The sequence below is a fragment of the Melanotaenia boesemani genome, chromosome 3 (genome assembly GCF_017639745.1).
Source record: "Melanotaenia boesemani isolate fMelBoe1 chromosome 3, fMelBoe1.pri, whole genome shotgun sequence".
Taxonomy (NCBI): Eukaryota; Metazoa; Chordata; class Actinopteri; order Atheriniformes; family Melanotaeniidae; genus Melanotaenia; species Melanotaenia boesemani.
In genome coordinates, this window is record NC_055684.1 from 8,543,760 (window position 1) to 8,604,707 (window position 60,948).

The 60,948-nt window shown below is 38.8% G+C and overlaps 3 protein-coding genes and 3 long non-coding RNA genes across 6 annotated transcripts; 2 read left to right on the forward strand and 4 right to left on the reverse strand.

Annotated features, from left to right (window-relative positions):
- Positions 1–1,723: 1,723 nt before the first annotated feature.
- LOC121636474 (nuclear factor 7, brain-like) lies at positions 1,724–3,683 on the reverse strand. Its single transcript, XM_041980003.1, has 2 exons — positions 3,500–3,683; positions 1,724–3,397 (listed from the first exon to the last, which is right to left on the reverse strand). The coding sequence occupies exon 2, from the start codon at positions 3,378–3,380 to the stop codon at positions 2,001–2,003; it is 1,380 nt and encodes a 459-aa protein (XP_041835937.1). The 5' UTR covers positions 3,381–3,397; positions 3,500–3,683; the 3' UTR covers positions 1,724–2,000.
- Positions 3,684–24,876: 21,193 nt separating this feature from the next.
- On the forward strand, positions 24,877–27,506 carry LOC121636501. Its single transcript, XR_006009728.1, has 6 exons — positions 24,877–25,052; positions 25,159–25,202; positions 25,708–25,796; positions 26,100–26,214; positions 26,650–26,730; positions 27,478–27,506. It is a non-coding gene; the product is annotated as an uncharacterized LOC121636501 (long non-coding RNA).
- Positions 27,507–27,687: 181 nt separating this feature from the next.
- On the forward strand, positions 27,688–29,536 carry LOC121636410. Its single transcript, XM_041979907.1, has 7 exons — positions 27,688–27,860; positions 28,345–28,446; positions 28,536–28,768; positions 28,868–29,046; positions 29,164–29,257; positions 29,376–29,465; positions 29,522–29,536. Exons 1-7 carry the CDS (start codon positions 27,701–27,703, stop codon positions 29,534–29,536), a joined length of 873 nt encoding a protein of 290 aa, XP_041835841.1. The 5' UTR covers positions 27,688–27,700.
- A 6,901-nt stretch (positions 29,537–36,437) lies between these two features.
- On the reverse strand, positions 36,438–37,078 carry LOC121636511. The gene is made up of 3 exons (XR_006009739.1): positions 36,968–37,078; positions 36,672–36,707; positions 36,438–36,488 (listed from the first exon to the last, which is right to left on the reverse strand). It is a non-coding gene; the product is annotated as an uncharacterized LOC121636511 (long non-coding RNA).
- A 114-nt stretch (positions 37,079–37,192) lies between these two features.
- On the reverse strand, positions 37,193–39,146 carry LOC121636510. Its single transcript, XR_006009738.1, has 3 exons — positions 39,075–39,146; positions 38,853–38,978; positions 37,193–37,229 (listed from the first exon to the last, which is right to left on the reverse strand). It is a non-coding gene; the product is annotated as an uncharacterized LOC121636510 (long non-coding RNA).
- A 13,087-nt stretch (positions 39,147–52,233) lies between these two features.
- On the reverse strand, positions 52,234–54,088 carry LOC121636470 (nuclear factor 7, brain-like). The gene is made up of 2 exons (XM_041980000.1): positions 53,949–54,088; positions 52,234–53,846 (listed from the first exon to the last, which is right to left on the reverse strand). The coding sequence occupies exon 2, from the start codon at positions 53,827–53,829 to the stop codon at positions 52,450–52,452; it is 1,380 nt and encodes a 459-aa protein (XP_041835934.1). The 5' UTR covers positions 53,830–53,846; positions 53,949–54,088; the 3' UTR covers positions 52,234–52,449.
- Between the last annotated feature and the right edge of the window lie 6,860 nt (positions 54,089–60,948).

The window sequence follows — 60,948 nt, forward strand, 5'->3', positions numbered from 1 at the left end:
AAAGTCACAAAATGTGTGACAGGGTGGTAAGCTGAATTAAGGGAAACACTCAAATTGTAATATTTCTTTTTTTTTTGGCTGTTTTTTTAACTAAAAATAATATTTATTTATTTTACTTTCACTAAATATAGTTCAGTATCAAGGATATCTATTTGATCCTGAGAACAATAAAAGTTTTATAAGAAAAAAAAAAAAAATACTATTTTAAATGCAAATTCCATGTTAGTCATTGTGGACATGGTAAAAATGGTCATGTGCTAATTAGAAATAATGAAAAATGATAGATTTTCTTTTAAAATAGGATTGTCTTATGTGAGTAAAAATAAATATATTAACAGCTTGAAAATTTGGAAAAACAATTGGACACATTTTTATTTATTTTTAATCTCATCAAACAGAATAAAAATGGCGCCGTTTTTAATAGAATGATCCATATAATTTATTAATATTATTTTGGAGGGGGCCAGAGCGTTCGAAATTTCTATTTCTTTGCATCTATTTTCTTAGGTCCCTACTTTGTTTTTTTTGCTGTAGTAGAATTTAACAATTAGTAGTTTTAGTGTTAATAAGCCTGACTTGAGATTTTAAACGTGTTCTTGTAGCAAACCGATTTTATTCCATGAATTATTTTCCTGTTGGTCATCTCGTATGTGCAGGTTCACTTACACAAGATAAATAAATGTCTTTGTGGTGATGTCATATTATGATGACACAGTTTTAGCTGTGAAGTGGATTTGGTTTTGATTATTGGTTAAAACAAACTAAACCAAGAATGAGATGAATTAAACCAGTACAGTGTTAATATGTGAATGAACCCTGGACCACTTTGTACTGGAAACGTTTGGCCCCAAGGTAAGAAAATGAATTCATCAATGTTAATAAACACCAACTGTCCCTTCTGTCCATCTAAAAAAATAAAATCAGAAAACTTTGAACCACATAAAAATGTAAAATAGAATAAATACATTTTTAGCCTGAAGCCTTTTTTAGAGGCCTGATCTAAAAAAATCTACAATAAGCTGAGTTTTAAACCACACCTCCATCCATCCATCCATCCATCCATCCATTCCTCCATCCATCCATCCCTCCATCCATCCATCCATCCATCCCTCCATCCATCCATCCATCCATCCATCCATCCATCCATCCATCCATCCACCCATCCATCCATCCATCCACCCATGCATCCATCCATCCATCCATCCATCCCTCCATCCATCCATCCATCCACCCATCCATCCATCCATCCACCCATGCATCCATCCATCCATCCATCCATCCATCCATCCATCCATCCATCCATCCATCATCTATACCACTTAAGGGTCGTGGGGAGCTGGAGCCTGACCTTTAGCAGGTGAGAGGCAGGGTAGACCCTGGACAGGTCACCAGTCCATCGCAGGTGAAGCAGCATCTGTCTGATTAAAATGTGGGGCTTGTTAATTCTGCATCATTCTGCTCTCATCACTCCCTGTAGCAGTTCAAGCTGGTCTATAGGGCCACATGTCTAAGGTCCTGCTCTCATATTTATGCAGACGTGAACCCTCAGTGTGACAAATGTGGCAGCGATGAAGCCACACTGCTTCACTCATTCTGGGCCTGCCCCAGTCTTGGAATATTTTAGCAGGAGGTCTCTGTCGGTGGTCTTTGGGGTAACTATCACACCCACTCCTTTACTCCGATTCTTATTTCTCTACAGACAGAATTAACTAAAAATGTCATGTTTTGTTTCATCAGCTTCATTTAGTTTAATATTTTTCCATATTTACATTTCAGGCTGTTCCAGAAAAACATTCAATTCAGATAATTTAGAGTTAAAGTATTTCTTTTAATCAAACAGGTCCGTTCCATATATGCTGATCTTCTTTCAACCTTTGAGATCAGTGATTTCCTCCTGTTCTGATTCCAGCTTCAAACTTCCTGTTTGACCCTGAAATCAGTGAATTTCAAGCAGATCAATAAGGTTTAATGTGAACTCTGTGTTCTTCATACTGAACACATCAGAGCTGCTGTTTCATCACTGAGACCTTCACAGGTAAAATCTTCACTTCATCATAAGTGTTTATGTAAGGAAACATCCTGTCAGTGAAAGTGTGTGTGAAGGTGTGTATGTGTGTGTTAGTATCAAGATCAGAGAAAGACAGTTTTCCTCCGTTCCAGTCCAGAGTCACTCTGATCCTCTGCAGATTCTCCTGATCTTGAAGAAAAACGTTAGAACCTGGAGACCCTGCAAAGTATTTACCTATATAGAATCCTATTCTCCATAATCCAGACCGTATGTCTCCTTTCCTGTTTACAGACTCTGCTAACACACCCAGTACCCAGCTTTTACTGTTTCCAATATCGACATCCCAGCTGTGAGTTCCTGAGTTAAAACCCTCAGAACTCAGAGCAGAATAATAACCAATCCTCTCTGGATTATCAGGAAGCTTCTGTTTCTCTCCTCGTCTCACACTGGTCAGATCTTCAGACAGGAAGAATCCTGGACCAGCAGTGTTTGGGTCCAGAATGAGAGGAGTGTAGCAGACCAGGTCCTTCATGTTGTTCCAGATGTTGAAGGCCAGGTTGCCCAGGTGTTTGGCCTGGTCTATCAGAGCTCCTGAGTGCAGCTGTGGATCATCCAGCAGGGGGCAGCGCTGGACTCTTTCCACTGCAGCCTTGTAGTTGTTCAGGAATGAGACGTCTGCAGCTCTCAGCTCCTCCTCTGTGGTTCTGACTGTGTCTGAAAGAGCTGCTATCTCTCTGCTCAGAGCCTCCAGCTTCTCCTTCATCATCCCACTCTTCTGCTCCTCTTCCTCCCTCAGAGCAGCCAGCCTGGCCTCCTCTTCCTCTGCTAGAAACTGATGAAGCTTCTTAAACTGCTCCTTAATCTGCCTCTCTGTGTGTCGGGCCTGGACCTTAATGTGTTCTGCTGTTTGATCAAACTTCTTCTGAACGTCCTTCTGGAGCTCCAGTTTCTTCTTTAATGGTTCCAGAGTTTCCTGAAGTTCCTTCCTGTGCTGTCGTGCAGCTTCATCGACGGGTCTGATTCTGTGGTTGATGTGTTTTTCTGAATCTCTGCAGATGAGACACACTGGCTGCTGATGGTCCAGACAGAAGAGTTTGAGTTTCTCAGAGTGCAGATGGCAGAGACCTTCTGAAGCTTTCTGATCTCTCTCCTGTAAGAAGGACTCACACAGATTCTTCAACACCAGATTTAAAGGTGGTTCATCTCTTGAAGATCTTCTCTTACAAACGGGACACTGGTGTGTTGGATCCTGTGTCCACCAGCTCTTCAGACAGTCTCTACAGAAGCTGTGGCTACATGACAGAACAACAGGATCTCTGAAGACGTCCTTACAGACCGGACAGCAGAGATCCTCCTCTGATCTGGAAGCCATGTGGTCTGAGAGTGAAGCTGAAAACACAGCAGACAGAAAGTCCAGTCAGTCATGGCTGCCCTCCCTCCTCTGCTAACTCCATCAAACTGACTGTGAGTGGTGTTTTTGGTCAGACTCACCTTCAGTGTGTGGACTGGGAGCAGCTTGAAGTTTCCCACTTTTCTTTCCTGCAGCTGGACTCACTCAGAGGAAGCTGAAGGCGAATCTGATCGTCTGTGTGTCTCTCTGTAGAGACCAAGAATCACCGACTGTTTCCTGCTTCATCTCAGGTGTGTCAGGTGAGGGGTGGAGCTTAAACCTGTTACACCTGTCCTCATACCTGTGACCAAGGTGTGTTTCATTCTTAGGTCAGAGAATGACAGTTTTCTTTGTTCCAGTCCAGATTCACTCTGATCCTCTCCAGCTGGGAGATTAATGTCAGAACCTGGAGACCCTGCTGAGTATTTACCTAAAAAGAAACTCATTCATTTTTACCTGCAGATTTAAATCATTAAGCTGAATGTAGACTAGAGTATTCACACCCCCACACTGTGTTTATTGGTACGTGTCGCTCTGTTCTGGTAAACAGGAACTGAAAAATTCTTCTCTTCTTCCTCCACCTCTTGTCTGCTCTTCAGTTTCCTTCATAGAAGACTCTGGATTCTGATCCCCAAAAGGTTCTTAAAGCCTCCAGCTGATCCAATATTCTGTTTTAGTATTGATATAAATATTTACTATGACAAAGACTCGACCAGGGAGGTAAAACTCTGGTCCTTGAGGACCACCGTCCTGCAGGTTTTAGAATATTTTCCTTCTCCAACACCTAATCTAAATAAAATAGATCCAACAGGTTGTTATGAAGTCTTGCAAATTAAATTAATTTGAATAAGGTGTGTCGAAGCAGGGAAATATCCAAAATCTGCAGGAAAGTGGCCACGAGGACCAGAGTTTGACATTCCAATGCTAGACCATGAAAAAGACAGGACTATAAAAAGACTAAAACCACCACCAACAATACGAGTTCTACATGGAGGAAAACTCCACTTTCATGCACAAGATTTTTCACCTCAAGTTAACGTCCACATCTGTTGCAGATCAAAGAACCTGAATAGTTGTTTATTTTTGATGAAAAACTGTCTCAGTGTGATTATTTCATGAAATAATGTTGGAGTATGTCGTGTCTAAACTCCTCAGCATCCAGAAATAAAATTCATCAGACTGGTTGCCCAACATTTTTAAGCAAAGTCTGTCAAGAAAAAACTTGTCCAAGAGTCTTTCAAGTCAAAAAGTTGCTAGAGATGAATCAAAGTTGAAGCAGCAGAATTTATTTTCCAGTCTGAGTCATATAAATTCAGTCAGGCACAAAAACAGACAGTCCAGCATCCTGTTGTTAAAAACGTACACACACAATAAAAACTCCTCCACTAATGAACTCAGACATAAAACACACGTGAAAACACCACAAACGATGCTTCCTTACTTCCTTCAAAGCTGTAGTTCTCAAACTGTGGCACATGTACCACTGCTGGTACTCCTGCTCCCTCTAGTGTTACGCTGAAGAAATGATATTTTCTTCTGTTTGCAACAGCGTATCTCTGCTAGAAAGATTTCTCTTTACTTGTCATAAAAACGAAAAACAGAAGGATGAATAAAGATTAAATCTGAGACTGGAGCTAATATTTATTGATCCAGGACTGTGTTCAGAGAAGTAGGATCTCTTCAGGATCATTGGTTATAGTTTCTCCACTTTCAATTATTAAGAAACCAGATATTTTTTAAATGAATTAGTTTCTATATATAATGTTCTCACTTATACTGTTCAGGCATGAGAGGACAGAGACATGATGCTTCCTGGAACTGACCTGCATCTGTCTGAAGTCTGATGGAAAAGTGTTGTTATATTCTACTGTGTTTTAATTTTAGTCATTAAGGTGGTTCTTGGAGAGCCTGATATGTTCTGAGATGGTAGATGATGGGAAAAGTTTGAGAACCCCCCTTTAAACCAGGTTAAAGCCCATCCCCTGTTACCAGGACAACAAACAAACATGTTCTCTAATTGGCTGGACTTCAGATTTATTACCTTCAGCCAGTGTCGTGTGTAACGTGTTACTTTTTAACACGTTATACACAACGCTGCCTACAGCGTGGTTTATACTGACTCTGCGTTTCTCTTCTACCTGCTGGGGCATACGTAGAGGGTTCATAAACTTCTTGTTCTGGACTCTGAAAAAGGCCTCAGTGGCTCTTGTGAGAGAAGAAGTCTTCTGACGTCCTCTGCTGGATGCTGGTTGGTATTGCTGAATTAGTGCAGCGTGTCATCAACTCACCTCCATGTAACGTAAAGCTTTACTCCACTATTAACTACAAACTGTAATGAGAACATGAGGTGTAACTGAGTACATAAATATTTATGTATTAAACTATATTTAATATAAATTTTATATTTCCACCCTTTAGAGTTACATCGTACAGTGTTTTAGTTTTTCTCTCTACAGCCTTTGTGTTGTCCAATTATTTCAGAAAATGTCAGAATTTTAATTTTAATTGATATTTCAAAATAATTTTCAGGTGCTTTTGCAAAACAAAAAAAAAACAAATAAACAAACAAACAAACAAACAAACAAACAAAGAAACAAACCTACTAACAACTGGTAACAACATGTACAGAGGCTACAGCTCCTCTGTGCAGACGGTCCAGGCTTGAGTCCCGGCCTGCAGCCCTTTGCTGTGCATCATTCTCCTTCTTCTCTGACCCCCTTTACTGTCAAGCTACCGACATATAAACACTACTAGAGTTTAAACATGCATAATAAAACACTAACAACTACTAGGGCTCAGTACCAGGCAGATTCAGCTTTGTTTGCTGTTCTTTTAGTTGAGGCTGGCCATAGCAATACGATGAAAGAATGAAAAAGTGTGTCTCACTCTCCCAAGCAGACATGCAACATTTGGGATCTTGAAAGCTGCTTGTAAAGCCAAGTTTAGCGAGTGTGCAAAACACCCGACGTACAACAGAGACATTATCTCCACAGCTCGGTATATATTAGTGCTGTTGTCTGTCAGGATGACGGGTCTTTGTTAGTTCCCACTCCTATAAAGCATCAGACAGTATGTCTGCCAGATTTATTGCCATGTGACTAGTTTGAATTTGCCTGGTTTGTTAAACATGAGACAATAGTAGCTGCTCCTCATCTGTATAGTGACAAGTTATTATCAGATATGTATTAGTGGTTCTTGAAAGGTTCTTGAAACATTTTCAAACAATCATATGTGTCCTCAGAGATTGTGTATGAGGCCCAAAAATGAGAAAATTCTGTCTCCTCTTTCACTTGCTCTACTTTTTAACGAATGTGTGCTCAAATGAGTGTGTCTGAGATCTTTCCCTTTGTGACTTCACAAAGGGAAAAACCACTTCCCAGGGTCATGGATACTGTCATTGACCTGTCCCCTTGGCTAGCTGAGCCTGCCCTCTAAAATCAAAGAGTGGGCACCAGCGAAATTCGGATCCTCTCCCAGAGAGGGGCGTGAACAGGCACTACTCATGAACATTTAAAGGTTCAGACACAGAAACAGCCCGTTCTCAGTAGAACTCATTAGAGCCACTTTGTGAATGACTGAAATTAAAGACCAAGGCTGAATTTGGGGTAATACACTTTGAAAACAATGTTGGTGGACCTCTGAAACCCATATGAAATTGTTGAGAAAATGTATAACATGGGACCCTCAAATGTTTGCATGCCAGCAGCACGTAGCGTGGCTCCAGTAAGTTAATATGGCATTTTTATCGATGCTGTGACTGCAGGGGACTCTTGCTGGGGCTCTCCTCTGCCGCCCTCAGGATGGGTATGAGGTGGTCTTCGTGATGGGGTGGTTTGGGTTCGTGCTCCAGGATTGCTGCTGTTGGCCTGGGTCTCTGGGCCGCCCTAGTCTGCCTCTAGCCTCTGTAGAGACATGGTCACATTTGCACGATTACACTCATCACTCCTTATCACTGATCACTCCTCATTCCTCACACTCTGCATGCTGACAGTCACTGTTGTCCAGTGTGTTTATACACTAAGAGCTACTTTTGTTTAGGTTTTTTTTTTTTATTTATTATGTGTGTGTCTTTGGTACTTTGGTTGTTGTTGTGATACATGTTGTTGCTGTCTTGGTTATTTTTTATGAACTCCATATAACTGTCAGCGTAGTTTACCTGTAAAAGCTGTAAGAAATTCTCTGTTGTGTTTCTGTACAGGTGTAGCAGTTGGTTGTCTGGTATTAGGTTGGAATGAAGGTCGTTGCCTCTATCTACTGTATCTTTGTCTCTTCTTCCCTTTTTCTACTTTTCTTTTAACTTGTCTTCATTACTCTCCTTTTTTTATGCCTCCTCCAGTCAGGTCCAGCAAGATTATATAAATTCCACAATACAAAATAAATAAGATAAAACAATTTATCTTCAAAATAAAGAAAAATGTCCTTTTCTTGCAGATGTATGGAATGATCTGTCTTTCTTTGAATAAAATTCTCTACATTGATCCAAAACAATTTAGTAAACATACAATGGTAAAACAGATGCTCAATAGTTTCTTCATCCAAGCTTCAAAAGGTACAAGAGTATTCAATATCAATGTGGAATCTTTTTAAAGTATTTTTTGCTGGATAAATTTTGTGTATAATTTTGTAAGAAACTTCTTTAATTTTATTATTAAGAAAACATTTATCACTCATCAACCACATCTTTTTCCAATCAATATCATTAAAGAGAGCTGACCAAAAGATTTTGGCAGAAGGAACCATTATATTTATAAAAAGGTTTCTAATGTATCTATTACTACATTTGTCCTTGGTAATATCTACATCCCCAAGAAAAATTCTGTAAGCAAGATCTGCCACATGAAGTTCAGCTGTAGATCCTATGAGCAGCTGTAAAACGTTTTTTGGGATGGCAGTAAAAACAACATCATATTCCTTCGGTGTAACTGCTATATTGAATTTAGATATAAATTCTTCATAAAGCAGCAGTTTACCGTCAGTTTTCATAAGCTGTGAGACTAATACAATGCCATTGTTAACCCAGTTTTTGTTATATAAAGATCTATTTTTATTAAGTATGCACCTGTTATTCCAAATGTAATAGTTTGTAGGTGAAAAATGATGTTTGTGCAGTAATCTCCATGCTAGCAGAGCTTGCTTGTGAAAATTCGCTAGTTTCATAGGTAACTTATCAGGATTATAGTCACATTTTAACAAGAAATTGAGTCTTCCAATTGAATCAAAAATTAATTTAGGAAAAGTATTCCACATGCTATCTTCTTCTTGAATCAATTTAGTCAGCCATTTAACTTTAAAAGTATTGTTTAGGGTTTCAAAACTTAAGACTTCCAGACCTCCATTTTGTCTTGTGTTACATAATATCTCTTTTTTTAAATAATGACATTTATTTCTCCAAATGAAGTTGAACAGAATTTTATCCAGTTTTTTATATGTTGTAGTAGGCATTCCCAGAACCAAGGACACATAAACAGCTCGGGATATCCCTTCAGCCTTGGACAGTAAGACTCTGCCATTTAAGGAGAGATCCCTCATTAACCACATATTACATTTTTTTGTTATTTGCTCAACTATAGGATCAAAATTTGAGTTGTTACAGTCTTTTTCATTTTTGTTAATGACAACACCCAAATATGTGAAGCTATTCTTTACAGGAATACCATTTATCTCCAATATATCACATTCTTTTAGTGGCAAAAGCACCGATTTGCACAAGTTCATTTTAAGTCCTGATACTCTAGAAAACATCTCTATACATTGGATCACTTTGGGAACCTCATTTTTATTAGCTAAGAAGATTGTTTTGTGATAGTTTAAATTCTCTGTCTCCTGCCATGATGCCATTAAATGAGCTATTTTTGATGCGTACGGCCAAAATTTCTGCGACAAGAAGAAATAAAAAAGGACTTAAAGGACAACCTTGTCTTATACCTCGGTGGATGTTAAATCTAGGAGTCGTGCCGTGGCTCAGTCCAATAGAGCTATTACAGTTTGTATAAAGTGTATTAACTGCTCTCAAAAACCTGTCTCCAAAACCAAAGCTACGTATAGCTTTGAGCATAAAATGATGACTTACTGTGTCAAATGCTTTGTAAAAATCCACAAATAGGATAAAACTATCATCTAAAATATAATCATTATAGTCAATCATGTCCAAAACCAAACGGATGTTGTTGCATATATTTCTGCCAGGCATGAAACCTGATTGTTCCTCATTAATAATATTGTCTAATCCTAATTTTAGTCTTTTGGTGAAGACCGTGGCAAATAACTTTGCATCGTTATTTAATAAGCTAATTGGTCTCCAATTCTCTATACTTAATTTATCTTTGTTTGGTTTGGGGATCAATTTAATAAGACCTTGGGAAAGGGTGGGAGGTAATTCTCCTTTATCTATGGCTTCTTCAAAAACCTCCACTAGAAACGGAGCTAAATACTTTCCAAATGTCTTATAAAATTCATTAATGAGACCATCAGAACCGGGAGACTTGTTGTCCTTAAGAGAGCCAACACACCTTTGAACCTCTGCTAAACTGATCTTCTGGTCACAAGTTAATTTGAATCCTTCATCAATACCTCTAATGTATTTTTCGGTACTTTTAATAAATGCTTCGATGCCTTTGTCACTTTCAGAATTAGTAGCATATAAGTTTTTATAAAAATCTGTAACATGCTGAGATAGAAGTCTTGGATCTTCACATATTTGGTCATCAATTTTGAGTTTAGAGAGGGAAGATAATTCATAATTCCTTTTTTCCAAATTAAAAAAATATTTGGTACACTTTTCCCCTTGTTCTAACCATTTCCTTCTAGATCTGATAAAAGCTCCTCTGGCTCTTCCTTCATATATTTGGTCTAATTCGAGTTGCAATGTTGCCAGTTCTTCAGATTCCTCTTCAGAAAGATTAACAATTTTAGACAATCCCATTATTTTGGTAATTATTTGGGTTTCCTTTTCTCTTTTATTTTTAGCAATTCTCTTTCCAAAAAATATAGCTAAGTTTCTAACCTCAAATTTCATTAATTCCCAGCATTTTCCATAGTTGTTTATTGTTTTAGCTTGATGCCAATATCTTTCAATAATAACCTGTATTTCTTTCTTAAATTGTTTATTTTGTAACAGTGATTTATTTAACTTCCAATAATCTCTACTGGAGTTATATTTAAATGGAGTCATATTGACCTCGATAAAAACTGCTTTGTGGTCAGTAAAAACAGCAGGCTCTATTAGAACCGATTTCACATTATGCTCAATGTCTGAAGAGATCAGCCAGAAGTTTATCGGCGATTGCTGAGATCTGTCCTTGTTTGACCAGGTATATGAGTTTTGATTTGGGTTTCTTTGTCTCCAGATATCAATTAGGCCATCTACCATTTTTGTCTGATAGATGCTTAATTATATTACCTTTAAATTTCCCTTGTAATATAGCTACCCCTGCCGATCTGTTACTACCAAATGAGAACCAGATATTCTTCCCCCATTGAGTTTTCCAGAATGAAACATCTTCTTTTGTAGCATGAGTCTCCTGTATAAAGTAAAAATCAGCACTTTTGTTTTGACAATACAAAAATAGACACTTCCTCTTCAACACGTTTTTGACACCCCTGGCATTAACAGTAAGAATGGAAATTGACATTGGGAACACAAATAATCAGAAAATATTATCTTAGAGCAACTTAAGCCTCTGTACTCACGTTTCACCTGAAATTGCAGAAAACACTGAACTAGTATGTTGCCATATCAAAATATTGTGTACTATAAATCTGTAAGCTGCAATTGGAACATAAAAGTCCTAGGTATACCAGTACACCATCATTTCACATTATACTTCACCTATCATATTATTTTACTTCTTGACCGTTCACAAAGGCCCTATCTCCCACAAAGAAAGCTTGTCTCCCTTTTTCCTGGCTGCTTCCACCACTGGCCAAAGACGAATTCGAGTGGCACGGTCGGCTGCAGTTAGATCCTCTTTAAATTGGAGACGGTTGTTCTTCAGGTACTTGTTCGCCTTGGACTCTTTCCATAGTATATCTCTTGCCTTTCTGGAAACGAATCTGATGATCACTGGACGTGGGGGTTGATTTTGTCCTCCATCCTTGGGCCTTCCGATTCTGTGAACAACATCCATCGCTGCAACAACTGACTCGACCTCCTCGACTGGAAGCACAGCATGACAGATATCCTTGACTTGAGATCTGATGTTACCATCACCTTTTTCAGGAACACCGTGCAGACGGAGGTTTTGTCTGCGGCTGTAACGATCTGTTTCATTCACCTTCTGCTCCATCTCTCTGACTTTCTCCTGCAGCAATTCGCATGCCTTAGTAAGAGCTACGTTTTGTTTTTTTATGTCAGCTACTTCTTGATGGCAGAAATCCAGAGATTTTTTCAGGGCGTCAATTTGGACGGTATTGTAATGAACGGCTTTATCTGTTTTATCTGCCCTTACTTACTTACTTACTTTATGATACTTCACTTAATAACTACAGAGATGTGAATAAAAAGGCAGCCGCATGGGAACTTGTTGGCACCAGGGTACACTTGTCCGGTAAGTTTCTTATCTTGCGTTTTTGTAAGCTAATTTATATTAGCATTGCAAATTTTGTTTAGTGTATGCATACCTTACCTTACCTTACTCAATATGAACTTTTATGATAAATGTGATAAATATTCAGTAAAATAACATGTATACAAGTATAATGTACAAATGTGTTTATTTAATTAATATTACGTAAAGGGTAAACATAAAATAAACCATGTAAAGGTATTCCATTGTTTAGGTACATTATACAATAATATCTTATGAGACTTATTAAACTTATGTGAACATATAATAAAGACTCTTTGAACTGATAATGTGGCGTCACAATTAAAAGTCCTCAAGATATTTTCCATACCAGAGGAAAAAAAAAAAAAAGTGTCTGCCCATCTGTACTATATGATGTTGCCATGGCACATCACCAGCTGGTGAGTTGAAGTAATCACAGTATTTTTTTCTGATTGAAGCCACCTCTCTGCTTGAGTGGTTTGAACCGGTCTGGGTGATGGGCTCCAAACCAGTGGGTGGTGACTGTGGAATCCCCCTCTCTACTTCTCCATTTTGCTGCATGTAATTCTGAAGGACACATGTTGCCTTCACGACAGAATCGGCTTTTTTTGGGCAGATACTCAGAACACGGCGATACATTCGCCACTGGGTAGAAAGAATGCCAAAAGCATTTTCAACTATTCTCCTGGTGCGAGACAAGCGGTAGTTGTAGCACCTCTCTTTTGTTTGTAGCTGTCTCCCTGGATATGGCCTCATGATGTGTCGTTGGAGGGGAAAAGCTTCATCTGCCACAAGTACATGTGGCATTGGCCCCAGGTCCTCTGCACCTTGTAGTGGGGCGTCTTCAGGTATGCCCAGTGTGCCTGCCCTCAACCGTTTCCCTAAGGGAGACTCTGACAGAATGCCCCCATCACTGTTTCTCCCATATCCTCCCACATCAATGACCCTAAACATGTAGTGAGCATCAACTACAGCTAAAAGGACAATGGAATGGGAGCCTTTGTAGTTAAAATACTTGGAGCCTGAGGACGGAGGAGCTTGCAGCACAACATGTTTCCCATCTAGTGCACCAATGCAGTTTGGGAAATTCCATCTTGTTTTAAAACCCTCTGCAATGGCTTTCCAGTCATCCGTTGTTGGCTCTGGCATGTACTCTGGTTGCAGCACATCTAAAATGGCCTGTGACACTTGTTCCACAATCTTTCCAGTTGTTGAGCTTCCCACACGGTAGTTGAACCCAATAGTGGCAAAGGAATCTCCTGTTGCAAGGAATCTGAAAGAAATGTATAAAAAAATATAAAATTATGGTACAGTGAACAGCAGTAACATAGTAACAAATGTATTGTACTGAGTTTAATCTAAATGTTATTTTTATAATGTTCAGCTATTTTTATACAAGTATGGTATTGACTTATTTAGACTTTGTTTTCACAGGTGAAGAGGTGAAAAAGCGCTGGATAAACCTCAGAGATACTTTCATGAGGACCCCCAAAGCACTCAAAAATAAGAACAGTTGCTCGGCGGCTGGTGATCAGAGGATATGGAAATGCTTCCATGTCATGTCCTTCCTAGAACCTCATATAAAGGAGCGTGATACCAGTGGAAACTTGACTGCAGAAGACCCACAGGAGGAGGAGGAGGTAGCATTGACCCTGGTGCCTGTGACAGAGGATGAAGATGGTGGGGCTGCTGATCTACTGCACACTACAACCAGTGATACCACTAGTGATTCCAGCAGCCTTGACCTGTCAACTCTACGCGTCTACCCGTAGGTTTCTGAAGAGCTGAATTGAAGCTCATTGGACGGTTCCCACCGTCGCCATCTTGGCAGCGTCATGCGTGTCGTCATTCCTGGATAATCCAAAAATGGGCAAAGAGGTGGAGCTGAGAGGGGAACTGTGAAGGTGGGGGTGGATGATTGACAACTATCAAACTCCGAGCTGCCTGTAGCATTATGGATCAACATTAGAACGTTTGAACTTAATTTTTTTCTTTTGTCTTTGTTTATTCATTTATGTTTTTATATTTTGCTCAAAGTAACCCGGAACCGTTACTACACATATATAAACTTTTTGTTATACAGCGCGAGAGATTCAAACTTTGCTGAATAATAGTCATAACTTTTCTGTTGGAAAGAACTCTGGGAACCAGTCTACAGTTCGACTAAATCAGAGACATCAGACGCGTTCTGACCAGCAACACGTGGGTTTTATAAACTCTTAAGAAACGGATACTGTAATTTTCAAAGACATCAGGAATCATCAGTTTCTGCACCAGCGATTACAATCTCTCTACCAGGGGAGATCTGAAGGCCACGAGGTTCGCCTTGGACGCTTAACCAGACCGGTTCTGGATGGGCTGTCCCCTGCTGGACATCCAGACGGACTTCAGGGAAGGATACCACCTTGAAGTCCTGCCGTACTCCGCTAATAGGCCCTGCCCCTGCGCCAAGTAAGACTGAACCGAACCTCCATCTGGGTTTTAGCTGGCGTCTCCCTGAAAAGCTAAATTAAACCCCCTTTTATTCCAAAGTTCCATCCAGTTTAACTTCTTCTGTTTTAGTTGGTCACTTTCAAGTGTCTTAACAAATCCTCTTTTCTCATCCCGTTAGTTCTGACAGAGATTAAATAAATTCTGCTCATTAGTTTAGTTAATTTTCCCGTACTCCAAACCTCATAAAGTTCACAGATATTACCTCTCTTATAATCTTTATTTTGGTTTAATCTCATTATTCTTCTGACTTTATTTTCCATTATTCTGCTTTATTTCTGCTTTCTTTTAAGATTCACCCTCTCGGCATAACCTAAAGGCCGACAGAGTCTCTAAAGCGATACTGATAATTTTATATTTTCTGCTATTTCCTACTGTTTGCTGTTAATTGATTATTGGTGATTAATAAATTAATTGCATTATTATAACTCAGCATTGCTTCTGAGGTTATTGTGGATTGAGTCATGATCCCTTCAGATGTTGAATTTAAAACTTTAGATATGAGGCATAGATTAAATTAAAATCAATATTTTCTTTAATAAAATACCCACTCACGTTTTTCTCTTCTGGGCTGTGAATTAATTAGTCATAAATATACAGAAGAGTGGTGCCCCAATCAAAGCAAATTAAGTTGATAAAGTTTTATAAATTTAATATTAATTCTAACATCAAGATTTTACATTAATATCGAGGTATATCACAACACTTAAACAATGTAAAACAGCTGAAATGTAGTTAGAAGCATCAGGAATCCAAGTACAACACTCAGCACCTATTACCTGACAGGCTCCGCCCAGGTCAGCCAGGAGGAATCCAGAGCCATCCCATCCTCCAGGTACATGACACATAGAGCCTTAAGCTCAGGGGTCAGGGACTCAAAACCAGATGAAACTGATGCAGTTAGATTCTCAAGTTCAATAGCCAACTGATCTATGTGAAAAGCATTACGTCCAGTACCATAAGAGTGATTATACCACCTAGAAACTTAGACCATGGAGCCGACCTCTCCCTCTTATGGAGGCCAGAGTGATGCCTGCAGGAATAGAGCAATAGTTAAATTAGAGGCCACACGTGCATAAGGAATAAGGAAGGCTAAGTAGCAAATACCAAAACAGTTACCTGAAAGGAAGAGATATGTAAGAATGGTGACCACAAACCTACACCACACCTGCAGGACAGCCAGAACCCCGAGAAGGTGTGTGTGAAACAGTATATTCATACCATGAAGACCCAAAGACGTAAAATGCACATCATACAAGCATAGCAGCAGGACTACGAACACATGTTACATGAAAATCTGTTTTCACAATAAAACCAAGATACAGGAAATATTACAGCGTGAGGCAGTCCCAGGATGAAATGTCGGCGCTCCACCCAGAAGGTGGAAACATACTGGAGCCTGTGGAGTGTGAACTGAGTACAGAGCAGTTATTATCGCATCAGAAACAGTCTTGTTGGCGTGAGCAGAGAAGTTGGAAGGAACACGAGTTGGAGTGAATGAAAGATCCAGGAGTGTTGGAAAATGTCTCCTTATAACGCTCAGATCCAGGAAGTGTGTACTGTTGTGAGCGACAACAGTGAACACAGAAAGGACGCTCAGCACAGCATCTGCTGGCCGAGGTTGCAGCAGGGGGGACTCAGGTGTGGCAAATGGGATCAGGAAACAGACATAACAGCTGGAATTTGTGAATTTCAGAGCGGTTTGCTCAGCCAGCTGATACCACACGTGTGTTTTGCTCATCATGATGATCAATCAGGTGACGTTTCACCCGCTCCTGTGGCTGTCAGCCTCCATGTGGACAAGAAAAGAATGAGGCAGATGAGTATCGCTCCACAACATCTGCATTCAAGCTCCCGTAGTCATCTGAAGGCTATGGTTGTTATTAGTCACCACTCAGGGAAAAGGGGACAGGATAACCCACGGTGATTCATCTAAACTCATCTAAACAAGTAGAAGAGTTAAGCTAAGTGTGGAAATGCTCCTTAAACAGCTGAGTCTTTAGCTTGCTCTTAAAAGTGGATAAGGTCTCTGCGAATCGGACAGAGTTCGGTAGATTGTTCCATCACCGGGGAAAAACAGAGGAGAAGAGTCTAGCTACTGATTTGGCACCACGTTGTGGTGGGAGCACTAGCTGTCTTTCGCTGGCAGAGCATAACTGTCAAGAGGGAGTGAAGCTCTGGATTAAGGAGTGGAGGGAGCCGTTTGGGTTATTATTTTCTAAGCTAGAAGCAGAGCTTTAATTTTGATGCACGCTGCAACTGGAAGCCAGTGAAGAGCGATTAGCAGCAGAGTGACATGAGATCTTTTGGGCTGGTTGAAGACCAGACGTGCTGCTGAATTCTGAATCATCTGCAGATGTTTAACTGAGCATGCAGGCAGGCCAGCCAGTAAGGAGTTGCAGTAGTCAGTGCTTGAAATGACCAGAACCTGGACCAAGAGCTGTGCCGTGTCTTGTGTCAGGTAGGGTCTGATCTTCCTGATGTTGTAGAGAGCAAATCGGCAAAATTGAGCAACCGATGCAACATGACCCTTAAAGGTCAGCTGGTTGTCTACCATGACACCAAGATTCCTGGTAGAAGATGTAGGCACAAGTGTGATGTACGCTCATCTGTGGCAGTAAAGAAGGATTGGCTGGACAGACAATAAGCTCGGTTTTGGACAGATTTAGCTGAAGGTGACGATCTTTCATCCATGTGGACATATGCTGATATTCGCATTGAGATGGTTGTGTCATCAGCACTCAGCTAAAGCTAAGTAGCATGGAAAGTTGCTAACCCTAGGCTCAGGAACAGCAAGATTGCCTTCCATCTCTACAGATGACTACCAAGACCTATAGAGGAAGATACCAGTGCTGGAGGTGAAAGTTTGCTATGTTGAAGTCAGTATTGAAGTAAATGGACTGTGTGGAAATGAACAACCTTGCCATTGATTCAAAACAACAGTGATGAGCAAGCAAACATACGGCTAAAAGGAACAGATAACATAAGATTATTACATTGAATCATCGGGTTAAAACCCTCCCTGGAACTGTCTTGGTGCAAAGCCAAAAAGTAAATCATGCCTTCTGGAAAAGGGAGGACAACGTATCACAGGCCGGGCGAAGCGAGCTGAAGTCTGTGATGAGACTGACTGGCCTCCACTCCCTGCAAAATAAAGGACCTCTTCTACCCCTCTACCTGGGAGAAAACAGGGCGGTTTGGGTGCCTTGAAAAGCGCTATATTAATCTAATCCATTATTATGATTATTATTATTATTATTATTATAAAGACCCGAGTAACAGTCTGGACAACTTTGGGCTGACTCAGCATATAACAGATCCCACATATATAAAAAGACACACTCTAGATTTACACTTTACCTGTTTTTAAAAACAGGTTTGAAAAACAGATGTTGCGGTCAGGAAGCGTGAGGTTTACGACCCAAAATGGACGAATCTTGCAGAAAAAGCATGTTACAGGTTTTTTTAGAAATAAATTTTCTATGAAGATTTTTTGTGTCAACCTGAAATCTCTTCTGCTTCTTCACCTTGTTCCTGGTGACGGTTTGTTTTCGTCCCGTCGTATTTCGGCTGACATCATCTCGGGTGAAGAAGGATTGTACGTCAGACTTCAACACAGGAGGAAATCTGTTTGTGGGTTTTCTGTTGGTGGTGCAGAGATGTTCACTCTGTACACCACGACACGTCTTTGAGAATCCGAGAGCATTGTCAGGAAACCTTTGAAGCCTTTGAAGATTTCTTTAAAATCTTCCTCACTGTGACCTTCAGAATCAAAGTTTTTCTTTTTCTTTTCTTGCTTTACTATACTTATTATTTATTTCCTCAACTAGGGCTTCATGGTAGAGGAGTTTTTTCTTATGGCTAAGTTTAGTCTTCCTGTCTTAGTTAACTGATTTACTTTTAAATGAGGACAATCCTTCTTGTTTGAGCGCTTGCATGTTTTCTGGTGTTTGTCAGCATGTTTTCTCTCCTTCTCTAACTCTTATTTAGCTTCTCAACTCCTTTTTGTAGTTTCTCTCTGTTCTTACTAGATATTCGCTTTCCTGCTTCACGTTGCCTAAAATACAGCAGAAATGATTTTATAATTTAGTGGGTCAGTCACCATGTATAACATGTAAAAGAACTGAATATTAATGATAAGCCTGCTTATTCTTTTTCTTCTCTACTTGTGTATTTTCAAAGCTAACTGCAGATTACTCTGACCTTGAAGATCCAGCCTGCTCCACTGGCTGTTGGACATAATCTGGACTCTCAGGAGGGGTGTCAGGAATCTGCATCCTGGCATTCTTCTTTTTTCTCTTTCTGTTCTGCTTCCTCCTCTTTTTACGTAGCTGACGTTTGCCTCGCTCATTTAGATCATTGATCATCTTCTTTTTCCCTAGCTCTACGTCTGGTTTCCATCTCTGACGCTCACTCTCCAAGTATTTTTGCCTCCTCTCAGGATCAGCATCCCGCCGTGCACGACATCGCCGTTGTCTTTCTGCAGCACATAATAGAGCCATGATGGAAATATCTGCAAATATTATGCAATGCAAGTTTCCTTTTTAAGGGGTTAGTGAGTGGAGGACATAATGGTAGAATGAGTAAAAATGAGAGTAAGATATTGAGTGATGGAGTAACAGAAACAAGGTTAACAGAAAATGAAGTAATCATTCTTCATCAACAACACGTTGTCAGGGTAAGGCAGCAGGACACAGGTGGTTTTTGTTCAAAAACCTGGGTCTTTTTATTTACCTCAAAAAATCTAAGTTTTACAAAATCCAAAAAGTTCAGCTAAACAACTGATAAAAGAGGCCAACTAAATATAAATAGACTCAAAATCAGAACGAAGTAGAACTTAAGCAAGCAAACAACTGAATGAACACAAACAAACTGACGTCCTGAACAATCTAACAGGTGAACTTAAATATAAGTTGAGCTAAACCAAGAGAACACAAAAAGGGGGAATACAATGGCTACCCAAAAATTGCACTAACCAAAACCTCAAAATAAATCTCCAAACACCCCTATGACACTGCAGCATGTTGTCAAGTCCAATGGAGCTGGCAGCACAAATATTAATACAAAACAATTTAATCTTATAGTACCTAGATGTGTTTAACATTGTTGTTAGGTATGAAAAATCAAGTAATTTAGTGATGAAGTGAGATGGAATGTGTAGTATTTAGACTCAGGGCTGTAAATAAAATTAAAGTAGATCTACACTTGTGGTGAGGTGTAGATATTACCATGTGTGGCGGGCCATCACACACGTGCCTTTGCCTTTTCATACACAAAACGGATATTTTACCTTGTAATTCAGGCTCCAATTAAACAATTTTCAAACACAAATGTGGAGCAGAACCAGCCCGTCACAATAAAAATTTGACCAGGTGGTAAATTTCAACCTAAAATGGCTGCCAGTTCGCTGCATGGTAAGGTAGCTGACTCAGCATACTTGATTTCAATCTGAAATATCATTTTCTTTCCATTAAGTTTTTTCTTGATATATTTTGCACTACAGTGTGGTTACATTAAGCTTGACGGACCCCATCCAAGCTATAAAAACATCAAATAAACAATGTAAAATAGTGTGGGAACTTGCCTGCTTTTAAACTTGGCTCCTACAGAGACTCAAATGATGTCATTTCCTGTTTGTGATGCCATGTAAAATGAAAGTCTATTTTTATAGACAAAAAAAAAAAAACGTCACAAAATGTGTGACAGGGTGGTAAGCTTTTTTTTTGCTGTTTTTTTTTTAACTAAAAATAATATTTATTTATTTTACTTTCACTAAATATAGTTCAGTATCAAGGATATCCATTTGATCCTGAAAACAATAAAAGTTTTATCAGAAAAAATATTTGTTATGTTAAATGCAAATTCTGTTAGTCATTGTGGACATGGTAAAAATGGCCATGTGCTAATTAGAAATAATGAAAAATTATAGATTTTCTTTTAAAATAGAATTGTCTTATGTGAGTAAAAATAAATATATTAACAGCTTGAAACTTTGAAAAACAATTGGACACATTTTTATTTATTTTTAATCTCATCAAACAATAAAAAATAAATTTTAATAGAATGATCCATATAATTTATTAATATTATTTTGGAGGGGGCCAGAGCATTCGAAATTTCTATTTCTTTGCATCTATTTTCTTAGGTCCCTACTTTTGTTTTTGCTGTAGTAGAATTTAACAATTAGTAGTTTTAGTGTTAATAAGCCTGACTTGAGATTTTAAACGTGTTTAATTCCATGAATTTATTCATGAATTATTTTTATTCCATGAATTATTTTCCTGTTGGTCATCTCGTATGTGCAGGTTCACTTACACAAGATAAATAAATGTCTTTGTGGTGATGTCATATTATGATGACACAGTTTTAGCTGTGAAGTGGATTTGGTCTTGATTATTGATTGAAACAAACTAAACCAAGAATGAGATGAATTAAACCAGTACAGTGTTAATATGTGAATGAACCCTGGACCACTTTGTACTGGAAACGTTTGGCCCCAAGGTAAGAAAATGAATTCATCAATGTTAATAAACACCAACTGTCCCTTCTGTCCATCTAAAAAAATAAAATCAGAAAACTTTGAACCGCATAAAAATGTAAAATAGAATAAATACATTTTTAGCCTGAAGCCTTTTTAAGAGGCCTGATCTAAAAAAATCTACAATAAGCTGAAAGTTTTAAACCACACCTCCATCCATCCATCCATCCATCCATCCATCCATCCATCCATCATCTATACCACTTAAGGGTCGTGGGGAGCTGGAGCCTGACCTTTAGCAGGTGAGAGGCAGGGTAGACCCTGGACAGGTCACCAGTCCATCGCAGGTGAAGCAGCATCTGTCTGATTAAAATGTGGGGCTTGTTAATTCTGCATCATTCTGCTCTCATCACTCCCTGTAGCAGTTCAAGCTGGTCTATAGGGCCACATGTCTAAGGTCCTGCTCTCATATTTATGCAGACGTGAACCCTCAGTGTGACAAATGTGGCAGCGATGAAGCCACACTGCTTCACTCATTCTGGGCCTGCCCCAGTCTTGGAATATTTTAGCAGGAAGTCTCTGTTGGTGGTCTTTGGGGTAACTATCACACCCACTCCTTTACTCCGATTCTTATTTCTCTACAATCTGGCGTTGTCGAGCAGGATATCTTGAGTGACTGACCGGAGGACCAGAACCCGTGATTGCTCATCCTGAAGGATTCTTCAGCCCCTGGGTCAGCCTTAACCGTCAGGGGACGGGACTCCGTTCAGGCACCACTGATATCCAGAACGAAGTCTGCCTGTGGAGCAGCATTCAAATCACACACGGTGAGAAGTTTTCATATTGGAGTCTCATTTACCACCCCTTCTCTCACTATCTTATGAAAATAAGGTAGGGTATCCCACTATCTTGTGAAGACAAGGTAGGTCACTATTCTACTGCGGTAGGGTAGGTTTAGTCCGGCACTGAAGTAAAAACTTCGGTGGAAGTAATTGGCTTTTTAATAATTTTTGTGCCTGAGTGTGGGCTACTCGAAGAAGAAAAAACCAACAGGAGACGTCCTAGTTGCAAAATGGGAAACACAGCTGGTAAGGAGAAGGAGGGTGAATGGGACTCCCCAATATGTAACAATGGAAAAAAAAAGAAAAAAAAAAGGGCCAAGCAGAATAATATTTAAGTGCATAAATATAAGTAATAAAATAAATACATAAATATGTCAAAATAGGTGCACCTTATAAAATAAATTAAAAAAAAGAAATGAGTATATAATAAACAAAATAAGTGAATTATTGAAGCATAAAAGGAAAGAATAATGAAACCAAATAAGAAGATAGCAAAAACAAAAAAAAAAGGGTCAAAGCAGAGTGTGTGTGTGTGTGTGTGTGTGGCTGGAGATTCTCTCACATTCCGAAGCAGCGGAGAGAGAGGACACCTTGCTGGTAATAATGAAGCTCTGTCTAACAGTTAAAGTAGGATATGAGAAATCTCATGAAGAAATAAAATGGTACTTTTAGCAGTAAAAACTAAATTAGAAGGAGATGCTAAATTTACGCCTGGAAAAGATCCAGATAATGTAAAATGATCTGGGGTCTCATTTATAAAACTGTGCGTAGGATTCTTACTAAAAGTGTGCTTACGCCCAAAACCGGAAGTTGGCGTACGCCATAAAATATTCTGATTTATAAAACCGTGCGTACGCACAGGTGCAAGCAATTTCCCCTTTATAAATCACACTCGTCCTTGAAGTTTGCGCAGGTGAATTTGGCTCATGTTCCGCCCACTACACACCCACTTTCCACCATAAATGGTCAATGCAAAGTACCTCAGCGTGTATTAAAATGAGCCAGCTGATCCATGTTGTGATCCATGAACAATGGCAACCGCAGGGAAGCGAACCAAAAAACGCAACTTCACAGAGCCAGAAATCGATGTATTAGTGAGTGAGGTGGAGAGTCGAAAAATTATTTTGTTTGGTAGCCACAGTAGTGGCGTGACAAATAAGACTAAGTGTCGTGAGTGGCAACACATAGTTACCTCAGTTAACTCTGTGAGCGGGACAGAGCGGACCATGGCGAGATCAAAAAGAAACCATCAATGAACTGAAGGAAATCAGAACAACACTGCATAATTTGTGTGACATTATGTTCGACATTCCAAACACATTAAAAGAGCTTGTGAAAAAGTGAACCTTATTGTCTGCTTAATCGCTGCATGACCTCCTCACGGAGCCGTGCCCCGTGTTGGAACTCCCTGTGTCTGGGAGGGGGCTGTGGGTGAGGGTCGGCATTCCGAGGAGGGGGGAGGCCAGGAGGTAGTTGGATGCCGTGCCTCAGTGCCAGGTTGTGCAGCACGCCACACGCCCTCATGATCCTGCACACCTTTTGGGGATGGTACAATAATCTACCCCCTGACGCATCCAGACACCGCCACCGGCATTTTAAAAGGCCGATGGCGCGCTCTACAGTTGAGCGCGCACGGGAGTGAGCGGTATTGAACAGGGTCTCCTCTGCGCTCTGGGGGTTTGGGAAGGGGGTCAGGAGCCAGCGCCGGAGGGGGTAGCCACTGTCCCCTGCATTTCAATGAAACAGTGCATCAGTGGTCTGCATCTGGCTAAGCTGGTTGTCAATATAAAGTTATTGTCTTACCAAGAAGCCAGCCATCACGTACAGCGCCTGCCTGCAGTCTCTTCCCTACACTGCTTTGCGCTAGGATGTAAGAGTCATGTGTAGAGCCAGGCCATCGTGCAACTACATTTGTCAACATCATGTTGGATTGACATATGACTTGAACACTGATAGTATGCACATGCTTCCTATTGACATACATGAATTCATCGACATATGGGGCCCTTATAGCAATATGAGTGCAGTCAATTGCGCCGATTACATTAGGAAAACCGGACATTGCTGCAAATTGCCTTTTAATGTCGGCCTGTTCTCCTGCAATATAGGGAAATTGGATGTGGAAGAGTGTAGCAGGACGCATAGACAGCGGAGACGGGTTATGAACTCTTGCCGGGTTGAAGTCATGCACGCTGACCAGTGAGCCGAAATCACATCTGCGGTCATACAGCCAGAGCGCAAAATTAATTGGAGACATGGTGACAGGACCCCACGCTGCCACAAGAGGACTCTGGATGCAGTGTGTTGTTAATTCCCCACCTCTCCATCTGTGTCGCCAATTCCCCCAGCCTCCAAAACCAGCGTACGCATGGGTCAGAGCTGCCGTGAAAGACCGCACATTTTCACGTCAAGTTTGTTTTTTATAAATCACAACCTTTGCGTGAAAAGAGGCGTACGCCAGTTTCAGGCCCCATTTTGTGCGTACGCAACGGTTATAAATGAGACCCCTGATCAGGCTGAGGAAATGTTTTGCTCTGCTCCAAAATACTTAATACACACAAGGACACTTTCGGGTTGTAAAAGCTGGTTGTCTGTAAGAAAAATAGGAGTCTCAGCTGACTTGTATTTGCATTTATAAAATATTTTCATAAGAATTTCATTCCTTTCTTATGGACACTTTCATCACGATGCTTTGATTTTACTGAATTCTTTCTACTTAATTTGTGTTTAAAAATGACTGAATATCAGTCATTTCTTTTTTCTGCAAATTTAACTGACCTGGTTGGTGGAAAATTGGACACACACATACATACCAACACACACACAAGCTCACAGTATATATATATATTCTTTTAAACTTGTCAAACATGAACAATTTTTACCTTAAAGGAAATGAGATCTGTCAAATCTGAACAACACTTTGCTTGCAATGAAGAATGCTTTTGCTTATACACACACATACATGGGAAAATTTACTTTTAGCACAATCAAATTTCTGAGAGAAAACATTTGCATCTTCCCTCAGACACAAACACAAACTGTGTAGGATAAATATTAATAAATATTAACCCTATTTTCCTTTTTCTTCTTTTCCCCCTCCCTCCGTCTCTGTCTGAGCAACGTATCGTCATTACTGGTTCGTAGAAAATCCTACGAAAAGTGATGCACAATAACTCGTAGGATTTGATACGAACTTCCAGCAACACAAGAGATCAGTGCGCCTGCGCAACAGAAGACGTCATCGCGCCTTCTCGTTTTCTCCTTCCGTAGATCAATTTAGCGATGATTTCGGTGCAAGGTTTGGGCATTTCTAATTTATTTTGGGAGTAGCTTTACTAAGTCTTTCACATTTCAATATCCTGTAAAGCAAGAAACTACATTTAATATCCCGTTTGTCTTGCTAGGTATTTTGCGGTTACGCGTCTTGAAAAAAGAATAGGCTACTTTGGTAAGTGTGGGCTATGCTAACATAGATTTTTTTTTTTTTTTTTTTTTGCTAACATAGATTTTTCAAATCTGTGTTCATGAACAGCTATTACCAGACCGAAATAATATAGGCTTGTGTCAGATCGTGTTAAATAATAACACTTTCACTGTGTCACTGTCAGGGTTAGGGTGTATATGCACATAGGCTAGGCTGTGTATGTAGACTGGTTTAAATTACTTACAACTATATCTTAATAATTTTAACTTTGATTTATCAGACAGTTCGTATTTGACATGATATCTTTGGGAACAGTAACTGGATTATTCAAGATGTCTTGATTTGCTAATAATGAACAAGATAGATATATCATAGTAGAGTCTAGAAATGTACTGTGAAAAAGCAGAAAACTTGTGGAAGGATTTTCATGTAAATTGTATTGATTGTTCCAACTACAGCAATAGAAAGTCAGCTCAACAGTTGGAGCAACTATCTGCTTGAGGAGGTCATCTCATGTTTTTGTTTTTAGGCATTATGGCTTCAGCTTCAGAAACATCACAGCTTGCTGAGATTCTCAGAGAAGCACACTCTCTGGCAGGAGAACTTAAGGCAACAGTGGTAATGTGATGTTTACTAAACTTTCCTTTTTTTAGTAAGAATCGTGAACACTTATGTGTAACTGTTATGGATATCACATGCTAACTTTATTTACAAAAAAAGATGGTGCTGAAGACTAAAATAGTGGATTGAATGATGTATTGTTGGCACGTTCGATCTGGTCTCTGTGCTGCCTCTCCCAAAAAATGAAGATGAAAACTATGTAGTCCATGTGCAACTGCGAATTGAATATATTTAACCAAAGCTGTTCTGTAGTGGTCAGTGTGTTTACCAGTATTGTTTGGATTCTGTTGCCATTCTTAGGGAAGAAAGAAAAAAAGGAGGATATCCAAACATAATCGATGTCGTTGGAGACAACGAGATGATGATGGCAATATCATTCCCCAAACTATCAAGTCAAATTTATCAAACTCACACGGTTAGTTTCTTATGTCTGAATTTCAATAATGTGCAACATCTTTTTTGTTGACATATGACTAGTGAGGGCTTGGTCCCCTTATGGATAAGGAGGAATCTAATGTGGATTTTAAAAAAGAAAGATAAAGAGAGTTCACTGCAGTTTGCAGACAGGATTGAAAATGTGTGTGGGCCACACATTGATGAATCAGCAATACACTGCTGTTGACAATGTCCTGTACTGTTGACACACTTACATTACAATCATGTAGCAGACGCTTTTATCCAAAGCGACTTATAGTGGTTAGGCAGCAGCGTTAAGGATCTGACCTAAGGATCCAACTGGCAGGTATTTATTTATCCCCTGTGGGATTCAAACCCTGGTCTCCCACATGGGAGACTGATGCTCTACAAAATGAGCTAACCAGCCACTTAACATTGAACTTTGTTTTTACAGTGAGACAATCCAGATCAGTCATATCCAGTAATCCAGAAGAGCCTTCAGTAGGAATGCCTGATGAGCAAGAAGAAAGACTAGGTTAGTGAAAAGACATTTTTTCCAACCTGTTTCTAATAGAGTGTCATAACCTTAAGCACTATCTGGCCATAATATGTGTGTTAAAATAAAAAGATAGTTTTTATTTATTTATTCATTCATTCATTCATAGTAATGGATGCACATCACAAATGATATTAGTGTTAGAAGAATAAAGGCTAAGCTACCTAGCATGATTTACTCTTTTGTGGCATGTAGAATCGTATACTCTTGAAGAAAAATAGGACAAAATAAAAATTTTACAAACTGTCTTATTTTAGCAAAAATCACAAAGATTATGGCTTTTGAGTTACTTGTTAGCATAGATTATTAAATGCTTTCTGATAGAATGACTGTTATAGTGTGTGCATTAGGGATCAAATGTGTGTATGTGTAGGAAACACACTTTTCTTCTCTCTTCACTAGTTTTAATCCAAACACATTAGTGCATATCTAGCTTTAGTAGTCAGAATTATCATTTTTGAATTATTGCCATTTTTATTGAAAAACATTTTTGCCACAATCCACTAATCCAGGATATTTCTCCTTAGAATCTGATATATAAATAGAAATTTCTTAGTGGCGCTACAGTAGCTAAATTGGAAGCATTGCACATATTTTGACTTAAGAGAATACTGTCACCTGTCATTTTAATATTTCATTGGCCTAGATCGTGATTTTGATATAGTTTTGGATGATAACTCAGGCCTGATTTTGCTTAATCAATGCATTTTATTCTTTCTGAGACAGACTCTGTCCTTAAAGAGCTGGAGAGCCTGTTGCTGATTCCACCCCTGACATAAGCTCTCAAACAGCCGCCAGTGACTGGAAACTGAGGAACACTGCCTCATCTGAGAGGTGGAAGGAAGCCAGACCTCAGCTTTTAGACAATAAGCTGAGACAAAACTGCATAAAACCACGCCTCTGTCAAAGATGCCAGAAGACAGAATCCATAATTAGATGTGCTGAATGTATGCCCATGCAATACTACTGTAGTGATTGTGATGTAATTTACCACGAGTCCAAAGCACTACACAATCGGACATCCAGGATCAATGGCTTCCACATGCCTCTTCCCCCAACAGTTGTGGTGATGAGCGATGCAGAGGGCAATTATTCACATCTAACATGCGGTAGTACATATATACTTTGTGTCTTTCTGTGCCAGGCAAACTTTTGTATACACTTCCAAATGTTATGGTTTTCTTTTATCATTTTCTCTTTTGTAGAATAACATACAAATAGAATCATGTAAGTGGGGAAAAATGTGATAGAGTAAAAATTCTTCATTTCTTCAACATAAACACCTTTGCCTTAAACGCCAGTTCGTAGCAGTTACCGTCCTTCAGGACTGTTGGAAAACCAACTTTGTGACAACTTCAGGAAACTGGTGTAGATTATTATAGATAACAAACATGTTCACAAAGAAAACTGGTTGACAGTCAAAAATATATTTTTCTATCTAGAATTTCTATATGGGTTATTCAGTAACTGTAGTATGTAAAGTTGAGTAGTACACAATGTTGAAAATATGAAATTGTGTGCCTGCATATGTGTGTTCTTTCTTGTTAAAGAGAAAAATGTTTTGGTATTCAATGAATCCCTTTTCTTTTCCAGTTAGAATATTACCAATGGAATTACCACAGCAAATCTGTAGTTGTCCTGCAGAGAGGGCGACTGTAATCCCTGGTCGGTCTGTGGTGTTTGTCAACATGAAAGGTAACTGCATGCATGCACCTTATACCTCACTGTCTTGACAACTTTTGTTTGTGGATTTTGTCATCAATAACAAATGATGTTTTCATCAGGGCGGTATGATCTGTCCCTTCCAGAGCTGCACTATGGAGGCTGCTCTGCAAGCTGGACACCAGCATTACATGATGTTCAGATAAGTGGTTACTGGCCTGCTTCTGTTCATTTCTGCACACTATTTGATGTGGCAGTTTTTCGTGGCTTCAAGGAAATGAAGTTGGCAGCACCAAGTAATTCTCGCCTGACTTATATAAGAATGCTAGAAGCTCAAACAAGAGAAAGTGGCAGGGTGTGTTGCCCTAAATATACACGTTCAATCACTTTCAATTCTGCATTTAAGTATTACTGTCTTGAAATATAAGTAATGGCTTAACAAATCTTTCAACAGACTGGTAAAGTGTGCTCTGACACTTTCTACAAGAGCTTCATGGAGTGGGTGATTGTCTCTGACATGGTGGACAGGTTGTGTTTGGAGGAGCCATTTACCTGTCCAGCCTGTACTCCACAAATGTTAGCTGTGTCTGTGGATGGAAACCGGAAGCTTTACCGCTTCAGAAAGGATGGACAGTAAGTTTATATTTGTGTTTCTGTTGTTTGTTTATGTCAGTTTGCATTCTCACGAAAAATTCTATTTCAAATGTTAATGGTTGTCCAGCCAACAATTTGGGCATTCATGTTCTCTAGCTCTGATGGAAAGGGTTACTTTGAAGGTGTGCTTCTCTGTCGAGATGATGAGGTAGCAGCGTTTGTGGAAGACATACAAAAGAGGGCAAAGCATGTAAGGGTTTTATTTGTTTGCTTGCATACTAACGCATAATTGTGAATTAAATCTAAAAAATGATCACTGGTGAATCCAGCATTTGTAATTTCGATGTTTTCACTTTACTCTGTTGTAAGTACCAGGAAAAGGGGTCTGTGGCAAATCTCTACTGAAAGCAGCCAAAGAGACCTCAAACCAGAGAAATAGCTCCAACCTTGATGAGCAGGTAAATGTTTTAAAGTTTCTGTTATTGTCACATTATGTGTCTGTTCATCTCATCAGAAGTATTTGATATGAAAATTATCCATTTTAATCTGTATTATACTGAGAGATATAGTTTTAGTAGTTTCTATATGATTGTGTTGTCAAACTTAAGGTGTCCAGTAATATTTTTTTATTGAGACATGCTGAATTGTGTTAAATTAAGGATTCCATTTTTCCTCAGGGTCTGGAAGTAGCTGTTTGCCGTCATGGCATTATTCTCCGTGCCTTGAATATGTACAGGTAAGCTCCGAGTATTTCCACCACAGATCCATGTATTTCAAGTTATCTCAATGCATTACAGTTACCTGCACATCAGTCAGCTGTACTCTGTTAAATATACATTTTCCTAATACTTTCTTACAATCATGGAACTAAAAAGTGTCACTTTTACTATACATAACCTCACTGATACAGTGCCATTATTCCATTTCAAGGACTTGCAGGCTTACAAAGTCACCAATTAAATGACAGTTGACCACTTACTGTTGTGTTGTTGGTATACTCTAATGTTGTAATGCAACCCTACAGGGGTGAAATCTTCGCCTACCCAATGTTTCTTCAAAAGGAGGTGGCAGCCATGAATTCGCCAGTCTTCTTTTGTATGGATGTTGTCTGTAAATACTGGCCATATATCACAAGAATATCTGAAATCTGCCCAGAGTACAATAAACTCACCACAATGAAGCCCTTGCTGTCTGTGCTCCATGCCAAAGCGCATGGAATAAAGTGTGAGGTAATTTCTCTAAAGGTTCCATTGTTCCATTTCAAATCCACTATACTGGATTATAGAACCACAACAGTACTGGAAGCTTCAGTAAACTAAGGCACCACACTATTTATTTCTAAATCACAGATAAAATGGGGAGGAAGCAGTCAAGATGGAGCTGGTTCCACCTTAGGAGAAGAAGTGGAAATGGTCAACTCCTTCCTCTCCCGGACTGCCATAAATACCAAGTTCATGAGTAAAGGAGGTCAGTTTTCGGCTTCTAAGTTTTATGTCCAGAATATTCAAATAGAGTTGCTGAGTGTAAACGGTTACAAACAGCAGTGCTTTTCTTTTCCAGCCCGCACAGACATGCTTACTGTCCAGGTCATGGCCTGGAATAGAAGAAAGGTGGAGAATATGTGTGACACCTTATGCAAACGACTTCTTAAGGTAACTGTCATCTTAATTGTCTTTTTGTTAAAGGTGCCACACAGTAATGTGAATGAGATCTGAACATATTTTAAATCCAACAGACACAGCAGAATCTTCAGAGGGAGAGGCAAAGCCTTGAGACCCTCAAGAGTGAGATGTCTGCCAATGAAGGGACCGTACATCAGTGGGTCAGAGATGTCCAGGAGTGGGCTGAACACGGTGAGTGTTTTGAATGGTACATGTTTTTACTTTGAATCATCAGTGGCTGGCTTGAAACTTATATTTCTATATAAAATGTTTAAAAATTTTAAAAGTGCTTTGTGTTGTACAGAACTCCCTGTGGACCGAGATGATTCTTTGATCGCACTGAGAAGAAGAATCAAGGAGACTTCTCTAGGCTACAGACAGCGCAGAGCACGTCTCTATAGCCAAACAGGTACAACATTCGTCATTTGAATTTTTGTTTGTTTGCTTTTTTCCCATTTATTTCATGTGATTATGTGTGTTCACTCACTTTATTTGCGATGTGTCCCAGACAGCAACACTGGACGTTCTGTAATCCGCAGCCGAATGTGGCGGGAAAGCAGCAATTAGAGAACTACATAGCTCAGCATGATGACATGGTCCAACCTAAAGATCAAATCGGACCATTTAATAATTCTTTACAAGCTGGCTATATATTTCCGTGGCAGTTACCACCCCCTGGTATGTTACATGATTTTTAACATTTGACACTGAACATTTCTAATATTGAGCACAGTACTCCAACAAAGCATTTCAAACTGCCTGCCTACTGTTCACAAGTTTATTTATAATTTAGCAAATTATCTTTATCTTTTTTTTTTTTTACCAATAATCAATGTGCATCTATTTCCAGATGGAGTGGATTTCCTGTCCAAAAAGAAGGTTTTCGACAAATTCATGCATATACGTAGACTAGAGGAGGAGGTGATGATCCTTGCTACAGAAGTAAAGCAGCACTGGGAGTTCATCAAGAAAAGGGAGCAGACCTTGGGTGCTTTATCCATCTGTGCTAAAGGTAAGTATTAGCTGTACGTATTTTGGCCAAAGATTTAAGATGTTTTTTTTGTTCTGTTCATATAATATGATAATATGATTTGATAATATGAGGATGAGGATCCTCAGTCAGCCCAGCCACCCCGCACACTCTCTCTTCTCTCCACTGCCATCAGGCCGGCGCTTCCGCTGCCTGAGGACTAAGACTGAGAGGCTGAAGAAGAGTTTCTTCCCCCTGGCTGTCCCCTTGCTCAACTCTGAGCACTGAACAAAACAAAAGCCACTTCTCACTCCTATTTGCACATGTAAATATGAATGTAAATATACACAAGTATGCTGCTATTCTTTTATCTTATTTAAAAGAAAAGATTTATCTTTTTTATTCTATTCTATTTTATTCTATTTTATAAATATTTAGCTTATTCTTATTCTTCCTATTCTTAAAGGATGCAGGTACAGAATACACATTTCACTGTACAATTGTACTATGTATAACTGTGCATGTGACAAATAAACCTCTTTGACTTGACTTTGACTTGATTTATGATAGATCATAGAGCAGGGTTTTTTTCTCACCAAGTCTTTATATTCACCACTATCCAGATAGACACACCAGCCTCTCTGAAGAAGGCCTTGAAGGTCTTCAAGGAGAGCTTAAACGAAGAAGGTTCCAGCACCAGTCTCTCCTTGTAACAGTCCGGACAAAATATTTGCAAGTGATACAGGCTGGACTTGACGGATCTGTGCAAGATGCTGATGAGGGGGATGACTTGTTTGATAAAGAAGGGACAGAAAGTGACTTTGACTGCAGCTCAGATGAAGTTGATGCTAATATGAACTTGAAAGCAATTTAAGTAAATGAACAAACTGTTCCATGAATAATGTTGTTGGGTTATTCTTCTATATGTATGCATTCCAGACATTAAACAGATGTATGCTGTTCTCTCCCACCTCCTCCACTTTTACCAAAAAGTGACTGGACAATTGAGTTTAACAGCAGACTGCAAAAGAACACGGTCAACAAGATAACATAGTTTTTTTTATTTTTAGTTTGTATTTTGTATTTTTTTGTTATTATTGGCAACTTTAATTAACCAACTTTTGTGAATTATATTTTATTATGTTTATAGATTTACTGCTGTGTATAAACGTGACATGCTTTTTTGACTGTATAATATAAAGTGCTAAAGATGCCATAAAGGACATCTGCCTTTATTCTTTGTTATATGTGCATACAGGTTCCTTATGTATTGTAGAATACATTTATAACATTTCTGTCTGCTGATAGTTACATTGTCAAAAACATGTTAATGAAAAAGGGCCATGCCACAACGATGTAAGCTCTAAGTGATTTGTTGAATGTTAATGAAGGAAGATGTGAAGTACGCAGTAGGAAAGGGAGAATGAAAAATGTCAAAAGAATGATCCAAAAGGGAGATGATGATGTAAACTGATTATAAGAAGGCGCGTGGCCCTGCTCCCGAATCTCAGTAAGTTTGTTAACCTTAGTATAAACTGTCCATAGTGCATTGCATTAAATTAAATTTTTTAAAATAAATTTAAAATTAAATTAATCTAATTATTTAATATTTGAATGTTTTTGTTGTATTTTGTTGTCATTGTTCAATTACAATAAATTAGTTTAATTTGTCCCCAGAAGGTGATCGAAACACTTACACACACACATACGTGTACAACCCACAGGCGGCGACTTTGATGACTTCAATTTGGAAACTTTTTAGTTGAAATGTCTTAAAGAAACTAATAATATAACCTTTCTAGCCTGCTATCGATGAGGCTGTATTATATATTTCATATATCCTAAGTAAAGCTGTTTTTAGAACCCTAATTTAATCTCCAGTCGGCACAGCCACAAGCTGGTAGTTGTTAGCAGAAATCCCTCTGTTGACTCGGTGCAACTACTTTTTTAGTTAAAATATGTTAAATTACCAATCATTGTCACTGTTGTCTTTAAATGCTGCACTACAGTCGGTATGTTTGGTAGTTCAGCCATATTATAAGTTTGATATACTGGGTGGATATGCATTTTTGAAACCCTAATTTTCAACCCTAGTTTGTATACTAAAAGAACTACATCTATGGTGGTAACGTACACGATGCAGCTTTGCATAGTTGTTGGGAATTGTAGTTTCATTTTAATAGTTTTGGCTCATAAATAAAGGTAACATGTAAATGTTTATTTTAAAGTTAAGTGAATAATTTCAGGAAATTGTCAATACATTATAATAATCATACTATATAGACTTAGATTTTATGTAAATTACTAAGTGGTGAAACTTATTTCACGTTGCTCTATGCTGTTGACCATGCTTATATGGGAGATAAGGTCTGTAATATTCTATATCATATTGGCCATCAGTTGCATTTTTAATTATAAATTGTGAGCCTTCAAATGTGCATTGAGGTCAAGATTTAAAAGACAAATATCTTAAAGCAAGAGCAACAAAGGATATTAATTTTGACACGATGACATGACATGAACACATCCATACGTCAATGCAGCTGGAACCTGGACTTCCTAATGGTAAAGCACTGCTTCTTTTTTGATGTTTGTCTTTACCCTTATTTTAAATATTCTTATCTCATTCTCAATAATTTGATGCTCCATCTTTTTTATTTATTTATTTTTCTTGACTTTATTAAGTGCAATACTGCCGTTTTCTATGCAGTGTTTGCTTATTCACATTGGGAAATTTCTGAGGGGACAATAAGCTAACAGAATTAAACTGTTTCTAACGATGTACATTGTCACCTGTAAGTAACAATGACATTTTAAAGACGAGATTGCGATGGATGCTTCGACTTCGTAAAGGAATGCAGCCCACCGACGGCAGATGACATTACACAGTAGTGGAAAGCGCTGCTTCACTTACAGCAACATTGTTCATCCCGTTGCCGCCCACCGGGAAAAAGAGCAGTTTTTAAGATAACTTATTTACTGTATAGAGAATTACAGGAAAACAATTTTAAGTCTGAAGCTTTGTGACACAAATATTACTTTTCCCGTTTGACTTGTATTTATAAAAGAAACTTTATTGTCAAGAATACAACAAAATTCTGTTTGGCAGCATCTAGGTCTCAGTTACAAATTTACAATATTAAAAATTAATAAATAAAAATAAAACTATATAAGCAATCAATATTAAAGTGCAATTAAAATATTAGACATAACAGAATGGTCTATATCAAAACTTGTGCAAAAAATTGTCTGGACAGCCAACGTTTATGTTCCGCCTCCTGTCAAAAACAAACCAATCAGGAAGTAGTTTCCTAATGCAAGAGACACGAGAAAACTCGCGACAGAATAAAGCTGTCTGTGGTTATGGTACAATTATGGAAGCAAAGTGTCTTTTAATTCAAAAGGGACATTACATTTATTCATTAACAGAGACCTACATTAATATTATGAGAAAACATTAAGCATTTTTCTTCATTATCTGTCCATGACAATTACTTCATCCGTGGTATTGATGGAGATGATGCGTGATCTTTTGAAATTCAATGGATACTGCTTTGAATGACTGTGACGTAACTCATCACAAATAGTATCACGCGATCTTCTTCTTCCAAGCATTCTTATATTTGCATGTGAAAACGTCAAACATTTATAACACTTAAAGGTATTTGCCATTATGTTTTCTAAGAGCCCCCTTTATGTGTATGCCCCTTAATATTTCCCTCAGCTTGCCTTGCCTCACACTTGGTGAGGCTGGATCACTGGATGTTGTATTTGTCAGTGAACAGTAAATAATGCCACAGTATAGTAAATTTAGCTCTTACTTCTTAGTGTCCTTCCTTCCACTGATGACAGATAGAAAATATGGCTTATGTAAATGTAGACACACATCCAAAATAAGTAATTAGATTTATGTGTTTTAACTAAAACATGGTTGGATGCCTGTAAATAGAATGCAGGCAACTAACTGACACCTTTATATTTAATTAACACATACTTGAGAATAAACAGTACTACAGAGAATATGCTCTCAGTGCTCATACTACAGGAACAAGGAAAGTTCTCCGTTGGTGTCCTACCTCTCTATGGTCCATGACGTAACAGCATTACTGTTACTTTACCGTTACTAATTGCAAGAGGTGGCTTTCATATTTTTATTTCATTATTTTAAAATGTAACACAAATAACTTAAAAAAATGTAATGAACAAAGTTAGACATTACAGAACAAACAACAGCTACACATGCAAAAAAGGTAGAACAGTAGACGGTAGGAAGTAGACTGTTAAACTTCAGTCTACTTTAGGTCATCGGCAGACACCCACGAATCATTCCATTTCATGTTGTTAGAAGAAAGGAGAAACTTGCTTTACTTTTATCTGGATAGAATGAATGCTTAAAGCAACCAGCATACAAGATCTAAAGGCTAACACTGAATTTGTGATGTTGCACCTACAATGAATGGCAAACATACCATTTTGGGCATGGGAGCCATTTCACTTTCACCTCCCTTTTACAGAAATAATTACATTAATGATCGATTTTAATTGTTGCATGCAGTACAACTCTACATAGATATTTGTGCATGCATTGCATGAAAGTAATGTTTTTGAATGTGGCAGTTGTTTATGTCTGTGAATGTACGCCTCACAGGAGATGTGTAAATCCTTCATTCTCCATAATTTCTGTAGCATATACAGTTTACTGAATATATAAATATTTTGTGACATGCTAAACAAAAGTGTGCATTAATCAACTAAAAACAATCATGAAATTAAATCACTTACGTTTCGAATCCTTCTCGACACAACTTTAGTGTATGGAAAACTTTCCATGTTCTTATGGAATTCACAGTCTGAAAAGAGTTAGAGAAGAGCAGTTAGTTTTAAAAAAATATTATTACTATTACCAATTATTATGAATATGATTATTATTAATTCCTGTTTGTGTTTATACACACGTGTGCACCTGCTTCACCTAATATATGTATTACTGTACACACTGTCAATGCAGAATGAATAAAGATGATAAACATTACCTTCTGGGGCCACTACGTGGCCCTGTATGCTGTCACCTAGGGAAATAGAAAAAAAGGGACAATTATCTCAATGTGACATGTAAAAAGTTGTTATTAAAGTTTAGACATTGTGTCTCATGTTTGATTTTTCAGAATGGAAGCCTTTTTGCATCCTCTAGAGGAAATGCAAAGTTTTTAAGTTAAGAAAATATCAAGTGTAAAGATGTTTTTGAGCAAAATACTGATCATACAATTGAATGGATTCTTCTTTTTCTCAAGTTGTTTGTTGCCAGCAGATGGTATTTATGACATCTTACCTTTGTGCTTCATTTGAAGGGGGGGCAATGGTGGAGAAGGTGTAGAAGGTGGGGGAAAAAGGTCAGGACATAAGGACTCTGAAAGCATGTCAGGGGGTGTCACTGCAGCATCTAGAGTACAGGCAGACAAAAAAGTTATCAATGAAAAATGTAATCACAATGTAAAAATCGCAATGTGAAAAACAGATAAAGCATTTGTTACCAGGTGACCCAGAGACTGGAGAGGATTTTGAGACTGTGGTTGGTGTTGCAGTTCCAGGCCCTAGTGTACAATTAGAAAAAAAAAGAGAATAAACAGTTTTAAACATTTTATTATTTTTTTTTCTTTTAAAGGTGGCAAGATACATAATGCACAAATACCCATATTATATTAAGTATGACATTAAGTGTCATGTATCTAACCAAAATATATATACAATATAATTACAATGCTTTCTCCTTGTCTGAAAGAGAACCTTGATTCTGTACTGTTCTACAGTCAATACTTGATGTCAACTACCTTCAAAATTGCATCAGTTCTTGGGCAGCTGTAGCTCACCAGGAAATGCCGCTGTCTAACAATCAGGAAGTTGGTGGTAGACAGTGCATCAATTACAGACTTCTCCCGACTACATACTAAAGTCCTAATGCTGTCTATTGGGGTATGAATGTGTGATAGATGAAAACCACTTTGTCAAACAACAGAGGTGCCGTGTGAATAGGTGAATATGATGTGTAATGTAAAAGTGCTTTGAGAGGTCACCATATGTTTAGTAGAGCATTATATAAGTACAGTCCATTTACTGGTCTTTTGTACTGTGTTCACTAGCACAAAGTTAGTAATTTGTTAGGGTAATACACAAGTTTAACCAGCTATACAAAACAGATCATCATTCTCATCTGTAGGGTCAAGAACAGACAGAACAACAACAGAAAAAAGATGTGTAGGAAAGTTAAAACGAGAGCTGTGTCCCAAAGCTTCAGGCACCTTTGAATGCAGATAATGAATCCAGGCAACTTTTGCCTGCTGTTTTGACTACATCATATGTACCCATCACAGCCGAACACATCCCAAGATTTATCATAAACATCAGTTTCTGCACTTGAATGATATAAGTAATATCTGCAAATGGTATAATTAACTATTTTTGTTGGCTTTTTAGACATTTTAAGCTCTGTATTTGAAGACAGGTCCACTAGCGTGTAATGTACAGATGCTAGATACATCAGATATAGTCCTCATAGGCTGATGCAGCTACAGGCAACACTGAAGTATGATGGAGGTTCCTGGAAGGTTTGAGGCTACATTTCTGCAAATGGAATTATACATTTAGACAGAATACAAGGTGTCTGTTTTGCTGGAAAATAAAAGCAAATACACATCTATCATGCTACCCATTAATGGGCATTTGGTTCACCCCAACAGTAAGATAATCGCAACCATACAGTTATTGTCATACAAAAATATCTTCTGTCTAAAGAAAGAGGAGCTCTGGAAGTGCTGATATAGCCACAGAATATGTTGTTAGTCCTCCAAGAAGTGAATGCAGTTAACCACAAGCAACATGCTAAGTTCCTTTAAAGACATTGTACTTGTGTACTTAGAGGTATTGATGCTGTTTAGAAGGCAAAGGGTGGTCAGACATAATATTGATTTGATTTAGATTCCCCTTCTACTTATTTAATCAACATTTTGTTAATAATAAAAAAAATAAAGTGTTAAGACTTATATTTGCAAAAAATATTCTTAGTTTACAGTATTTTGTCCACACCTGCATAAAACTTCTGTCATTCTGCATCTTCAGGATGTTGCATTCATATATTGAAAAAGTGCCAGTGCTCCACACAGCATACACACTACCACAACCTTGTTTTTCTCTTGCAAGGGGTATTCTTTAGGTCTTACCTGTGTACACTGGTGGACAGTACACCTTTGCGGTGTACAGTGGAAGAGATGATACAGAAGGCGGGGGAAACAGCCCAGGAGGTAGAGGGGCTTCTGAAGCCACAGTAGGGTGTGAAGTTTCAGGGTCTAGTACACAGTCCCACATGGAAAAGAATTTCTTTAATCTTCACCTCTGAATGAGATCCAAAGTAGATAAAGTACTTGTGATGCAGTCTTTCTTACCACAAGGTGTTGAGAGAGCAGAAATAGTTCCATTCTCCTCCATGGCCTCAGGTTGCAAGGAGGCAGGGTCTCTCTGTCCTTTTGCATCCAACAGAGTGGATGTTTTGGCCTCTCTCTTTCTTTTACCTGTGACTGTTTGCAAACATTTTATCTTAGTTATTGTTTTCATCATATATGTCTTCCCTGTTTTATAGACAATGTAAACTGCATAATAGCTGTCTTTAAAATTAGAAGGTACTGAAAAGTTATCAAATCCTACAAAAACTTGAGTAGTGTTGTAAATTCTGTAGGTGTGGTTATATAGTGTAAGCACTCTTTAGCTTTTTCATGTACATCAGTCTGTCCCAGTAAACAAAACTTAAGTCTGGTACGCACATAACAATTTTTGGGCTGATTTTGTCCCAATTTTGCCTCTTCCTGACCTTGGACGGCAAAAAACGCCCGATCATCATGAGATTTCCCTGTCCAATCACCATTTGGTCTGAGGTTACGAGCCGATTTGTCCCGATAATCCGCTCCGAAACAGGCCATAGCCAACAATCGGGAATATTGAACATGTTCGAAATTTCAGAGCCGATTTTTGAATAATGCCAACGACTCGTGCATTGTGACTGCGTGGATGGTGACGTGGTACGGAATGTAGCCAATCAGAGAGCGAGCTGGCTGAGGAACAAGGAAGTAAAAAAAGTCTGTGTTCACGTTGTCTCCAGTCTGTTATTTCTGTTAACAATAGTCCCAAGACCGCCATCATTCCCTTGTCCTATATATCCCCTTCCATGCTGGGTGTTGTGTTTTCCAGTTGTTACTATGGTTCTTTTCAACATTTGTCTGGCTCGGAGGATAGATTGTAGATGAGTTGCAGGACAGCATCATTATGTGTGTGTTGTTCTGTGATTAGATTATCAGCACACACTACACACAAAACTGTTTAATGCCTGATTTTTTATCTATATGTGTGAGGTCTCAAACAGATGAAAAATCTCATAGGATTAAAAAAATCGTTGTGTGTACCAGGCTTAAGACATTAGTCACTTGTGTTTGCAAGAAACTAGCTTGTGAAATCAACTAAGTAATGAACAGAGTGAAGCAGCATGTTTCATATCTGCAGACATCCAATCAAGGGAACATGTGGACATGTAAACCTTCTGCGTGATGCTGGTTTAGAATTAGAGAGTAATAGTAAAAAAATAAAAACAAACAAAAATAAAAAAATAAATTAATGTAGAATGATCAACACTAAAGGCTTATTAATAGTCTTTTCCATAAACTGAGGATGTCTTTAAATAATTTCATCAGCACAGAAAACAGACAGCTTCAGATATGAGGATCTGGGTTTGAGACCATATTGCTCACACATGGTCTCCATGTAATAAATTACAATAATTAAACAGTGCAAAGGTTTAATCAGTTAAAAAATAAATTCTAGGATTGTAAGCTGTTTTATACTTAAAAATTTCAGGACTGCACCAAGTTTTGGATTGTAAATTGTAAAGCAGCTAAATGTATATGTTACATTGGAATAAATACACATGAATAAAACATTATGTGGACTAACCTTGTACAAGGTTCTCATAAAGAGTTTTTATGAGCCTTATGGTGTCCTTCTCCTTCTCAGTTTCCACCTCTAAGCCATTCAAAAAGTCACAGACCACAGTGTGCTTCTTTTCGTACCCAAACATAAAAATTGGGTTCAAACCAGCCATCTTGAACTTGTGAATCTGCAAACAAATTATATTCCTTATAAAAATGGATGAAGTGAAAGGACCTACTGGTGTTAGTTGTTAAATGTTCTAAATTCCAAATGTGTCTTTTGACCATGCAAACTTTTTGGCTTAAACATGCTTCAAATTTAGGTCACATTTATAGATTTCAATCTTTTAAAATAATGTTAAAATGAAATGCTATCTGGATAACATTAACCCAAAAGATCCAAAACTTCAGCCCTCCATGCTTCTCAAGTGCAAACACAAAGTAGACAAGATTCAAATTAATAATCTACCATATCTTTTTTTGGAATTTCATTGGATCTGGTGATCACACAGATTGTCCAATTACCTAACAAAATCAGATATTTGAGGACATCAGACGCAAGACCTTGGGAGGCAAATGAAAAAAAAAATAAATAAAAAATAAATTGTTGACAACTTGAACAATATCTTCAGTTCAGTGTGTTAAACAAATGGTTCATGTTTGTTTTAACTTTATTTTAGTATGCAGAAAGAAATTACAAATGAAATGCTACCTAAATATTTAGACAAGTCTAGCTTAGTACGTCTGACTTTCTGATATATAGTTGTTTTAAAATGTGTGCAGTTTGACATGTCAGCAGTGTTTCACAGGCTGCACACCTGACCCGACTCAGTCCTTCCGCCAGGATAAAAGTCAGCAGAGACCCACTGATATATATATATATATATATATATATATATATATATATATATATATATATATATATATATATATATACATACATACATATATATATATATATATATATATATATATATATAAACTTTCTATCACCACGTCTTACAAACTGATACTGATGTCCACCCCTACCAGCTCCACCTGATGCTCTATATCAGGGGTGCCCAAACTTTCTGCATCCATGGGCCAAAGAGAAAATGTACCAGTGAGCTGCAGGCCAAACACAGCGATCTTAGGGGAGAAACACAGATAAATGTAAATCGTGGTTCTTTTAATTATTGTCAATGCATGCAAATGCATTCTTGTCCTCACTGCAAATAACACACTACAAACATCAATATGGCAAAATAACAATAAAGGCATAGTTAGAAGGACAACAAACAAAAATTGCAGACAGTAAATTGTAACCAAATATAGTGCAAAATGTCATGAACAAAAAGAAAAACACTGCATGTACACCAAATCAAATTGCTAACAGTGACTGACAAGGTCAGTATGTCATTGAGATGTGAGCCAATCTTTCAAGTCTGACAAACTCAAATAGTTTTGATATCTCAGTGGTGGGCTAGATGTAATGAGCTGGCGGGCCAAATTTGGCCCGCGGGCCCTACTTTGGGCACCCCTGCACTATATGATTCAAGAAACAAAGCTTCGAGTTTCAAAGAGACTGAAACCAGATGTTTGATGGATGTGTAAACATCTGTTTTTGGATGGTAGAACACCATCCTCCACAACGCTCCTGATCATGCGTTTATTCAGAGGACAAATCAGAACAAGAGCTCTTCAACCAGCTCCGAGGTGGCGTGGCCGCTGGGCTTTGAGGGGCGAACAGAGAGGTGGGTGCTGGGAGCCCGAGGTTGGAAAACCATCCGGTTCTACTGACCAGAGAGAGAACATCCATGTGGTGAGAAGGGTCATTGGCCATAAAATCGAAAGGCGGTTTTCCATCTGACTGATCCACGGCAGAGCTGACTCAGGGATGGAAGCAGTCATGTGACCAGTTAACATAATGATGGTGAGATTGTTCTGATTTCATATCACAAATATTTAATGATTTGATTCAAAACCCTATATTGAAGTTAAACAGATCTACATCTTTTTATGGAAAGAAAGTGCTAAAGAGTAAACAGAAGAAAGCTTCACTTCTAGACATTTCATACACATAAGACTAGTTCACAACTGGAACAAGATACACATACATGTACACACACATTTACATGAACAAACACACGCACGCTCACTGCAATGAAGTACCTGCTTGCTACTGACGACATGACAACATGACATGATGAGCTACTAACCCTGTCTTGTTTTGTTTTCATGATTTAGAAAGAACAGAACACGTTTAGTGAGCTGGTTGCAACAACCTTTCCTCAGTTATCCAACACTGATCGGCTCATTGTTTTAAAAGAAAGAGAAATGAGTAAAACCAGATGAAAATAATGTTTTATTTATTTAATCCCTTCAGACGCATCCTAACGGTGACTCACTGACACATGAATTTATATTTCCTCCAGATTACCGTCTCACCGTTGACCCAGGATCTGATAAGATGGTTTCTCTCTCATTCCTACAGCTGAAGTAGTGAGAGTGAGTAAAACCTTCCTGCCAGAGGTGGAAATGCCAACATACTGATCCTTATGTGCATTTATGTAAATGCCGAACGGCAGTTTCCCTGCTTGGTTCTCTGTGGTGATGCAAACTGCAAGTCCCCTGATTTCCTTAGAGCTTTGACTGTGTGCAAATTACTTTCAGTAAAACAAAGAAAACCTTAAACGCTAAAACAACAAATGTTGAGGCAGATAAAATTACTTTTAGGTCATTGTTAGCTCTGCATTAAAACAACAAAATGCACTATAAAATGACCATTGAGATACCAGAAGAAAATAAAACCTATTTCATATTGGTCTGATATCCATAGATATTTCAAACTGATTCTCTTATAAAAAATAATAATAATGATAAAAGGGATTTGTACAAGACTAAAACAAAAAAGCGCTGCCGACTTCAACACAGGAGGAAATGTGTTCAAGCTTGTCTATATACCCTCTGTGATGCGTGTGTGTGTTTGATGGGAAGGGGGGGGTTGGCTTGCTGCTATTGGGTTGGGGTTCTGGGGGATTTTACTATCTGTAAAGCACCTTGAGTTGCTATTTTTATGTATGAAAGGTGCTATATAAATAAAGTTTGATTTGATTTGAATTGATTTAGGGCCACATGTCTAAGGTCCTGCTCTGATATTTATGCAGACGTGAACCCTCAGTGTGACAAATGTGGCAGCGATGAAGCCACACTGCTTCACTCATTCTGGGCCTGCCCCAGTCTTGGAATATTTTAGCAGGAAGTCTCTGTCGGTGGTCTTTGGGGTAACTATCACACCCACTCCTTTACTCCGATTCTTATTTCTCTACAGACAGAATTACCTACAAATGTCATGTTTTGTTTCATCAGCTTCATTTAGTTTAATATTTTTCCATATTTACATTTCAGGCTGTTCCAGAAAAACATTCAATTCAGATAATTTAGAGTTAAAGTATTTCTTTTAATCAAACAGGTCTGTTCCATATATGCTGATCTTCTTTCAACCTTTGAGATCAGTGATTTCCTCCTGTTCTGATTCCAGCTTCAAACTTCCTGTTTGACCCTGAAATCAGTGAATTTCAAGCAGATCAATAAGGTTTAATGTGAACTCTGTGTTCTTCATACTGAACACATCAGAGCTGCTGTTTCATCACTGAGACCTTCACAGGTAAAATCTTCACTTCTTCATCAGTGTTTATGTAAGGAAACATCCTGTCAGTGAAAGTGTGTGTGAAGGTGTGTATGTGTGTGTTAGTATCAAGATCAGAGAAAGTATGGCGTTTATTCGGTTCCAGAAGCAGCGCGCTTGAAAACCGCCCGCGCGCATAAAAACAATGCACGTGCACGGGGATCACCGCGCGCTAGTACGTGATATGAGATATATGAGTATATTAGTACCCCCGAGTTAAAACACACTTCACGAGGAGGCATTTCTGCATTGCGAGGGAATAACAGTTTTTGCAAGCAGAGAATCACCCTCGTGAGAGCTCATCAATCCACTGTGTTCACACATGTGGACCAATGTCCTCGCAGCAACAATGGTTTGTACTTAAAAGACCAAATTTGCACCGTCTCTCTTAAGGTGGATAAAAAAATAAAAAATAATAATAAAGGTGATCATGCTTAGTTTATGTTCTTACCTTTTCATCTTTTTTTTAAATTATGCTTTATATAATCTTATGTGTTTAATGTCTTTGTAAAGCCCTTTGAATTACCATGTTGTTGAATTGTGCTCTACAAATAAAGTTGCTTTGCTTTGAATGTAAAATGAAATGTCTCACTGAGTAAGAACTTGGTTTAACTAAAAACTCACCTGACCTACTGGTGGGACTGGCACCACAGGACAAGAAAACAAGTGAAACCTTTCAAAAAACAAACTTTTTAATGACATAAGACAACAGGGCAAGAGAATAAAGTAAATAAATTAGTTCCAGTGTGCATAATGAAATGATAAAAATAAACCTTGGGGAAGGAAAAATGACAAACTGATAGATATCAGTGTTCCTGCCTGCTGCTCCTGAATAATTTTTTTTTTAATGACTGTAATGGCTAAATTAGCTTCTGTGACAACGATGGGTATTTGTACATAATTAGATAGGGTGTCCAGGATGTACAGCTTCTGGCGACATAAAAACTCCAGGTAATCAAGATTCAGTGGTGTTGTGCTGAATCCTCTTTGTATTTTATGCAGAAGCCGTTCAAGCAGGTGACATCTCGGCTATTGACAAATGAAAGCATAGTTGAAGATATGTGTTATGATGCACATATCAAACATGCCATTTTTTTAAGGTGTAACAATTGATGCATTGGAAAAAACGTGCAATTAGATATAACGTGAATACTTATTAGTTATGCAAAACTAAAGCTAGTTTAACCAACTTAAAGTCATTTGAAATTCGCTGCACAGGTGCTGTTTATCTTGGCTGGGCAATGTGTGAGCATTTAAACTGACCAATCAGAGGATAAGGCACATCAGCCAAAGTCTCCGCCTCCAGAGTCTCAAAACTCCAGCAATCGAGCGAGGGAGGACTGTTAAGCCGAGCGTGCAGTGACAGAACTGAGAGCGAGTGGGTCGCTGCTGTGAGGACATTGGTCCACATGTGTGAACACAGTGGATTGATGCAGTGGCGGTTCTAGGAATTTTTCACAGGGGTGGCCAAGGGGTGGCTTAGGGATTTCCAGAGGTGGCCACATTAAAAATGTGCATGAAAACATGCACGTTTTCATATGCAATAATATTCAACCAATATATGCTAAAATCATTCAAATATCTTCAAAATATTTTAAAGCAACATTGTAAGGCCCTTGAATGTAAAAAATATTGTACTAAACTGTAAAGTTATTATATTATTAAAGTTATTATAAGTTATAAAGTTATTCTTTCAGAGAGTTTGTTGACCTGTTTGATCCAATTACATACTGTTTTTAATGTCAAGCTAAGCAAAAGTTAAGCTTAGAATAGTTTTTATTGCCAATAGATATTTTTGATGATAGATATTTCCCATATATATCAACTTGTCAAATGATATCAGTTCTGCTGCTGCCCTGCTCAGCTTGAGCAGTGAGTACTTCACTCTTAAAAATAGTTAGGCATATTCATGAAGTACAAGAGCTTGAAAGGCGATCATATGAGCTACAAACTTCTCAGGTTAAAAAAAATAAACAAACAAAACAGCATTCACACATGAAGAGGAAACTGGTGTGACATCTTTGGACAATCCTGTTTTTTTTGTTTGTTTTTTTTTTTTCCACACTTTCTTACTGAAAATTTCTCGTTTTATCAGTTCATTTTTATTGCAAGTTATTTGAAAAAGAATTTAGTTACACATGTCCCAACATGTTTAATAACGCACATTTCGCGCTGTTGTGCTTTAGCATGATGCACTTCAGAGCCACAGCCAGTGTTACTAGTTTGCCAAATGCCGTACAAGTTAGTATCTACGTTTGCTGAATGGTAGACTCCTCCCTCCGTGCTAAAAGTCGGGCAAAAATCTAATTTGTCAACAGGCTCACCAAAAACAAACCCAAGGCACTCCGGAGGAAAAAAAATTTTTTTTAAAGCCTTAATTGATCATGGCAAAGCAGTGAAAACCGACGCATTGCGACCCCCTGCCATGATCAATTAGGGCTTTAAAAAAAGCCTTTGGTCTATTTTTGGTGGACCCGCAGACAAATTGGATTTTTGCCTGACTTTTACCACGGAGCGAGGAGTCTACCATTCAGCAAACATAGATACCAACACACCCCAGCATCCAAACGAGTTTTACAGTACAAGCTAGTGTTACTAGCCAAAAACGTAAGCACTGTAGTAGGCTTAAACGTAAAGCAAACATTCAAAAAAAATTTATTACAGCAGCAAACCAAAAAGTAGCAAAGGACAGACTGGGAAAATTGACTTACCATGAGTAAACTGTAGATAAAAATAAAAAAAAAACTGCTGCCGCCCGCCGATCCTGTGCACCTGTTGCGTCCAAGACCTGTCCGGCCGGTAAATTTCTGGAAGCTCAAATGGATGCAAACCAATGAGCTTCAAAGATCTTTGGGGTGGCATCAGGGGTGGCCAATCAAACCTTGGGGGTGGCACCGGCCCCCCTAGCCACCCTATTGAAACCGCGTATGGATTGATGAGCTCTCACGAGGGTGATTCTCTGCTTGCAAAAACTGTTATTCCCTCGCAATGCAGAAATGCCTCCTCGCGAAGTGTGTTTTAACTCGCGGGTACTAATTTACGCGCTCATATCACGTACTCGCGCGCGGTGATCCCCGTGCGCGTACCTTGTTTTTATGCGCTCGGGCGGTTTTCAAGCGCGCTGCTTCTGGAACCGAATAAATGCCATAGAAAGACAGTTTTCCTCCGTTCCAGTCCAGATTCACTCTGATCCTCTCCAGCTTCTCCTGATCTTGAAGAAAAACGTTAGAACCTGGAGACCCTGCTAAGTATTTACCTCCACAGAACCATATTCCCCATAATCCAGACCGCGTGTCTCCTTTCCTGTTTACAGACTCTGCAAACACACCCAGTTCCCAGAATTTACTGTCTCCAACATCAACATCCCAGCTGTGAGTTCGTGAGTTTAAACCCCCGAGTTTGAGTTTCTCAGAGTGCAGATGGCAGAGACCTTCTGAAGCTTTCTGACCTCTCTCCTGTAAGAAGGACTCACACAGATTCTTCAAGACCAGATTTAAAGGTGGTTTCTCTCTTGAAGATCTTCTCTTACAAACGGGACACTGGTGTGTTGGATTCTGTGTCCACCAGCTCTTCAGACAGTCTCTACAGAAGCTGTGGCTACATGACAGAACAACAGGATCTCTGAAGACGTCCTGACAGACCGGACAGCAGAGATCCTCCTCTGATATGGGACCCATGTGGTCTGAGAGTGAAGCTGAAAACACAGCAGACAGAAAGTCCAGGCAGTCATGGCTGCCCTCCCTCCTCTGCTAACTCCATCAAACTGACTGTGAGTGGTGTTTTTGGTCAGACTCACCTTCAGTGTGTGGACTGGGAGCAGCTTGAAGTTTCCCACTTTTCTTTCCTGCAGCTGGACTCACTCAGAGGAAGCTGAAGGTGTGCTTGAGTCTAAATTCAGTCTGCCGGCAGCTCTGAGGGTTAATAATGAACAGGTTTTATATTCATACATGCAGATTTAAACCAACAACCAGAATAAAGACTGGAATATAATCAGTGTTCAAGAATTCAGGGATTGTAGATCATCAGATAGAGAGGTCATCACAAATCAAAGTGTCTCGGGGTGAGACCCTGAACATCTGCCTGCCCCCAGTCCCTCATTTAATAGGTGTGATAGACAAATCTATGAAGGAGTTAGCGTACAACATTGCATTAATTTAGCCAATCTTCATTTGTCCTTGGATTCCTTTTATAGGATTGTGCTTCCCTGTAATGCTCTGTTCTCAGTCTCGCTCTGGATTTATGTTCTGGATAAGTATCTCACTGTAGTGATGGTAAGTTCGACTCTTTTCACTAACCCAGGTCTTTTACTCTCGAACAGTAAAGTGAACGAATCTTGAACGAATCATGTCGTTCATTTTTACAGCAGGTGGCGTAAAAAAGTCCGCGATTCTCAAGCAGTAAATACTGAAGGCAACAAAACTACTGGTAATGCCACAAGCAATTCAAACCATGTGAAAACGTAGGGAAGCAAATACACACCACAATAAAGTGATTTGTGTCCTACATCCTCCCTGCCATTGTTTAACAGCTCAACAGTGACTCGGTAGCTATCACGTGACAAATAAACAAGAGACCGAGCCGAGAGCGAACGTACTGCTGAGCTTGATACAGCTTGAGCTGTGAATGAACGAAGGAAGACCCGTTCAGAGACCGAGTTGCCTGTCACGTGACAAAGAGAAGAATTAGAGAGACCAATCCGAGAGCGAACGTACTGCTCGCCAAACAGCCTGAATGATGAACGAGACTGAGAACGAGAACGAGAACGTGCAGCCCGACTTGCTGCTCGCCACACAGCCTGAGCAGCCTGGCTGTCACGTGACAAAAGAACGAGGACCTGAGCGAGTCCTGAACGAATCATTTCTGTTTCCTGTCCTGACCTACTGACTGAGTTTATGCAGCTGCCTGCCATGTGGCGAGAGGAGGTACCGCATGAAAATGAACGAATCGCTCACTGAGAGGACCCGTTACTCCCGAGTCATATAAAAGGATTAGTTCATACTGAACGAATCGTTCGTGACCGACACATCACTATCTCACTGCCAGAGTGATTGGATGTCTTTCATAAGGCCATGAAAACGTATTGTATCCAATCTATTGTGTGATAGTGAGTAGCCTCTACTAAATATACATTTACTTTAACCTGGTTGAATCCATGACTTTCAGGTTTGATTGACAAGGATGCATTCACACCAGCATGTGTTAGATTAAAAATGTGCCTTTAAGAGGCTAGTTGCAGCCCCTGAATCACCGAAGCAGAGACATGAAGGCATGTGGACATGATTCAAGATGGCGAGCCAGACACAGATCCAGTGACTTTGGTTTCATCTTCATCATCATCATCACACAAGTGAGGCAATCTTCTACGTATAAGCTGGAGGGTGACTCGCTGCCACAGCGGTAGGAGTGAAAAGATTTGATTTGAACTGAACTAGAAAGTAAACTCTTTATTTTTTCTTTAAACTAAATCGAACTGAAACTTTTCCTGGAACTGAACATTTAGACTACACAATGGGACTTGAGCCTGAACTGACTGGATGTATTACACTTTCATTGTATTCTTTATTTATAATTGTTAATATTTTGATCTGAAATAATTGTGGTCCACTTTAATTTGATTCTGAAATTGTGAGGGTGTTTTCCTACCTGTGAGAAAGCGAAACGGAATAGAGTTAACTCAGGAAAATAAAATAGAAAATCCAAAATAGGTGCAAAGTATTTACATAAATAACAATAATTACAGTCTTATTAAATCTAAATTAGCCTGATTAAAATTAATTCTATATTTACCTGTTACCATACTTACCTTTCCATCTGAACCTGCAGGATTATAATTTTCTTTATATTATGTTTATTGCATACATTAAATTGCCAGCCTTTGCATTTAAAGTCATGATCTCTTGTCTGCTTATTTTGTTCCCTACTCCTTAGAACCTAGAACTGGTCCAGTGGCTCAGCTAGCGGTGTTAGCGTACTCCAGTTTCACCCTGTACTACTCAAACAAATCTGACTTTTTAAATAACATATTCTGCTCCCCACCAGAGCGGAGTGCATCAAGAATTACTGAAGTAGAAGACGAGTCACACAATGAAGAAGAAAACTCGCTCATCTGCTGGTTGATGCAGGACAGCTTCTGTTTCCACCCCATAATATTAAAACAAGGAGCTGCATCAGATCCTAGCGGTCTTGGGTTGAACTAATTTCTATCAGAACTTTTACTGCGTTCTTCCACCTCTGATGGCGAGCCATGTCTCCTGGCCAGAGCTGCCTATCATCCCACATGTGCGTACGAACAATGCCGTTCGCTGAACCCACAATGCACTTTGCTTTGTCATCCACACACACACACACACACACACACATAAATATATATATATATATATATATATATATATATATATATATATATATATATATATGTAACCGGTCTTGTTCGACACCGTCTATCTGCGTTGTGTAGTTTGAAGAATGAGGAGGCAGATACCACTGTGACCTTGCAACTGGCTGGCGGGTTTTTTCTGTACAAAAAAACAGTTAATCAGTACAGCAACTCTCCTTAACCTGGCTTCACCATGCACACCTCTCCTCAGCGGGGCTGCTAGCAAACTCAGAGTGTGCAACCTTAGTCTACAACATGCTTGGGAAATTTATTTCCCACCTAATAGCCATAACATTACACTTTAAGTTGAGCTAACAATAATTTCAAACAGACATTGTCAGAAAATATAATTTTACATAAAAGAAATAAAACTTCCAATTACAATAAATGTATTTGTAAGCTCATACCTGTACAAAAAAACAGTTAATCAGTACAGCAACTCTCCTTAACCTGGCTTCACCATGCACACTTTTAGCAGGGAAAAGAACAAAAAAAAACAATGGACAGCATGAGAGAGACCAGACACATGCTCTGGTTAGCTGAACATCGACAAATGAGCACATCTTAATAACAGTTTTGTACTGCACCCAAACTAACAAACATAACAAGTAGAACATACAGTATATCCATAAAACCAGGTATGAGACTGACTGGAAGAGTTTTAGATCGTATATTAACATCCCCCACGTTATAAAGGGTGGAGCACTTCTCAGACTCACCTCTCCTCAGCGGGGCTGCTAGCAAACTGAGGAGCAGAGCGCGAACAGGAAGTGACATCACCAAAGGAAACCGGGATCAACCATACAAATAAAAGCCCACCAATAAAATAAGTGCTTTACAGAAAAATAAAGAACATAGTGCTAAACAAAGCATATACAGACATATAAGGGGGATTTTTAGTGAAATGTATAGTATTTTAACACACCTGTTACATATATATATATATATATATATATATATATATTGTTTCTTTCTTTTGGGTTTGTTTTTAACGACTTTGTCACTTATTTTTCTCGCAAGATCTGGCAACATTGGTGGTAATGTCAGTCTGTGTTCCAACAAGCAGCTGAAGACATTCAGTAGCTGCCAGCTTGTAAAGAAAGTTATGAAGGACCAATTAAAATGATAAATGATGATAAAAGTTCAAAAACTTGCAAAAAAGCAAACATTTTGCACAAAAACAATCCCAATTCATAAAGTTCTGTTTTTATAAATGAGGACAACGAGGCAGAGCTCAGACCCGAATTGTAGAGTGTTACCTAACGCCATCCACCACTAAATCCTTCAACACAAAAACAAAAAAACTGCATCTGGATACCAAACATCCATCACTCAGTAATTCTGGGATATAATTCTCCAACAACAGAAAGAGCTACAAACGAGAAAGTGTTTGCCATTCCTGATAACTCTTAAACAAATCAAAGAGTAGTTTATGAAATAATAAGTTTATTCAATTATTTTTAAAAATAAATAAATAAACAAACTACAAATTGTATTTATAGTTTATTTGCTTTTGTAAAACCTGGTCAGAAACAACAGATGAAAACTTGCCTTTTGACTGAATTTGGAGTGTTTAGAAGTGTTCCAGAAAAACATTCAATTCAGATAATTTAGAGTTAAAGTATTTCTTTTAATCAAACAGGTCCGTTCCATATATGCTGATCTTCTTTCAACCTTTGAGATCAGTGATTTCCTCCTGTTCTGATTTCAGCTTCAAACTTCCTGTTTGACCCTGAAAACAGTGAATTTCAACCAGATCAATAAGGTTTAATATGAACTCTGTGTTCTTCATACTGAACACATCAGAGCTGCTGTTTCATCACTGAGACCTTCACAGGTAAAATCTTCACTTCTTCATCAGTGTGTATGCAAGGAAACATCCTGTCAGTGAAAGTGTGTGTGAAGGTGTGTATGTATGTGTTAGTATCAAGATCAGAGAAAGACAGTTTTCCTCTGATCCAGTCCAGAGTCACTCTGATCCTCTGCAGCTTCTCCTGAACTGGAAGAAAAATGGTAGAACCTGGAGACACTGAAAAGTATTTACCTTCATATAACCCTATACCCCATAATCCAGACCATATGTCTCCTTTCCTGTTTACAGACTCTGCTAACACACCCAGTACCCAGATTTTACTGTCTCCAACATCGACATCCCAGCTGTGAATTCCTGAGTTAAAACCCTCAGAACTAAGAACATAATAACCAGCAATCCTCTCTGGATTATCAGGAAGCTTCTGTTTCTCTCCTCGTCTCACACTGGTCAGATCATCAGACAGGAAGAGTCTTGGACCAGCAGTGTTTGGGTCCAGAATGACAGGAGTGTAGCAGACCAGGTCCTTCATGTTGTTCCAGATGTTGAAGGCCAGGTTGCCCAGGTGTTTGGCCTGGTCTATCAGAGCTCCTGAGTGCAGCTGTGGATCATCCAGCAGGGGGCAGCGCTGGACTCTTTCCACTGCAGCCTTGTAGTTGTTCAGGAATGAGACGTCTGCAGCTCTCAGCTCCTCCTCTGTGGTTCTGACTGTGTCTGAAAGAGCTGCTATCTCTCTGCTCAGAGCCTCCATCTTCTCCTTCATCATCCCACTCTTCTGCTCCTCTTCCTCCCTCAGAGCAGCCAGCCTGGCCTCCTCTTCCTCTGCTAGAAAGTGATGAAGCTTCTTAAACTGCTCCTTAATCTGCCTCTCTGTGTGTCGGGCCTGGACCTTAATGTGTTTTGCTGTTTGATCAAACTTCTTCTGAACGTTCTTCTGGAGCTCCAGTTTCTTCTTTAATGGTTTCAGAGTTTCCTGAAGTTTCTTCCTGTGCTGTCGTGCAGCTTCATCGACGGGTCTGATTCTGTGGTTGGTGTGTTTTTCTGAATCTCTGCAGATGAGACACACTGGCTGCTGATGGTCCAGACAGAAGAGTTTGAGTTTCTCAGAGTGCAGATGGCAGAGACCTTCTGAAGCTTTCTGATCTCTCTCCTGTAAGAAGGACTCACACAGATTCCTCAAGACCAGATTTAAAGGTGGTTTCTCTCTTGAAGATCTTCTCTTACAAATGGGACACTGGTGTGTTGGATTCTGTGTCCACCAGCTCTTCAGACAGTCTCTACAGAAGCTGTGGCTACATGACAGAACAACAGGATCTCTGAAGACGTCCTGACAGACCGGACAGCAGAGATCCTCCTCTGATCTGGAAGCCATGTGGTCTGAGAGTGAAGCTGAAAACACAGCAGACAGAAAGTCCAGTCAGTCATGGCTGCCCTCCCTCCTCTGCTAACTCCATCAAACTGACTGTGAGTGGTGTTTTTGGTCAGACTCACCTTCAGTGTGTGGACTGGGAGCAGCTTGAAGTTTCCCACTTTTCTTTCCTGCAGCTGGACTCACTCAGAGGAAGCTGAAGGTGAATCTGATCGTCTGTGTGTCTCTCTGTAGAGACCAAGAATCACCGACTGTTTCCTGCTTCGTCTCAGGTGAGGCAGGTGAGGGGTGGAGCTTAAACCTGTTACAGCAGTCCTCTTACCTCTGACCAATTTATTTTCCAGTCTGAGTCATAAAAATTTAGTCAGGCACAAAAACAGACAGTCCAGCATCCTGTTGTTAAAAACGTACACACACAATAAAAACTCCTTCACTAATGAACTCAGACATAAAACACACGTGAAAACACCACAAACGATGCATCCTTACTTCCTTCAAAGCTGTGGTTCTCAAACTGTGGCACATGTACCACTGCTGGTACTCCTGCTCCCTCTAGTGTTACGCTGAAGAAATGATATTTTCTTCTGTTTGCAACAGCGTATCTCTGCTAGAAAGATTTCTCTTTACTTGTCATAAAAATGAAAAACAGAAAGATGGATAAAGATTAAATCTGAGACTGGAGCTAATATTTATTGATCCAGGACTGTGTTCAGAGAAGTAGGATCTCTTCAGGATCATTGGTTATAGTTTCTCCACTTTCAATTTTTAAGAAACCAGATATTTTTTAAATAAATTAGTTTCTATATATAATGTTCTCACTTATACTGTTCAGGCATGAGAGGACAGAGACATGATGCTTCCTGGAACTAACCTGCATCTGTCTGAAGTCTGATGGAAAAGTGTTGTTATATTCTACTGTGTTTTAATTTTAGTCATTAAGGTGGTTCTTGGAGAGGCTGATATGTTCTGAGATGGTAGATGATGGGAAAAGTTTGAGAACCCCCCCTTTAAAACAGGTTAAAGCCCATCCCCAGTTACCAGGACAACAAACAAACATGTTCTCTAATTGGCTGGACTTCAGATTTATTACCTACAGCCAGTGTCGTGTGTAACGTGTTCTTTTTTAACACGTTATACACAACGCTGCCTACAGCGTGGTTCATACTGACTCTGCGTTTCTCTTCAACCTGTTGGGGCATACGTAGAGGGTTCATAAACTTTGTGTTCTGGTCTCTGAAAAAGGCCTCAGTGGCTCTTGTGAGAGAAGAAGTCTTCTGATGTCCTCTGCTGGATGCTGGTTGGTATTGCTGAATTAGTGCAGCGTGTCATCAACTCACCTCCATGTAACGTAAAGCTTTACTCCACTATTAACTACAAACTGTAATGAGAACATGAGGTGTAACTGAGTACATAAATATTTATGTATTAAACTATATTTAATATAAATTTTATATTTCCACCCTTTAGAGTTACATCGTACAGTGTTTTAGTTTTTCTCTCTACAGCCTTTGTGTTGTCCAATTATTTCAGAAAATATCAGAATTTTTATCTTAATTGATAATTCAAAATAATTTTCAGGTGCTTTTGCAAAAGAAAACAAAAAAACAAACAAACAAACAAACAAACAAACAAACAAACAAACAAACAAACAAACAAACAAACAAACAAACAAACAAACAAACAAACAAACAAACCTACTAACAACTGGTAACAACATGTACAGAGGCTACAGCTCCTCTGTGCAGACGGTCCAGGCTTGAGTCCCGGCCTGCAGCCCTTTGCTGTGCATCATTCTCCTTCTTCTCTGACCCCCTTTACTGTCAAGCTACTGACATATAAACACTACTAGAGTTTAAACATGCATAATAAAACACTAACAACTACTAGGGCTCAGTACCAGGCAGATTCAGCTTTGTTTGCTGTTCTTTTAGTTGAGGCTGGCCATAGCAATACGATGAAAGAATGAAAAAGTGTGTCTCACTCTCCCAAGCAGACATGCAACATTTGGGATCTTGAGAGCTGCTTGTAAAGCCAAGTTTAGCGAGTGTGAAAAACACCCGGCGTGTAACAGAGACATTATCTCCACAGCTCGGTATATATTAGCGCTGTTGTCTGTCAGGGTGACGGGTCTTTGTTAGTTCCCACTCCTATAAAGCATCAGACAGTATGTCTGCCAGATTTATTGCCATGTGACTAGTTTGAATGTGCCTGGTTTGTTAAACATGAGACAATAGTAGCTGCTCCTCATCTGTATAGTGACAAGTTTTTATCAGATATGTATTAGTGGTTCTTGAAAGGTTCTTGAAACATTTTCAAACAATCATATGTGTCCTCAGAGATTGTGTATGAGGCCCAAAAATGAGAAAATTCTGTCTCCTCTTTCACTTGCTCTACTTTTTAACGAATGTGTGCTTAAATGAGTGAGTCTGAGATCTTTCTCTTTGTGACTTCACAAAGGGAAAAACCACTTCCCAGGGTAATGGATACTGTCATTGACCCGTCCCCTTGGCTAGCTGAGCCTGCCCTCTAAAATCAAAGAGTGGGCACCAGCGAAATTCAGATCATGTCCCAGAGAGGGGCGTGAACAGGCACTACTCATGAACATTTAAAGGTTCAGACACAGAAACAGCCCGTTCTCAGTAGAACTCATTAGAGCCACTTTGTGAATGACTGAAATTAAAGACCAAGGCTGAATTTGGGGTAATACACTTTGCAAATAATGTTGGTGACCTCTGAAACCCAAATGAAATTGTTGAGAAAATGTATAACATGGGACCCTCAAATGTTTGCGTGCCAGCAGCACGTAGCGTGGCTCCAGTAAGTTAATATGACATTTTTATCGATGCTGTAACTGCAGGGGACTCTTGCTGGGGCTCTCCTCTGCCGCCCTCGGGGTGGGTACGAGGTGGTCTTCGTGATGATGTGGTTTGGGTTAGTGCTCCAGGATTGCTGCTGTTGGCCTGGGTCTCTGGGCCGCCCTAGTCTGCCTCTAGCCTCTGTAGAGACATGGTCACATTTGCACGATTACACTCATCACTCCTTATCACTGATCACTCCTCATTCCTCACACTCTGCATGCTGACAGTCACTGTTGTCCAGTGCGTTTATACACTAAGAGCTACTTTTGTTTAGGTTTTTTTTTTTATTTATTATGTGTGTGTCTTTGGTACTTTGGTTGTTGTTGTGATACATGTTGTTGCTGTCTTGGTTATTTTTTATGAACTCCATATAACTGTCAGCGTAGTTTACCTGTAAAAGCTGTAAGAAATTCTCTGTTGTGTTTCTGTACAGGTGTAGCAGTTGGTTGTCTGGTATTAGGTTGGAATGAAGGTTGTTGCCTCTATCTACTGTATCTTTGTCTCTTCTTCCTTTTTTCTACTTTTCTTTTAACTTGTCTTCATTACTCTCCTTTTTTAAGCCTCCTTCATTCAGGTCCAGCAAGATTATATAAATTCCACAATACAAAATAAATAAGATAAAACAATGTATTTAAATAAATAAAGAAATAAAAATGAGTTTATCAAGAGGAGCCTTATACCCATAAAGCTCCCCTTGGCAAAGCAAATTTGTTCAGCACAACACAGCAGCCAGACCATCATTCTGTTTGCTACAATGCTGGACAACACAAGTAAAAAAAAAAAAAAGAAAGAAGAAATGTGTTTTTAAGTAGATAAATAAAAATGAAGAGTGAAGAGGCCTGTCTAATGGGCTCGACACACGGGAGGCGACGTCGCACCTTCTCCATTCATTTCCTATGGAACCTGCGTATTGAGGCGAAAATCGCTGCCCTCCTCCAGCCAAGCGACAGGCGACATTCGTGCATGTGAAATGTTGCGCTCATTCATGTACATGTGCACACGAGGCTTGCGACGCGACACAAGAAAATAGGAAAATGTTCCATTTTTTTCGCTGTCGCCTGGTACTACAGCCAACCAGAGAGGTTTTCATTGACTGACCAATGAGAGCAGGCTAGACAGTGCCATCTGCAACCTGTTGCAACATGGAGGAACAGATCATATTAGCTGTGTCTGATTTTCCCATACTTTATGATACTTTTGTTTTTTAATAAATGAACAACACAACATAAAGAACATAAACTGTACAGCCAGGGGGACAAGAATAAGCAACACAACTAAATCCAAAGAGTAAATTAAGTCCAGGAGATACAAGTTCAGGTGTGCATCAGCATACACACTTAAATATCAAAGAACCAATTAGGAAAGCGACATCTCAGCGAAACAGGAATCTTTCCAAAATACATTCAGTTTTCTGGGCTTTCGAGTTCTCAAGACCGTTGAGGGTGGAGCTGTACTGTAAAAGATCCTGTATAAACATTGCAAAGTTCGGTTTGCCTTCAGCCCATTTCCTTTTGTGGATGTGAAATTTCCCAAAAAGAATAATAAGTTGTACAAAAAAAGTTGAGTCCTTTTCCATTATTTTATCTTCAAAATAAAGAAAAATGTCCTTTTCTTGCAGATGATCTGTCTTTCTTTCAATAAAATTCTCTACATTGATCCAAAACAATTTAGTAAACATACAATGGTAAAACAGATGCTCAATAGTTTCTTCATCCAAGCTTCAAAAGGTACAAGAGTATTCAATATCAATGTGGAATCTTTTTAAAGTATTTTTTGCTGGATAAATTTTGTGTATAATTTTGTAAGAAACTTCTTTAATTTTATTATTAAGAAAAACTTTATCACTCATCAACCACATCTTTTTCCAATCAATATCATTAAAGAGAGCTGACCAAAAGATTTTGGCAGAAGGAACCATTATATTTATATAAAGGTTTCTAATGTATCTATTACTGCATTTGTCCTTGGTAATATCTACATCCCCAAGAAAAATTCTGTAAGCAAGATCTGCCACATGAAGTTCAGTTGTAGATCCTATGAGCAGCTGTAAAACGTTTTTTGGGATGGCAGTAAAAACAACATCATATTCCTTCGGTGTAACTGCTATATTGAATTTAGATATAAATTCTTCATAAAGCAGCAGTTTACCGTCAGTTTTCATAAGCTGTGAGACTAATACAATGCCATTGTTAACCCAGTTTTTGTTATATAAAGATCTATTTTTATTAAGTATGCACCTGTTATTCCAAATGTAATAGTTTGTAGGTGAAAAATGATGTTTGTACAGTAATCTCCATGCTAGCAGAGCTTGTAACTTATCAGGATTATAGTCACATTTTAACAAGAAATTGAGTCCTCCAAAATTAATTTAGGAAAAGTATTCCACATGCTATCTTCTTCTTGAATCAATTTAGTCAGCCATTTAACTTTAAAAGTATTGTTTAGGGTTTCAAAACTTAAGACTTCCAGACCTCCATTTTGTCTTGTGTTACATAATATCTCTTTTTTTAAATAATGACATTTATTTCTCCAAATGAAGTTGAACAGAATTTTATCCAGTTTTTTATATGTTGTAGTAGGCATTCCCAGAACCAAGGACACATAAACAGCTCGGGATATCCCTTCAGCCTTGGACAGTAAGACTCTGCCATTTAAGGAGAGATCCCTCATTAACCACATATTACATTTTTTTGTTATTTGTTCAACTATAGGATCAAAATTTGAGTTGTTACGGTCTTTTTCATTTTTGGTAATGACAACACCCAAATATGTGAAGCTATTCTTTACAGGAATACCATTTATCTCCAATATATCACATTCTTTTAGTGGCAAAAGCACCGATTTGCACAAGTTCATTTTAAGTCCTGATACTCTAGAAAACATCTCTATACATTGGATCACTTTGGGAACCTCATTTTTATTAGTTAAGAAGATTGTTTTGTGATAGTTTAAATTCTCTGTCTCCTGCCATGATGCCATTAAATGAGCTATTTTTGATGTGTACGGCCAAAATTTCTGCGACAAGAAGAAATAAAAAAGGACTTAAAGGACAACCTTGTCTTATGCCTCGGTGGATGTTAAATCTAGGAGTCGTGCCGTGGCTCAGTCCAATAGAGCTATTACAGTTTGTATAAAGTGTATTAACTGCTCTCAAAAACCTGTCTCCAAAACCAAAGCTACGTATAGCTTTGAGCATAAAATTATGACTTACTGTGTCAAATGCTTTGTAAAAATCCACAAGTAGGATAAAACTATCATCTAAAATATAATCATGATAGTCAATCATGTCCAAAACCAAACGGATGTTGTTGCATATATTTCTGCCAGGCATGAAACCTGATTGTTCCTCATTAATAATATTGTCTAATCCTAATTTTAGTCTTTTGGCGAAGACCGTGGCAAATAACTTTGCATCGTTACTTAATAAGCTAACTGGTCTCCAATTCTCTACACTTAATTTATCTTTGTTTGGTTTGGGGATCAATTTAATAAAACCTTGGGAAAGGGTGGGAGGTAATTCTCCTTTATCTATGGCTTCTTCAAAAACCTCCACTAGAAACGGAGCTAAATACTTTAAAGTAAAAATCAGCACTTTTGTTTTGACAATACAAAAATAGACACTTCCTCTTCAACAAGTTTTGACACCCCTGGCATTAACAGTAAGAATGGAAATTGACATTGGGAACACAAATAATCAGAAAATATTATCTTAGAGCAACTTAAGCCTCTGTACTCACGTTTCACCTGAAATTGCAGAAAACACTGTACTAGTATGTTGCCATATCAAAATATTGTGTACTATAAATCTGTAAGCTGCAATTGGAACATAAAAGTCCTAGGTATACCAGTACACCATCATTTCACATTATACTTCACCCATCATATTATTTTACTTCTTGACCGTTCACAAAGGCCCTATCTCCCACAAAGAAAGCTTGTCTCCCTTTTTCCTGGCTGCTTCCACCACTGGCCAAAGACGAATTCGAGTGGTACGGTCGGCTGCAGTTAGATCCTCTTTAAATTGGAGACGGTTGTTCTTCAGGTACTTGTTCGCCTTGGACTCTTTCCATAGTATATCTCTTGCCTTTCTGGAAACGAATGTGATGATCACTGGACGTGGGGGTTGATTTTGTCCTCCATCCTTGGGCCTTCCGATTCTGTGAACAACATCCATCGCTGCAACAACTGACTCGACCTCCTCGACTGGAAGCACAGCATGACAGATATCCTTGACTTGAGATCTGATGTTACCATCACCTTTTTC

What these genes read in the sequence shown, in the direction of transcription:
- LOC121636470 (XM_041980000.1), bottom strand. Translation starts at nt 53,829, where the DNA reads ATGGCTTCCAGATCAGAGGAGGATCTCTGCTGTCCGGTCTGTCAGGAC.
- LOC121636410 (XM_041979907.1), top strand. Translation starts at nt 27,701, where the DNA reads ATGCCCATGCAATACTACTGTAGTGATTGTGATGTAATTTACCACGAG. An exon ending in AAACAAGAGAAAGTGGCAGG is followed by an intron (nt 28,769 to 28,867) that starts GTGTGTTGCCCT and finishes ATCTTTCAACAG; the next exon opens with ACTGGTAAAGTGTGCTCTGA. An exon ending in CGCTTCAGAAAGGATGGACA is followed by an intron (nt 29,047 to 29,163) that starts GTAAGTTTATAT and finishes CATGTTCTCTAG; the next exon opens with CTCTGATGGAAAGGGTTACT.
- LOC121636474 (XM_041980003.1), bottom strand. Translation starts at nt 3,380, where the DNA reads ATGGCTTCCAGATCAGAGGAGGATCTCTGCTGTCCGGTCTGTAAGGAC.